This window comes from Scophthalmus maximus, chromosome 17 (genome assembly GCF_022379125.1).
Source record: "Scophthalmus maximus strain ysfricsl-2021 chromosome 17, ASM2237912v1, whole genome shotgun sequence".
In the NCBI taxonomy this organism is placed as follows: domain Eukaryota; kingdom Metazoa; phylum Chordata; class Actinopteri; order Pleuronectiformes; family Scophthalmidae; genus Scophthalmus; species Scophthalmus maximus.
This window is the reverse complement of record NC_061531.1, coordinates 8,460,933-8,532,523: the sequence shown is the minus strand read 5'-3', so window position 1 is coordinate 8,532,523 and position 71,591 is coordinate 8,460,933. Positions and strand designations below refer to the sequence as shown.

The 71,591-nt window shown below is 43.1% G+C and overlaps 2 protein-coding genes across 3 annotated transcripts; one reads left to right on the top strand and one right to left on the bottom strand.

Annotated features, from left to right (window-relative positions):
- Positions 1-11,805: 11,805 nt before the first annotated feature.
- LOC118289240 (alpha-1,6-mannosylglycoprotein 6-beta-N-acetylglucosaminyltransferase B-like) lies at positions 11,806-61,076 on the bottom strand. Of its 2 annotated transcripts, XM_035616070.2 has the most exons (18): positions 60,474-61,076; positions 59,217-59,329; positions 49,225-49,369; positions 44,709-44,818; positions 43,143-43,216; positions 41,706-41,873; positions 40,221-40,385; positions 36,075-36,244; positions 25,305-25,436; positions 23,571-23,704; positions 21,904-22,034; positions 21,114-21,119; positions 19,411-19,566; positions 19,109-19,255; positions 18,803-18,919; positions 16,093-16,167; positions 13,351-13,622; positions 11,806-12,541 (listed from the first exon to the last, which is right to left on the bottom strand). In XM_035616070.2, exons 1-18 carry the CDS (start codon positions 60,971-60,973, stop codon positions 12,343-12,345), a joined length of 2,814 nt encoding a protein of 937 aa, XP_035471963.1. In that variant the 5' UTR covers positions 60,974-61,076; the 3' UTR covers positions 11,806-12,342. The 2 variants fall into 2 exon arrangements, with proteins under 2 accessions (XP_035471963.1, XP_047184320.1); XM_047328364.1 differs by lacking the exon at positions 21,114-21,119 and having other exon boundaries at positions 60,474-61,074.
- Positions 61,077-65,938: 4,862 nt separating this feature from the next.
- On the top strand, positions 65,939-69,367 carry LOC118289241. Its single transcript, XM_035616071.2, has 4 exons — positions 65,939-66,086; positions 66,188-66,281; positions 67,398-67,715; positions 67,794-69,367. The coding sequence occupies exons 2-4, from the start codon at positions 66,197-66,199 to the stop codon at positions 68,159-68,161; spliced, it is 771 nt and encodes a 256-aa protein (XP_035471964.2). The 5' UTR covers positions 65,939-66,086; positions 66,188-66,196; the 3' UTR covers positions 68,162-69,367.
- Positions 69,368-71,591: the final 2,224 nt, after the last annotated feature.

Below are 71,591 nucleotides of genomic sequence, written 5' to 3'. Positions count from 1 at the left end.
AGAGTTGAACCTGGAGGGAATATCTGGCCTGTCTGCCTGCACAAGCTGACACACATTTGCAAGACAACTCAGAAATAAGTGTAAGTTTTCTTTATCACCAACATTATGAGAAGTTCTTCATCAATATAGCAATAAAGCAGCATAGCAAGTGTGAGTACAGCAGCAGATAACACATGGACCTGCGAATGCATGAACAGAATCTGCCTGTCTGAGATATCTTTCAATTAATTTTGTAAACATTTTTTTAATAGTGAAATGAATCCTCTCCCCTTGTCTCCTCCACCTCCACATACTAACCCTGTGTATTAACACTGTGCCTTTTACTCATTACATTTGGAATCTAATCTTAAATTGTGCTGGTGAGCAAAACAGAGCAAGCACAGAAAAAACCATGAACAAGAGGTCTGCTCGACTGAAAAACAAAATAATTGTTTTGTGGCAATTAAGAGTGCGTATGCTGTAGAGTCATGTCAGGTCTAAATAAAAAGATATTTACTGAAGACATGACTGGGATGAGCAACAGGAAGAGGGCCACGTAGTCTTAATTGAGATAACAAATCTGTACAAAGAAGGGGTTGTTTGAGTTATTTTTAGCCTTGACATTCATCAGAAATATCAAAGGTGCTGTGGTGACGTATCCTGTCAGGGGCTGTATACCCATCTTGCAGAATGCAGTGCGACTGCTGCCTCTTGTTGACACCTAGAAGTTTGAGTTTTTTTCAGCACAGCGTTAGACATCCAGCTGTCCACACATCAGCGTGGTCACAGTGTGGAATCACCGCGGCACCACAGCACACGTACAGAGGCTATTGTGAAACACATCCCATCCATCCCTCTGTAGAAGCCCACATCGAATGGTGACAGCCTCTGGTGCACACCAAAGGATGGAATTTAAAACAGAGGGACATGAGGTGTGATTTTATTTTGAAACCCCATGCCTCTCAAAAATTTGTTCTTGGAAGAAATCATGTTATGGCTTAGGAGCTAAAATAATTACACCTGAGAGCAACACAGTCCGGCAATGAGTTTAACAGGATATGGAGGAGAAGAAACAAGGAATTGAGACAAGAGGAGCCATGTTTTTGCTTCTTCAACTAAACCGGCGAATTAGCTCAGGAGGCACACGTCACTACAAAACCTGTTACGTTTTTGTGACTAGATAATGTGCCATAGTTTGTCCACATAAAGGTAGTATCCCACAATTCAAAAATGTCTAATAGATCAATGCTGATATGTTCCATCCATCCATCCTCTACCGCTTTATCCATTTAAGGGTCACGGGGGGCTGGAGCCAATCCCATCTAACATTGGGCGAGAGGCGGGGTACGCCCTGGACAGGTCGCCAGCCTATCACAGAGCCACATACAGAGACAAACAACTGTTCACTCTCACATTCACACCTACGGTCAATTTACAGTATCCAATTAACCTAGCCCCATTCTGCATGTCTTTGGACTGTGGGAGGAAGCCGGAGAACCCGGAGAGAACCCGCGCGTACACGGGGAGAACATGCAAACTCCACACAGAAAGGCCCTGGTTGGTTTGAACCGGGAACCCAGAACCTTCTTGCTGTGAGGCGGAAGTGCTAACCACTACACCGCCGTGCAGCCCTGCTGATATGTTGTGTGGCTTTAATAATAGACGTGGTGTGCAGACGGTAAAGGCCTTCAAAAACATCCAGGGTCAACAGGGTTGACATCTGCTGTCCATTCTGTTCCAGGTGTAACCATGACCATCTCAGAATTTGCTCATTAGTGAATCTATAATGCGCCTGTCCTCTGATATCAAGATGGATTGCGACGGTCTAGATCTGGAGACAAATGACGCTTCCCCCAATCTGCTCAGAATCACTCAACGTGTGTATGCTCTCCGCTCCCTTTCATATTCAGCTGGAGGAGGACATTGGAGTGGACAGAGACCCGGCAGCTGTGTGGAAAGAAGAGAGCCCGTTCAGGAGATTTAAAGAAGTAATCGCCGTCAGCATATCAGTCATCTTGTCGCGGCTCTGTTGCTGCATCCCAGAGGAGAGGCTGTTTTCTTCTTCTGTGCGGCTAACGGAGATTATCTACTTGGTACATTGAGAAATACGATGTTAACCTGTTGTTTTTATTTTTAAAGATATTTTTGGGGCATTTTTAAGCATGAGAAAATGACTCTGGTGGTATCAAATCTCTGGTTTTTACAATACAGCAAGATGCTTGTTTTGTAAATGATGGTCTCATTTAGAGTAAAATGATGATGCAAGAAATGCTTTCTGATGACTGCTATTTGTGCAGCATGGTAGAGCTATGCACTATCACAAGAGAGTGCTAAATCTTCCTGAAAGTCTTTCGCATTCAAACAGGGGTTCCGATTTGAATTTCTCTGAGCAGTTTCTCGGTCTTCCAAACCTCAACGTGATCCTGTAGGTTCTTGACATTTCAGTCAGGAGGGACTTTAGACTGTAGAGCCCAAAGTAGAACAAAGGAAATTAGATTGAAATTAGATTTATTGTGAATAAGAGGCATATACTTTGGTGCTTAGACCCCAGCAGAACACCATGGAGGCTGTCCTATGTGAAGTAGGTGCTTCGGATATGAAGGAGATTTCCCCTGGAGCCTAGAGACACTGGTGGTGGTGACGAGGGATGGAGCTCGATGTTGAAGCTGCTTGTGAAGGGCTCCTGGTTGGGCAAAGACAATGAGCTGGTGGCGCTTAGAGATAGCGGGAACTGTGCGTGTAACTTGGAAGGCAAGAAGACAGCCTTCCTGACTGAACTTAAGCTACGCTCCATTTCTTTATTACATTATGAACTGAGGAAACTCTCCCTGAAAGCACTTTGCCACAGTATCTCCTCACAGCCTTCACCTTCAGAGTGGTAGGCAGCTGCTTTAAGGAGCCGATGGAGGCCGATGGATGGAACAAGTTTTGTAGTAGTAAAATTATTTCTAGAGCTTTGGTTTTTCTATCAGCTGGCCTTTTATGATGATGATTGAGAATAATCCATTGCCTCAAGCAGATAATTAAGATCATATAGTGAAAGTTATCTGAGAGCTCAAATGTCTTGGGGTGGCCAAACTCTTGCATGATGCTCCTTTGCTTTTTTCAAATCTAAAATTGTTGAAAGGAATGGTTCATATTTAACTTCATGCCTTCATGTTCATGCCACTGCATATGCTGTATTATCATTTATTCTTCTTATTCTGTGCAGTGTGTAAGAGAGCATTCAGTGTGATGTACTGCCTTTGACTGCTGACTTCCTCGATACGTTTCACAGCCTCCTTGGTCAGATGTGACGTTAGAAATATTAAAAATTAAAAAAACAGAAACTGTGCAGGAGTTCAGAGGTTTTTGTTCTCCTGTGAAGTCATCTACAAGGACTAACCCTATTGCCAGAGGTGACGTGGTGTCGCATGATAGTAGTGACGTGATCAGAAAGCTCTTACCAATGCCATAAAGAGGAGGAGTTGTGGCGGCACTCCAATAGAACCTCTTCTGGGAGTCATGTGGTCGTGAAGCGACGGTTAGCTCCAAACACACATGGCTCCAGCACTGAGTCCTATAAGTTGTCCACTAAGTTGATGATGTGACCTGTTAAAGGGGCAGTAAGTGATTTTGGAGAGAGCTTGTTTCTCCCTTTGTTGTTGTTGTGATTTTACTGCTCTGGCTGGGCCACGATCCCACGACTTCGGGCATTGGTAGTCCAATGCACTAACCACTTGGCCAAAACAAAAGAGTTGCAAACTGCACTCTCATTGTTGTGTGGTGCGGTCCGCACCATTTTTTGGGGGGGTTTTCAATTTACAGAGCCAGGGCTGAGTTTTACAAAAGGTTTATTGCTACCAGCTAGATTCTGAATCCAGTTAGCTGACTTGAGTTGTCACGTGTGACTTTGAGTCACTGGCTTTTGCCAATTACCGAAATGCCGCTGTCTGCTTGTATCCATCCGAACAGATTGACAGCGTGGGCTTGTTTGGAACAACCGGAACTAGGAAGACCATATGACCCATGTCGAGGTGAGATCAAATCGTGTCGCAACTCTCTCTTTTTACATATTGTCTGTGACAAGCCCGGCAGCAGCTGTGTCCACCAGTGCAGGCGGAAGCCTTAACCAGCTCGATGAAGCAGGAGATTGTTGCGGTGAGATGTGACAGTAATATGCCAAAGTTATTTTTTTTCACCCTGATGTCATTTCAAAACCCAGGCACTGGTAACACTGCCTGTTATCGAACACGCACAGTCTCCCTCATACTCACACACACACACACACACACACACACACACACACACACACACACACACACACACACACACACATACTTCATTTTAGTGTCATTTTGTATCCCATGAAGAGTAATTATCAGGCCATTAAGAAGATCCAACAGCTCAGGGAACAATTTTCTGTAATTACACTGTCAACCTGTATGAAACGACTCGCTTCTCCTGCAGCATCTTTAATTGGATTTGTCAAAATAGTTGAAATACCACGTATGTCAACTCTGAGTTAACCAGCAAGACAATTATTTATCATTTAAAATAAATAATTGGTAATGACAGAAAGCCGTCTGCGACTATCCTCTAATTCTGCTGATGTCTCATTTGAAGACATCGAAGAACGTGGCTCCAGAGGTCAGCTCAAGTTTCTCGTGAGGGGACCACAAACAACACATGCGTTATACAACCCTGGACTGAGTCATAGATGAAGCACAGCAACAACCAAGTAATCAAGGGAATTGATTAGACGCGTTAAATCTTTTATCAAGCATCAACTTTTGCCTGCAGAGCGTGAGCCGACGTGCTCATCTGAAGTGTTTCAGGGAGAAGGAGCGTCTTTAATCATGGGTAAATATCTGTGATGATGTACCACACAGGACGTGAGTTTTGGCAATGGGCCATTCGCACAAAATGAAGCCGGGCAAAGATGATTGTAGTGATACCATTTAATCCATTCCTCACGCTTTTGCTATTGTGTTTTTGTTTTTCTCAAAGATAAAAGGAAAAAGAATCCACGGCCCAGACTCTTGAGTATATGACTATCGCTCTTATTGGAGCACTTTCCTGGAAATGAAATCCAATGAAATCCAAGTAGTCATCCATATACGCACAAAGGCCTTTAAATGGATGTCAACCTTCTCATTGATGCCCTTTTTTTTTTTTGACCAATGTTAAAAGTATGAGCGTTCAGGGACTATCCCCTTGCTTTTTCCAGCTTCAGGGACAAACTACAACATTTATAATGCAAGTACAGCAATTTATAAACTCCATCTCCCTCTGCAGTTTGATGACCAAGAGCATTCAGACCCGACACAGCAACATTCGGTCTCTATCTTCCCCTCCTTCCGCAGCCCCCCCTCACCTCCTGTGTCAATCCATAGTTCGCTAAATAACTCATAAGAACATGCAGCATACTCGCTGTAAAACTGCATGATAGCTTTGATCCCTCCAAAAACTTATACATCAAGGTCCTGACAACACGGATCCAAAAAAACCCCATGTTTTTCTATGATTCCCATTTGAAATTGCTGGCCTTTTACCACATATCTTTGGTATGGTATTGGTGTAGACGATCACTTTTAAGTTGCCTTCAGAATCCCTAATAAAAATCATTCACATTCTGCTTTTAACCCCTTTTCCATCATCTCTCCCCCACTTCAACCTCTTCAGACTCTTCTAAAGCCAGCCTCCGGCCTCTATTCCTTCAGCCCTGATTCCCGTGTCCCTACTTTTCCAATCACTCATCTTCTCTCCTGTCCCCGATTCATCTTCTCTGCCGGATGGTCAGTCTTTTCCCACTTCTCTCTCCCAACGTCCAATTCCTCTCACACCTTCTCGATCACTTCTATTCCCGCTTGACAGTCCACTCAGACAACAAGATCAGCGGGGCAGATGGTCTGTTCATAAGGGATGAGGATCACTCGCTCTCATCCCCCTCCCTTCACTCGGGCAGAATACGATGTCGCCAGGACTGACACTCAGCGAGCCTCCCGGTTTTACCTATCAGACGCTGCTGACAGTCGGCCCCTCTCCTCAGTCAAAGAGCTGCCATTTATTAAACACAAACGTTTGGGGGATCGGCCCCTGTGTGTCCAGAGTAAGCGCCAGCCTATAGATCCTGTAACCGCGTGGCCTGACAGCGGTGACAGATGCAGCCCGGACGTCTGTCGCTGCGGCAGCCAGCTGGCACCGTGAGCCATGGATTAGCATGACTCAGTGACCGAGACTGACTGAGGATGAGCCTCTTGACTTCTCATTATGCTCTACACTGCCACCCAGGACACCCGACACCGAAGAAATTCACACAGGCAGGCCTAACGTGAAGTTATAAAGAGGCACTGCCCGGAGGATATGACTCTTGTCAGCAGGAGGCTGGAACTGTAGCGAACATGAACATGAACACATATCAAAAACTATTTCCCAGGACTCATAACTATGAAAAATGTTGAACTCAAGTGGAACAGAATGTATTGACGCGAAACAGGTTCAATACTCTTCTCTGCCTTCCAGTCAAACCTTGCAACTGGTTCAAATAGTTCAGTGTTTGGGAAAATTTGCTCATTCATTTAATTAACATTTTGCCAAGGATTAGGTGAGACGATTAATCTAAGTAAATGCAGTTTTGAAGGTTCCATAGAACACATAGCAGCTAAAGAGCGGCAGCTTTGTCGCAAGCAGGTATCTTGATTATTAGTCAGGTTAAGAATCTGCAATGGAGACAATTGAGAGATTTATCGTAAACAGCGTGGCTGCCATGTCGAACACAAATAACACTTCAAAACAGAACAACCAATCAGTAATAATGACAAAGAGAAAAATTTGCACATATCATTTAGTACTGAATAGACTGTCACCATGGTTGATAGGCAAATCCGGTACACATTTAATTGGAGCACAATATTTTGCTCATACAATATTCTGAATATTTATTTCATAACATGGTTAGATGAGGTGTTCAAGGTTTCGTTTAAAAAAACAGAAAGCAGTCTTTTCTTAACTGAAATAAAGAGCAACATATAATTCCAATCCTAGTATTGTATTCAAATGTGGAAGTATGTGCAATTCTTTTTCTGTCTAAGACTGAAAAAATTAAAATAAGGCAACCAGACTTTTTGTGCAACCAGATATTTGCTCTTATACGCTGCCTCCTCACACCTACCTGCACTGCCTCTGGTTCATTTGACTTTTCCTCTGGTAGACAGGGGAGCCTTATCATTCACCAGCAGAGCTCTCTTAAAGCAGTGAGCAATCTGTTACCTCAGGTGCTCCATACACATCAGATCCTGCAAAAAAACAACAAAAAACAGGCACACAGACCTCAAGCAAAGTTTCCACTCAACTTATTCACTTCGTTAAAGTGCAGTGGAAGTATTGGTTAGGTTGACATTGCCAGAAAGATTCACTCTTGCAAACGTTTTTTCTGGAAACCCTCCATTCATTTTCAAGTTCCAACGACCGTTACCAATTAACATGGACCAAAATGCCTCTGGACAAAATTGGGGAGACTTGAAACCAATCAGAGCAACAAAGCATGTGAAATGTGATGCAACCAGCAGGACCAGTTGGCAAAATGATGCTTTTACAAAACCTTGTTGGTAATATGGCAAACGCATATGTCTTTTCCAAAAATGCTGTCAGAAAAGTTGCTTGTTCTTTCGTTCATTTCACTGTATGAAACCCTCCCCATTTCAAATAAAAGGTTATGACTGGCTGACCGGTCTCAAGACAGATTCGAAAATCATGTCTGAATGGGAGAGCGACTAACCGTAAGCTCTCTGATTGGTCTGGTGTCCAAGTATTAGTAACTGTTGATTGCAGGTCACAGACTAAAGGTGAGTAAAATAAAAAAAAGACAAGGTAAGAGTCTTTTATGGAGGCAGACAGACAGGCAAATATAAATGTAAGGGATCCTACTTTGGTAGCAAAAACTCAAATATGGGGACCAAAGAACCAACCAAGGGAACATCATGGAACAAAGCATGGTGGAACTGAATGGATGAACCAATCAAGGAAACAAGTAAAAAATCAAAATATACAAATCCAAAGTCCAAGAAATGAAATGAAAATTCATATACGAGAAAGTTACGAGATACCAAACAGAAAGTTTCACGAGTAAATCAAAAGGTAGGGATATTCAAAAAAGTCCTCAAATAGCTCTTTTGCACCAACAGGGAACTGGTTCGAACCGGTGTCGTTCAGGATCATTTTGAACTTTGAACGCGTGCATGGACGAAGACTGTTACGTGCAAGACTGAATGGTATGAAGAAGAAAAAAAGCCAACTGTTGAACCCACGGTACTGTTGACAATAAACGAAGCTATGAACAATCAGAGCTATAGGATTGTTGATTGATCATTCATGAGCCTACAAATATTTTTATATAACTGCACACCTGCTAACTGCTATATACTGCTGTAACTGTCATTATATATTATGAAGCATCTACATGTATTTGCAAAATTGCTGTCATGGCAACACATCAATAAGCTGCTGCACCACAGTGTGTGTGTGTGTGTGTGTGTGTGTGTGTATATATATATATATATATATATATATAGTATGTGTTAAAATGTCACTCAGAGCAGGCCAACTCCATTTCATAGCCTTAAGCCTATGAGAGTGTCTGTTTCTCCATCCTATTATTATGGAGAAAGCCATCTACATAGAGTATATACTGTATATACATACAAGGAGCAGGGCACAGAGTCATTATGTGTGATGCATTTATCGTTGTGGGAGGAAGCGTGGATAGAAGGCAGCTAGTCTCCACTCTTTCACCAACAGTACAAGCGATGTAAGCAAGGGGAGGACCATCATAATGTGATGGGTGGGTCATGGACCCAACATTCAGTCAATCAAAGGTGAGACAACTTCTCAACCTCTCACACAAGCGATAAGGTGAGGACAGAGTTATAAAACGGCAGCGAAGCAATAATGTGCAGAAATTGCTCGGAGGAAAAAAGAGAGATAAAGGTAGAGGAGTTGAAGAGAATTTAGGTGCGTGGAGAGAACATTGGTGAGGAGGAGAGGGCGAGGCCGGAGGTGAAGGTGCCTGCTGTGTGTGGAAGAGAAGCCATTAATCCTGGTCCGTGTGACCTCTCTCTTTGGAAAACTTGCTGTGCCATGCCATGAATCACACTGTGTCATGGTCGCTGTCAAACTCACCAGTGAGGAAAACACACTTTCGCACTGCTGTGAGAGTTGCATCAGCTGCTTCTCAACCAGCACGCACGCACGCACGCACGCACGCACGCACGCACGCACGCACGCACGCACGCACGCACGCACGCACGCACACACACACACACACACACACACACACACACACACACACACACACACACACACACACACACACACACACACACACACACACACACACACACACACACACACACACACACACACACACACACACACACACACACACACACACACACACACAATATATATATATATAAGATGTTTCTTTTCTTTCACAAATTGGGGCTTCTTGGACCAACACCAACAACAAAGTCTGACTGGGTATGAAACATAACACACTCAGACAAGCAGACAAGTCAAATTTTTAAAAAATTATAGAAATTGACAGACACAGGTTTGTATTCTAACACTCACACGGAGCATTTAAGGCATTCCACAGATTAAGTTAGTACAGCTGGAGTGTCTCAGATGTCATGTATAATTAAATGTAATGTAACAGCACTTACAGCGCCGGCATAAACCTGCTGTAAATATCAAATGAACGGTTGCAGAGAGCACTCGTCCCGTGAATAATTCAATAAAAATCAAAAAGACTTTCACCAGCTTGATACACTCTGGCACATTTCCCCCATAAACCATCAAGATCGCTGTCTTGCTCAAGGCAAGGGACGCATGTGGCATGTGCGTGCACACAGTCTGCACTGTGAAAGTGAAAGTTTGTGTTATCTTCCACCACACCTGAAAAAGGTAGCGCTGACTGAGCTCGCAGACAGTCTTTCTACAGCACACGCACTCCCAGACTGATCCGCAGCAGGGTGTGGAGAATCCGACTGAGGTCCAAGACATGCAGGGTGTTGAGCAGGACACCATTGTGGGATTTCTGCAGATCCTATTTGTTTTCTTGCCAGAAAAATGAGTGAAACTTTTAAATGAAGAAAAAAACAGAAACAGGGGTGAGCTTTGTTTCCTCTGTATGGCTGAATGGAGATATGCTCAAATGCCAGCATATTTATTATTGTTTTCTGAGAGGCTTTTGTTCAAGACCTGAATTTTCACCACAAAGGCCCAGACAAAAGTCTTTGCTACCACACATTTTCTCTTTTCCCTTTCGCTTTTCACCGTGAAGAGAAAGTTCAATATTAGTTCAGAGATTATGAAGTGGAAAAGAGAAATAGGCATATTGTGAAATGGTCCCTACTATCAGTCAGAGAAAAGAGACGCTAGTTCTATCATTAAATGGAAACCCAGCAAATTCAAACTGTCGTTTGAGGATGTCTCATTAAAATCCTCTTATCTCAGCGAAGCCTTTCAGCTCCAGCGGAGCAGCAGCTCACATGATAATGACTTTTGTGACATTGCAGCACCCCTTGCGTATTACAATGTCCGTCCGTACAGGTGATTTCAAATCAACAAAGATTAGTCTGCAGAAACTTTGTTTTTCTTTTTGTCTTTTTTAATTTGAGCCTAAAGTTGACTGGATATGCAACACAAATTGAATGATAAGTCATTGTTATGACTGACACAAAGTTAATTGTGGAGAGTAGATGTGATCATGTTGGTTTTACTAAGTGATATCACTGGCAAACGGATGATTTGAGTATTGTTTTTGATTTGATTCTGTTGGAATAAATAGCCTGTAACACTTTACTTTACTAAAAATCACAAATAAAACATTCATAACCAGTGGGCTTCAGTATAGGAACATGACAAACTGTTTATAATGTTCATACATTAGCTGTAATGAATAGCAGATTCTATATTATTTCAATCGTTATTACTATAATTTCTAACTACTACCATCATTTTTTGATCCAGCAGTCTCCAATCATGGGAGGAGGACAAGTTGTTGATGAATACAATAAAAAAACATACAATGTGGTTTTAAACCAATAATTACATGTAATAATATATAACTCTTATGAATTCTAAATACAGGACATAAATCATAGTGCTCCCAGTTATCCACATAACAAATCTATCATCCATATGTACTCATCACCTATTTTGTTTGGTTTTTGAAAAGTAATCATCAAGACATTCATGTTTTTCATATTCAAAAAAATGGATGAAATGTCTTTTAAAAAAAGAGTTGCAGTTATAGCATACCGTGAGGAACATCTCTGGCTCGGGTCACAATGTCAACGACGGACAAAGGTTTGCCGGGTTATTTAAGTTGAGGACAATGTGAACGGACCATCCTGCCAATAATAACACGTCACTGGATCCATGAGGAATACACAAAGAATAATTGATCAAGTGCAGAAAGCTGTGTTATCTGCTGCGACCACACATTAGTCACTGTGCAGCTCATCTCCGTGTAGAAGGTTGATGTCTGTCTCTGTAATTAAAAGAAAATGGTTTGTGTATTGAAACATGCAATAATCAAGACAAACAATATTGTCGTCTTGTATCCACAGACTGCTTCATAAACTAATGAGCCTGAGCCAGCATTATTTGCATATAAATCAGACTAAAGAAAATAATTAGGATATTTCCCCAACGCTTGGCTTTGAGAAATTGACCACAAAAGATTGATGATGTCTTACACTTGGAGTCCTACTTTTTTCAAAAATGTGATTAATTATAACAATTTCCCCCCATATATACTATAAATCATGACAACACATATTTCCCCCTCTATTTTATTAAACAACACCTATGTACAAATTTTTTCGTGACAGGACATGTAAAATAGTACATCTCAGCACGGTGCAAATGGCTTTGGATGCATCTTGTACAAATATCCAAACTCCACTATGATACTGTAGGTTTTCACACAACACTGAGCAAACACACTTGTGGAATTCAAGCATTAGCAACATTTTTTTTTATTATCAAAGATTTCCTTTTGATTGCACACGATTTCTTTACTAATCTAACTGATCCATCATGTGACACATTTCCTCGTGACCTTTGGACCGACCGCGGTCCTGGTGCTGCCATGTAAACCTCGAAACTCGGGCTTCCAACTCACCAGACTCAAAGTACAATCATGCATTTCCCTGAGACGATTTGACCACTTCACCTACTTTGGCAGCTACTCCGAGGTAAGAAAGTAGAGTCATCGTTTATGAATTGCAGCTTTTTGACCACAGACTGTCGGGGTCAAAGGCCTTTTTCCTGCGACAGCCTGGCTCTCGCCAACAATCAGAAAAGCCGCTCTGGTCATAGGCAGTCCCTGCACAGTGCCACCTGGCCGATGCGATAGTCCCTGCAGGGACACAGGCGCTGGAATTTGGTGCTGGAGCCGGCGCAGCTGAACAGCAGCGGGTCCTGCTGCAGCCCACATTCAGCATGCTCTGCCGAGAAGGCGGGGAAGAGGTGGTTCATCTCTGACTCCAGTCCCTCACACTGGAAATCCAGCCTGGACACAGACAGAAGAAAAGGACACAGTTCACAATGAAATACATATATTTTTTTCAAATCTAAAGGGTGTTAATTGTGATTCTACAACACACTGTGTTTAATATTAATGTTAGCTGAAGTCCCAGAGTTTGCACGTGATTGTTCCACTAATATATTTAGTATTAATGGTACAGTGTTGCCTCCAGGACCTCAAGGGAGAAGGGAAATATTACAGGGAAAGGGCGAGCCAGTGTTTTCTCCTGTACTTTGTGCAGCTGCATCATTTTGAAACTAGAATTGCACAATGTGACACCGCGAGGAGGGACAGTTAGTTCAATTTATAATTTGCAGGGGCTCATTTTTAAGACTGTCCTGGCAGGATGTTAATAATAAGGATGTTAACAGGACAAAATAATCAGTAGTGTAAACAGTGCAAGATTGGCAAGATAACAGACCAATGCACATCACATTCACAGGTATAGAGTTGACGTTTTAACTCACATTCAAATATTCAATATGAGACATGGTAATATAATGATAAAACAATATCTGCATGGTCCAAATGTACAAAGACGTTATTTAATATCATTAAGGCATCAGAGTTATTAAAAAAAAACATGTTTTATCTACACTATTCTGTTCTTTTTCTTCCCACACTGACACACTAGGTTCTAATTCTGTTACATGAAGAAATGAAAACTAAACATGACTATTATTCTTTTAGTTGTTGCCGTTATGTCAGTGGGAGCAAATTATATAAATAATATTCCGGGCCAAACTAATGTGCACAGTCATTTAGCAAATTATCCAAATGAGGAAACGTCTTACGCGCTGAAGGCCTCCTTAATGTTGATGAAATGATACAAGGCGGGTTCGCAGATTAGTCCTGCGCTCCGGCACGCCTTCACACACGATTGGCCCTCCGGCGAAGCCAAAAGCCGCAGTGCACTGAGGGGAGGCCAGGACGTGTGGGAGCTGGAGTTGGAGGCCCAGGAAAGGAAGCTGGAGTTGGGTAGGAGGATGAAAGGGCTTGGAGGGCTGCCGGGCCAGGTCCTGGATGAGTTCACTGGAGGAAACGGAGCTTCAGGAGAACAGAAGTCCTGCGGGCGCACAGGTAAAAACGACCCATTTCAGAGTCATTTTGCAAACACTTTGACCTGCACACTGAGGTAAAATAAACACTATACTCTTACAGAGCAGTGACAAAGTATACATTCATCTTAGCCACGAGCACAATTTCTGGACAGCTCATACAGAAAATAATGAAGGAGCTGTCATGGTACAAAAGGTTCTTATTAGAACTGACAAGTCCCCTCGCCAATCTCCCTGGAAAATGATATGAATGCAGTTATGCCACCCGATAATAAATGATGTTTGGAGGCCAAATAAGGCTCTGGTAAAAGCCCAGATTAGATTCCCCCTCCGGCTGGGGCTATTCATAAGACCCAGGTAATAACATTTCTCTGACATGTCCCTCTGGCCTCCAGACCCGTCTATTAAACAGGCTCCTAGTGCCCACAGGCAATAACCAGGCATCCAATCTCTCCATCGCTGCTGCACCTCCACTCCTCACACACACTCCTCACATACACACACATGCGCACAGCTCAAGAAAATAAGATATGAACAGCAGGGATGTGTGGAGATGCAACTATTTGTAATTGAATTATTTTTTCAATCCACCCAACAATACATTTTTTGTGAATGTATTGGATTTTTCTGTGAGGGTTTGGTCTTGAATGCTCCTATTGTGTTTGTTTTAGGTTAATTAAGATTGTATTCTCGGTCAAAAATGAAACCCCCATTATAGCTGATTATGAATCAATAATCAGCACAATTGCGTTAGATCTTTCCACTGATTTAATTCCTTGTGAACATTACAAGTTTTGAACTTGTGTCTGTTTTTTATGGCCTGTAGGCCTTATTGACCTGAGCTCATAAAACTTGTTTTCGAGATAAAGGACAGTATGTTGTTTGGTCGTTGTGCTGCCATAGAATGAATTGTGAGCCATGGCCTCATCACCTCATGATAATAAAAGTCAAGGAACCTCATGATAATCAGTGAACAAACCGACATATTAAACTTTAAAGTCAACTTGTAAATTGGTCAAATTTGACCGGAACACAACAGGAGAGGGTTTAAGACTCCCACTGGGTCATAGGCTTGGTTTTTTAGTTAAGTTGATCCAGTCGGAAAGTAGAAAAATGAGGGTGAGCCACTGTGAGCGACTTGCGAAGTTAGAAACAAAATTGGAAAAGAGAGAGAGAAAAGGTTAAGGAAAAGTGGAAGGAAATAAAGGCAGGAGAGTCTGATTAGGAGTCTGACCTTGTACACGCCAGGCGGTCAGTCACAGTCACAGTCAGTCGCGGCACACTCTGTGTGTGTGTGTGTGTGTGTGTGTGTGTGTGTGTGTGTGTGTGTGTGTGTGTGTGTGTGTGTGTGTGTGTGTTTCTGACAGCAGGGGAGAGACTGTGTCAGCAGAGCAGAGGCTAACACATTTCTTTAACCAGCCACTGCCAGACAATATAACAACCATCACAATATGGTGGATCCTCTCACCCTCTGAAAATATACATAATGTGTGTATGTGTGTGTAATGCTAATGAGCATTACTTGTCTCTTTCATCTCTGTCCTTTGCGGAGAATCCTTTCGAAAATATAGTCACTGTGCTAATCTATTACACTCGGGGCTGCAAAGGTTTTAATAATAGCTGACCCATGTGCTGCAGCAGAGGTGTAAAGTTTGTGGACAATAAACCATGAAATCCAAGAGAAACCTGCTCTGAATAGAAGTTGAGTTCATTAGTTTAATGTAGACGAACTGAATGGATGTTTGGATGCTCTAAGGACAAGAGAGTGCGTGCTAATGTTTTAGTTCTTAAGTCTAAGGAGGGACTTACAAATACAGCAAGTGTTGGTAATATTATATTGAATGCAAATTTGCCACGTTCGTCATGCAATAAACGTAGCTCAAAAACTGTTGACACAACTCAGTGTCCTCTTTGTCTGCAGCAGGCAGCTGTTTTCCGTGAAGAAGCTGTTAAACCCCACTGAACACTACCTGCCCAGCACCGAACAACAGATGGACACAGTAGGAGACAAGCTGGTGAACAGAGTGGGAGTATTTTGCAGCTCAAGAGCCAGATATTTCCCTTAGGAGACGGTATAAACCAAAAACAGAGCCAAAAGAAAGTCATTGTAAAGCACTTTTTAACAACGTTTTGAAATGTGGTTCATAAATAATGTTTCTTTTCACTGTTATCAGTATAAAATCAATCCGTGCACATTACTATCCTGGTATAAAACACCCAAGCGATTTAAGCGGAATAATTTGTGGCTGTCATCCGCAGTGTCAGCATAAGAGCTGGTTAAACTCTTTGACAAAATATGTCTGTTTATATCGGTTGCAATCTACGCTGCTATCATTGTGCCATCATTTTATGATGAAGAAATTTAGTGTTAAGACGTTTGCGTTGCCTGGTTGAGGTGTGTACAGTGCACATGCAGGGTAAGCCTCGCCCCTCACGCCAACATGTCTAATGCTTTGAGAAATTCATTTCAAGACCAACCTGGTTCTGAATGTAGGCATGAACTCTTTCAAGCATCCCCTCACAGGTGTACTCATAGGGCAGGAACGGCTCCACCTGCAAACACAGATGTTCACACAGACGAAGAAACAGTGGGAGGGAGCGAGAGAGAGAGATTCCACGGAACCAGGCCATTGTAATTACAGGGACTGAGCATCTAATAGTTAATCAAGGCTGACACATTCATTAGTGTAATTGTGAAAAGCTTATATCATGCCACACGCCGCACATTAAAATCAATGACCTAATACATCACAGGTGACAGCTTTGAAAATTGATTTCATTATTTTTAGTGATGACTACATCAATACGTCAACAGCGACGGAGCACAGGAAGCCAAGGATTTTTCTGCATCCTGGGTCCTTTGGGCGCAGTTATTGGTGTTGTTGTTTCCACCTGTCACTCACCGCACGATTTCTGATGGCAGTGGATTCAAATCCACCGAGAAAGAATGCTGGTCGATAGCTACCTTCTGTTCTTTCAAGCGTTTTCATACTAAAGGCCTCGTGAGAAGAGTGAGATCACAGCAGAGGCAGGAAGAAACACTCTCAGCGGTGGTGTAGAAAAACTTTGCGCAGGTTGATGTCTTGTCTTGGGATCAGTATTGCATTTTTAAACCTACGTGTTTTGATGTCATCAGCAACTATGGAATATATCAGCATAGGAAATATTCTATCAAGATCCCTGGAGCAGAATCCCCCTCTGAATGTCTCCCATGGTAGCGGCAGTGAGATCTCATTGTTTATTATCAGGCCACTAAAGCATGAAGGCTTTTAAACTGATAAATGGTTCCTTTTACTGTTGTGCTCCTTTTAGCATTCCCTTATTACTTTATTTCATCTGAGTTTAATGAAATGTATCTGGCACTTCATCAGCTATTCTGCAATGCAATTTGCCTTTCGGGCATCTTCATATAATAGAATCTGAGAGTAAGAGAGAGGGAGGGAGGGAGAGAGAGAGAGAGAGAGAGCTTCATAGATGGTGATTTGAATTCAGCTGTGGAAAACATTACTTAACATGAATGTATATACCTAGACTGACTGCATTAATTGGCCACAAAAACATGCGAGTGGCATTCAATATTTCATGTCACGATGACATTAAATAAAACTTGTGTTTATGCCCGGAGCACACATGTCCAGAAAGAAGCCACACAAGCCCAGCGGGCGAGTAAAAACACACGATACAGGGAATAAGGGTGAGTACAAGCCACATAGAAAGAAACAGGAAAAGTTTGAAAATATGTAAAAAATATAGAATATCATAGATTGAAATAAGAGAGGGATTCTGATTCATGGCTAGTTCAAAGAAGGAATGCAAGCCTTCAGAATCCTGATTACATGTCAGGTGGAGAAGGACTGCTTGTGATCTGGGAAGCGCTGTGCATTGTTATTCAACTCATATCTCACGCATATGCATTTTGTTTCCTGTAATTTCCATGTATTCCTAATGTTTAAATGTCCAAACCACATGGCCATATTGAAAAATCTTTGTGTGGCTTTCGTAACAAAGTAAAGAATACTTAGATCTTGACCACCAACAGTGTTTTACGATACTATGGATACGGATTAAACAAAAGAGATATCATTTTGATCATTACAGGTGGTGGTTGTTTGATTTTAAGTTACCGTTGTTTGGACAGACACACGTATGCATTTTACCGCCGTTTCAGTTCTTTATGCTGAGCTAAGGTAACCCACCGCATGTGATGGCTTCATATATAGAGATATGCAGTTAACAATCATCTCATCCAACCCTGTTAAAAAACAAATCAGTGAAATATCCCCAAAAATACATGTATCACTCTCCATTTAGAAACCCATTTGTGTATGTTAGCATTTCAGAACATGACCCATCAGGACATGATTCTCAATCTGTTCTAGCCAGACGAACTAGTGCCCAAAATCATTAAGCTTTGGTTTTAACTATGAATATATAAAAACAAAAAACTACCCTCCTTCTAATCCATTGTGCCTGAATCAAATGAACACATATGGTTCAGTTACACACTAAGATCCTGGAAAAAGGAATCCACCTACTTACATTAGGGCACATTTTTGAACATGTCAGATGAATCTTGCTCAGTCAGCCTGCATATTATTATTAGTGTATTTCCTCCTCCAAGGAACCACTTTTTAAGCATTTACCATTGCCATAGCTATAGTGATGCTTCATTTTGACTTCTATCGGCAGGACAACACAAGGCACACATGCGTCTTGGCACGGCGAGAGCCTCGGCTGTGGCTCTGTGCTGTTCTGGTGACAGATTGAGCGCAGCGTGATCGATTAATATGATCTGCCGCAGACAATGCTCGCTGACTGCGGCGCCGGCCGCTGGACAGCTGCCGCGTAAACCCAGGTGTGAGCGTACAGTTCACCTACCGAGCTGCTCGATATCTCAAGCAATTAGCAGTGCGGTGAGCGGAGAGGGTGCCAGCAAAGCATTTACTTATTTTTTTGCTCTAATGTTGGATGCGATGATTAAGAGCTCTATTAAAGGCTCAGCGCATCAAAAAGTAGGTCACACCACGTGAAGTGTGAATCTAAAGAGCGCAAGAGCAGATTATGCTCACACCTACCCGATAATGAAGCAGTGTCGAGTGTACCGTGAGAGACTGTGTTAGAATATTATTTTGTTGAATGGGTAGTGCCGAGTTTGGATGAAAAACATTAACATAAAAAGTTAACATACGTTGACCCTCATGATCTCACGAATGGCTGCGTCCAACTCTTCGGTGTTATTGAAGTCGACTGTGATGACGTGCGGCCTGCCAATATACTGCTCTGCATAGGGATGCTGCGAGGACACCTGAGGGAGGCGACAATGGGATATATTCAACATCCTGACGGCAAATCAAGTAAAGATCATATGATGTTGTGTACTTGTCTGTTTGTATGTGCAGCTACTGCACGTGGACTGACAGGCAGAAATGAAGTGACTGTATTCTGTGAGTGCGCATCATCATTCTGGTGGTTATGATTTGGACGCGTCATCTACCTTCCTGGAGGTGGGCTTCCCTCTGAAGAAGTCGTGATTGAGAGAGCTGTGGGGGGGATTAAACTTGGGCTGCAGGAAGATGCAGCCATTGGCTATGGCCTCCAGAGGGGCGGGACCTTCATACGGAAAGCCAAATCCAATGAAAAGCTTGTCAGGAAATCAAGGGAAGAGGAGATCGTGAGTACGTACAGCGAGCTGCTCATATCCAGGTCAACACTTTTACAAAACATGTAAAACAGAAATTGTATATCTGAACATCCGAGCATGTTCTAAGCTCATGAAAGCGTCGGTCAGGTTCCCACCTTGGCCTTTCTGAGTAGCTGCTGCAGCTCCTGCTGCGGCAGCAGACCATGGTTCTTGACAAAAGCAGGGACCTCTGGCGGCCGCTGTGTCTCGTAGTACACCGTCCCATGGATCTCCATGTAGCGATGCAGAATGGTCAGGAACTTCTCCTTCCCCTTTTGAGACATTTAGCAGAACACTAGCTAAGCACTTAAAAAAACGGGCAGCATCGAGTAATTAATTTATCATTGCAGGCACGAGCTGCGACATTTGAGGATAGTCTTCATTAGCATTCAAATGAGTTTGCTTTTTTTCAGGCCACCAATGTCACTATTAGTTAGTTTTAGCTTCTCGCAGCTCACTTTGTGTTTTGCATATATTGCCAAGGTTTTCCAGAGTGTTCCCCTCAATTAATTATTTGACCTTTCATTGGAGCAGATTATTGGCATCTTTGTAGATCTGTTAGGTGGCCTTTGTTGCTTTGTAAACTTGCTTATTGAATGGCAGACTTCGAGGATGAATGAATAAAAATAATAACTGCAGCCAATGCTAATTTAACCAATATATTGGTCAGCTGACATGGGCATATCACATATATATTGATATTGTTGTATATGGTGTCTGATATGTGGTGAGATTCATTTTTTTGCTTTTATTATATAACAGAAAATACTTGTCCTGTCCTGCCCGGCATCATCAAGTTGGGCTCGAAGGAAAAGTTTTACTTTTAGCTAAATGTCTCTTTCCATTTTACAGACAGCACAGTATATATAAGGCTAAGGAAGCATCCTGCTCACATTTACTAGCTTTTTCTCATTCTTATTTCACTATCCTTTTTAAAAATGTACTATATGTACATTTTCTCTCCCACCGGCCATGGTTTCTTGCCAGGAATGGGTCGTTCTTCCGCCATTGTTGAATTACATAATTGAATGCGATATAACACGGATGGTATGGTGACTTGAGAGGGATCAGACAGGCCAGGGCTATAGCTGGTTGGCCCCTTTAAGTCACACATGGTCAATCGCTTTGCACTCCACTGCCACTTTAGAAAGGGCTGAGGAGAAATGTCCAGAGGTGTCGGGGAGGAGAGAATCACCCTGGCCTGAGCAAAGGGTTGTCGAGGGGAATGAGGCAAGCGGCTCTAATGATCTGAGGCTGCTCTTGTTAGCGCTAACATCATCATTTTGCCAACTGGTCACCATCCAGCACTGTGAGGTTAATAGCGTCATTAGATCAATGTACATTGTGTGTGTTGCCATGTGGAGACAATTTGCCTGAATAATTTAACTGAAGTTGTTCATCTCAAAAAGCGTTTCTGGGGGGATTTTATGAATTATTTACGATTGCTATGTCTTCAAGGCATTAAGCATTAATAAATGTCACCTGAGTGCTACTCCTCATTTTTCATCTTGGGCCATTTTAATCAGTTCAGTCCCAGAGCAACATGGAGATGAAATCACACGACCAAAATCATGTAATGGGAATCCAACATTCCATACAACTTAATTCCATAATTTATTAAAAACTAATTTCGATTTATCATTTTACTTAACCCTAGGTTTATATAACGGATACAAATTATGTGCTGATAACTGTGAACATATATTTTGGGATATCCAACAAAACATATTCTTTGAGCAACAAAACAATTCTAGGAACCCTCTCGGTCTGGGCTTTGGCATTTGGAGAATCGATTTTGCCAAGAAGCAGGTGTACTTACTTGAAGCTGTGTGGATTCATCAATGATGCATTACAGTACAGGGCGAGAACAGAATTGTGAAGAAGAGGGGGACGGGTAGGGGGAGACAGATGTACACAGAAAGATAGAATGTAACACAAAGTACAAGTCATTTCCCCTCACATATGACTTTTTACATGTACGGTAAATCTCAAAAAACTGAGGCCAATGAAGCGGCTGCCCTCAATGAGGGGCCATTCGTCGTCTGGAGAGACCCTGACACAATATTTCAGATGTATATAAAAACATTACATTGCAGCTCAAGTTGTCCTGAGAAACAGTGAACGCCGTGGCAGAGTAGGAACAAAGCTGTGGAGCCAAATTCAAGCGAAGCAAACCTTTGGAAGCTGCAGCAGCTCACTTGAAGGTTACAGCGCACATGAGAAACTTTGCTTGTACCTTGGAGGGAAAATTTACTCAAAACAAAAAAAACAACTGTTCCTCTACCGTCACACTTCAGGACGGAAACCTGGAGGAGTTGTTTGGATCGGAAGTGTAATATCTAGTGGGCGTTTCACAGTTGGCGAATGTGATACAATTAAAAGTTCTCCAAGCGCTGCTTTTATCCTCCTTTTATCACATTCAAAACACCTTCATCAACATGTATTTGATTTACTATATAACTATGGAAGACAAAAAATCTTTCTCAGGCAACCTAATGCGAACATGTTATGAATCCACTCATGCTCAAATAATATCCTCTCATCACAGATTATGTGATGAGATGTGCTTCAATAAACAGTGATTGCAGGGGTTATTGTGTGATACCAACCTTCCACATGCTGGATTCTTTTCCATACACCACAGCCATATTGTTAACCTTGTTCCTCTGAATGTTCAGTCTCTCCGTCTCATTCAGTTCCTCTGCCACAAAACCCATGAAAGAGTTGTCTGGAGTGTGGGCTGCCAAGGACAAACAAAGCAATTGGCAAATACAACATCACAAGTCCAATTTCACGTCTGCAGGGGGGAAAAAAAACCCTCATGTAGTTGTTGAGGAGATCTAGAACACTGTGCATGTGGATAATGCAGAATGAGAAGGAGGGCTATGAAAAAACCTGTAATGCTGAACTTCATAATGTTTTAATAACTTTACAATTCCATTCATCTGTATTCTGTGCTAACTTCATCATTAATCTATGCAGCATATTTCCCTCCAGATATTTATATATATATATATATATATATTTTTTTTTTTTTTGATTTCTAAATAAATTTATCTATTTATTTTATTGATTTGCTTATTTGACAGGGACAACGCAGAAAAATATTGTAATAGGCGGCAGGAACTGGATACACATGTTTTGCATGTAGGATTTCTCGCTGTGGCTAATTTGCAGTCCTTGCGCCTGGTTAGGGTTTTCTAATTTAAAAAGCATGCATAAGAAATGCATAAATTAACCCGAAAAAAAATCTTTGATTGCAGGTTCTGTTTTGTTTCAGCCTGCGTTTAACCCCTTTATTAAAAGTTTTCAGATCAGTTTGTGTTTGTATTTCTGTAAGTTTCTATTACTAAAAAAAGATGCGCGACTACATATCAGAATATATAATGCCCAATAGCAGCAAAACATAAACCCACAACCATATACTTACTACCATAACAGAACAAGAGGACAGAACAAAACACAACAAGATACATTTACTCCACACATGCAACAAACAAGCTCAACCTCAGCATCGTCATATCTGATCAACTCAAATAGACTATGTTATATAGAATATACCTCATTTATAATCATATAAATAAACTGTTCCTCTTTTGAGGACCAACAAAAACTTCACAAGTGAAACTTTCCGCTCCATCCTCTTTGTCGTAGTTTTATCAAACAGAGGATTATGGATTGCAGCTTTAATGTGCCGCAGCTTCCAGGACACAAAACAACGCTGGTAGCCAACACAAAGGACATCTACCTCACCAGGGAGCTGTCGAGTGGGAAGGCAAAAGTAACAGTTTTTTGTATTTTTTTAATCCAATTCTCAAACCTGAGATGAAAGCTGACATATCTCTGCGTTGTGCTTTGTGATAACAGTAAGTATTTTGGAAACAGCGAAAGCTGCCCACTTAATTAATTGGAGACTAGTACAAACAGCTGAGGTTTCTCCTGCCACCAATTTCATCTAATGCGCCGTGAATTTGTATGAGTTTGTGTGTGTGTGTGTGTGTGTGTGTGTGTGTGTGTGTGTGTGTGTGCGTATGAAACCGGTGGTGCTTGGCCACAGTCGGCGGCTTTGGGCATCTGTGCAGGCACGGCTGTTCTGAACCAGTTCTGGGGTGTGTTTTTTCGCCCCAAAGCCTCGTCTGCGACGGCCCCAGGCATATCAGAGCACCTCATTATAATCATTAGTGAGGACTTGAGATGCTCTGCCAGCTGCCTCAATCTCAGTTGCAGCAAAAGTGGAAACCTGTGTGTGAGAGAAAAAATATCAAAGTCCACATACGGAACATGGTCATGTACTGTTGGCCATGCAGGTTCCAGTAGCCCCAGTTGGTTCTGTAGCCGTGCAGCGTGGCGTATTCCTCGTGGTTGTAAGCCGGCTCGGTGCCAAAGGTGTCAATGACTCGGATGTGGCACCTGGGACAAAATAAGAAATGGACCTACATTAAAATTAGAACGAGGCTGCCCTCTTGCTTTCAAGTCATCAAAGTTCCCCGGAATAAGTGACACACACAGCAAAAAATAGTACGAGAACAATCTCAGCTGTGTACAAAAAAAGAAAAGAATCCTCATGTTGAGTTATGTATCTCAGTGCTATAACAGTATCTCGCTGTCACAGTGGTTTGTCAAAGCCGTCAGTGGTGACAGATATCCATGTGCCCAGTCAGGCTCCCCTCATTGAGCAGAGCTCACACGAAGCCTCAAGGTGAGACGACTGAGGTCTTAAATTACGGCCTTGTTTCGCAGCCATCGCCGGGCCCTCTGCTGGAGCACATCGTGACACCAGCTGCACTGGCGCAAGATGAATGTGAGTCAAACGCAGCACGGATCAAAAATACTTCTCTGAAATTTTGAACTCTTGCCATGTGCAAGTGTTTTAGGATTGACTGGAAAATGCTCAATGTTTTTCCATATCAAGGCAACATTCCAACAGGGGATAGACGCTGCTGCCTCGACATCGTCAACACGAAAATATCTTAAAATGCGCTGCATGGACCATTCAGTTCATGCTGAGCAGCTCGGGAAAAGACAGAAAAAAGATAACATCAGCAGTTGATCAGCAGTGAATATTCACACCGGGAGGACAGGAAATCCATTGACGTACTCCAATCTGAGAAGATTTATCAATGCCCCGCATCTCTAATCAGAGTCAGGGCTGTGGTGTAAATGAGAGTATTGGTCTGTCACTCTTTGACGGCTGTAGAAGTTCTGTTTGATCAGATGACCTTCGACTGATACTGACTGGAATCAACAGAGGCCTTTGGCTGCTGCCCTGCTAAGGGAGCATTTAGACAGATCAAGGATGAGTTACTGTGAATGTGCCAACTGCTCGGGTATTTACCTAATGTAGCATCCTTCTCTTCTTATACATGCAAATCAAAATATGCACGATGCTAACAAGCTGTAATACATCTACCACATGATCTAAAAACGGTGTCACACCCCTGATGATTATCTTTATCTCCATATTGCTCTAATTTTAAGATGTTTCTTTCTTTTATTCTTTTCCTTTTTCATAAATTTTATTACCTCCCAGGGTTGTATTTGGTATCTAAAGCTGTTTATTTGGGTTTTTTTTTTACACCGTAATTGCTCCTGTGCTGCCCACATGGAACAAAAGAGCAAAACTCTCACCAACTCTAATTGACATTAATTATCCAGCCATTGTATTTCGCCCGAATGCACTTGTGAATTTGCCTACAACAACTTTTTTCTACGTGATGCATAGTGACATCAGCCCAGGAGTCTGCACCTGCTTCATTGATCAGTGTGTAAAGTGGCCAAATTAGACTGCCCCGACAGGGAGACTCATGCTGATGCACAGGTGAGTTCGTGGCCCAGTGTCTACCAGCCTGTAACGCCAGCCGCTCAATAAGCCAATAGCGATGTATTTCATCAGAAAGGCAATTACAGCTTAAGAGAATGGATGCAACAAACAAACAAAAGAAACAGAGCTCGGTAAACCAACAGAGAATGTCTTAAATGAGACTAGAGAGAAAGGGAAAAAAGGACTGACTTGTGCTTCCTCAGTGAAAGACCCATGTGTTGCTTCATCTGCTGCAGGCCGTGGTAGTCGGTGTAGATGAGGTCAAAGGGCAGAGGTCCCGTCAGTGGGCAACTTCCTCTTCCTGGAGGTACGCCCAAAAACCTGAACACACAGGTCCGATTTTATAGTCACACGTGTCATACAGAGGCATGAAAAGCACTCACTTTAATCCTATAGAGGAGATGAAGAACACAAAAGGAGAAAACAAAATGTTTCTATTATTCGAAAACGCTATAGAGAAAATATTTGGGGCAGGTCCAATGTTTTGAGTGCTTGAAGAGAATCTTCACTGAGGTTCTGCTCATCTAAAAGTTTGCACGCTTGCCTTTGGTCCAACACTTATGTCCGAGCTGTAGTCAACCAATAGTCACAGCATTTCTAAACAGTTAATGTGACACAACAACCCGCTGATATCGTTGCTCCAGCATCGTTGTACCTGTGCAGGTGAATGCATTGTTGCCGAGGAATCTTACAACATTATTGTGATGCCAATATGATAATTTCACTCCACCTCAATGCAAACAACCGATCCGGAGACTGATTGATTTTGATAGGACAGCATTTGTGCAATTTCTCCCATTCCTCTGAAGTGTGTAGGAGGGCGCACGCATGAGTTGAGGATGGTTGGAAGAGAGAGAGCGAGAGAAGACGGGGAGAATGAAAGCACCCAATTGCATCGTGAAGCATCTCTGCGCCCCTCGGCGAGATGACAACAGAGCCATTCAAGCAAGCGACCACAGAATTCCACGCTACCAGGCGCCGATGTCTCACACCGGGAAGTCGCCCAGTTCGTCTGCACAACTTGCGCTGACTCACGCGCGAAATAACACACAGGTCTTACCTTGAGACGCAATGCACGCTCATTTAACCACACATCTCTTACTGATGCAGAGGGAGGGCTGTTTTCTAAAGCAGCACTCGTGCCTTCATCGTTACACAGTCCGAGCACTTCTCACATGTGGTTTCCTTCTTTCGAGGATTGACAGGAAGACAGCAGACTTTAGAGAATAATCATGAATACAGTATAATGAGGAAAGCACTGATTAAAAACAAGGCTGCAGTATACTGTATATTAAACCAGGTCTAGTATCTTATATACTGCATATTGTGCCCTGTATAGTTCTCACATGCATCAATGGCAGTTATAGTCTTTGCATATTTACTGCATGAATTGCATTTGTGAGAATACAAGTCAGTGCTTGAATTTAGTTCCACTTGTTGCTTTCCTTTTCTGTGCAGCGAACCATCCTGACTTGATCAGTCTTGAATTCAATTGCTATCTGAAGAAAAAAAAGGCATAAATAAAACTAGACGGGAGTAGTTATAAAAAGGCCGTTTGTTACCAAAAGAAGGGAGAAAAACAGGAAATGCAAAATGTGTTGTCAACAATGACAAAGTACAGTGCAGCTTTTCAGACTGCACCGCTTCCAGTTGGGATCAAGGCGGCGCTTTGTTTGAGAAAAACACAATCAAGCGTGTCCGTGTGCATTACAAGAGAAGGTGCCGCCTTGTCAAACTTCAGCTGTTATTAAAAGCCACAGCAGGGGGAAGTGGAAGTGCAGACCTGTAAAATACTTTGTCCATTAAATGTAGTTTACTGTGTTTCATGATAACGTGACAGGAACACTAAAGTTTGTAAAATGGAGGAACTCTCCATTAACTCCATTCTCCTCTAACTATAGAATATTTATCAAGTGCATACACATAAACACAAACTTGTACTTGTGAGGGCATTATACTAATTTCTTGAAATTTCATGCAAACCTGACTTATGACTTCTATATGCTTGAAAACCAACCCTAACATCCACCATACCAGGGTTATAGATGTCAAGAACTAAAAACTCTTTAAACTCGGGGGCTGGCAGGAAAAAGTTCTAGTAAATGGCAGGAGCAACATTTGCAGACATTTGCGTTCTCACGTAAAGCCCCTCTGGAGAGATCTTGGTAAATATCTGGACTTCGGTGCATGTCTGAAAGCGGCTAAAGTGTATTTGATAAAACAACAAAGAAGACTGAACCGAAGACTGCAACCCAATAAACTGCAATAGAAAAAGGACCAGACGGTGTAAATCCAAAAAAGTTATATACATTTTACAAAAACAAAACAAAAAGGTGAGCCAACAAAAATAAGAACATGGTCAATGTGCCTGTTTAAATATGTGTGACAAAGTAAAGGGACCAATGGCAAAGAATGCACTTCAAACGAGGACAGCACTGGGCTCAGCCACTGTTGGTGTTGGTGTCACAACTGCATCCTCTTCATGAAAGTTCCCACAGCAGCAGTAGTCACAGACCCGTGACCTTCCTCTCTGTACCTGGCTAGGGAACACACACACACTCTCACACACACTCTCACACACACTCTCACACACACACACACACACACACACACACACACACACACACACACACACACACACACACACACACACACACACACACACACACACACACACACACACACACACACACACACACACACACACACACACACACACACACACACACCTGCAAAACATGGGGACTATCGATCTTCCTGTCACCAGTGAACATAGTTTAGTCAGCACTGCAGCCTTGTGGAAAGTGGCATGGCGGCCAGTTCCCCGACAATATAAGGGATAATGAGCAAGAGTCTGCCAGCCGACAGTGCTTTACGCTGCGGTTTCATCACTCAAAAGTCCACACCCAGCAGTAGGATTCTGTATTTCTTGCAGTACGCAGCCAGGTGGACTTCAGTACAGAGCAGTCGACAGGATCTTACCACATGAATGCTGGCCAGTAAATGAATGCAGGCCAGTAAATTTAGTAAAAGAAATCAAATGAATCTACATGGATTACAAAAGTGCTTCGCAAAAGATCAAATGCAGCAGTTTATGGAAATTCCATATTTTACATTTTACAGAAAAAACACTGAAATGAAAGTGGGAATAGACAACTTTTTGGCCTAAACTCGTCATCTCGTTGCTCAAACTGATTGCACAGTGTAATGGTGATAGAAAAACAACGCCATCCGTGCCTATATTGGCCCCCTATAAGCCTTGCGTTCACTATCTTATTTTCATTGCCTGCAGGCGGGGAGGGGACTGCAGGAAAATGACGACTCGATTTACAGCACAAAGGAAATGGGTCACCCAATGCATAACCTGAAACATGGAAGAATATGGTATTTCTCGCCAGTGATGAAATTGACAAAAGCACGATGAATTTGCAAAAACAATTCAAGAAAGAGAAGAAAAGAATCCCGCTGCTTTAGGAACAAAAGAAGGAGAGCGACAGAAAAAGAGTGAACCTCGGACGGACTTTCACTCCATGGAGAGAGCTTCGGGTCTTGAGAGGCTTCAAAAATGACATGCAGTCTGCCTTACCTCTATTAGATCAGCAAGTAACACAACCAGCCTTCTTATTAATACTATCAGACATTTAACTCAAGGTTATTTGTTCAAATTGCATGAAAGCTGTCTGTCGCCTCCTTAAATTGAGCACATTACACCAAAACAAACGTTTCCTCTGCTGCGTCAGGGCGTGTATTTGTTTTCAATAGCATATGTGTAGTTCTATTTTCCAGTATTGCATGTGTGTCTGTGTGTTTCATAAATGTGTGTGGGAGAGTCCACTGTGCGAGCTTAAGTTCAGAATTATGGCCTTTGGGGGCCCCTCATAGTTTAATGCTGACACACACTAATGCAAGAGCAGATGTATCACAGTGGCCGTATGTGACTCTGCTCCTCACAGAGGCACTGAAGGTGCTGCCGTTCACAGGTTTAATTGGATATATGCAAATCCAGAGAAACTTTGAGGCAAGAGTAAAGGGATTAAAGAGCATTATGAGCCAAAAGTGGGGAAATGACACACACACACACACACACACACACATACACACACACACACACACGCACACGCACACGCGCACGCACGCATGCATGCACGCACACACGCAGTATGCATACACATGAAAAAACAAACAACCCTCTCTCTCGCTTTATCTCCTTCGCAGATGCACGCACACACATCAGATTAAAAGGATAAGGCTGGCATTATTTTATCATTTTCATCATTAGCTGAAAATCCCATGAAAAGCCAGAATCAACAATTTATTTATTTATTAAGTACGGTCACTGCAGCCGTATGTCAGTCAGCTTATGCCTCCATGATGTTCATCTCAATCATCATCGACACATTTCTTTTTTTTTGCCTTTGCATATTTGTAACATTTTGCTTCATTGTGATGAACATAGCAAACGCAGTTGTTCTCTTCTCAGCAGTAAAAAGAGGCAGCAAATCTACGAGCACTCTCAGTGATGGCTCTCCGACACAGAAAGAAAAATCTGTTTTTGTGACCCGCTCAGGCTTCAGTGAGGAAATAAAATAAGTTATGAAAGAAGGATTTTTACAAAAGAAATAAAGGGGCAAGACGGGCATACATTTCCTGACGACACTTGCCAACCACCATCGGGCACACTTTCCCTCCTTCACAGCTGGCCAAGGGCGCCGTGGCAACTCTCCAGTTTGGGGGAATACAGAGGGAGCCACACTCTGCTGCAGTACTTCTTAAAGGAAGAACGTAAATATCAAACAGGGAGGGGAATTGGCTGTCGCAGATTCTCAGAGGGCCGAGGCTGGCGGTTTACTGAGGGCTGCAGGCTGGAGAGACGGCTCACCGTGTGAACAGAATGACATGGGCAGAGAGGAGAGTTGATGCACCACACTGTGTAAAGCCCCCACTGGCACAGGGAGCGGGGCCCGGTATGCTAATCCATCACTTACAGCAGGAGAGTGGAAGGAGACAAAAAAACTCACATATTGTCAGGTTCATAATCACACAAGGCAGATGTGCCACTTTGATGTGCTAGGCTCCAAATTCATTTTAAAATAGCTCGAGAGAATGGCCGCTCTCAGAGCACACGAGAGACCCTCTATCTACTTTCAATCAATTTATCAATCAATCAAACTTTATCCACATAGCACCTTTCAAACAAATGCAATTCAAAGTACTTGCTTGTCAAAACATGGGATGTAAAAAGTGAATCAAAGACAAATGAAGACCAAGACAATCAATAATTGAAAAAGCAACAATGAAAGAGGGGTGGTTAAGATGGTAAAAGATATATGAATGAAATAAAATTTAAAAAAGCAATGAAAACAACAATGAATAAAGTATTACACAAAAACCCATTATACTAAGAGAGTAAGAGGTCAATGAAGGTAAATTTAGTGGAACATATATTAATGATCAACCTAATTAGTAAAACAAAATGGAATAAAAATAAATGATAATGATAAAAAGTAAATATGAAAACCTTTAGCAAGACACAGCTCCGCTCAGCTCCTCTGAGAGACTTTGGGGTTGTACTTTGTACAGAGCAACGCAGGCTCATTATTTTCTGATTTCATTAAAAGGATGGAAATGTAACTGTGTTTAGGGGTGGGGAAAAACATCAATTATATCAAACTTCAGATGTAACAGTTTGCTTTTCCAATTACTAAGAAGGAGTGCAAAAATCCGCTGCTCATTTGTGTGTCTCCTCTTCACTCTCTTTGTGGGAGCACTTTTCTGAGCCGTCATTAAGAGACAAGAGAACCTGATTTTCTTAAGCTGTGGTGAACATGGTTCTTCTTCCACAGGAGAAAAACTGTTTTCGTTTTGTAGGGACGCAACATCTGAGAAGAGATCGATTCATTCAAATCGTTCTGGTTTGGCAGCGTATTGCCGCCTGAAGCATGAAGTAGAAATTAGTCTAATTGCAATTTATTTTTTCTCCAAACGCCGTTTCCTACGATCGCTTATTGCTGCCACAACAGAAAAGAAAACTGGGTCGTATCATGTACTTCAGTGAAAAGCTTGTTATTACAAGATATCTCACTTGTCATAACCTATTTAAATGTTATTATGACGTAAAAACATATCTATACATATATCTGTCACTGTATGACAAGAATTTATTCTTTTTGAACAATGTAAACTGTATCTATTTATTCTGTGAAACGATTTAGATTGAAACAAAACATATACATTAGATAGATCGTTTAATTTACTGTGTTAAATTATATCGATATTGCTGTATGTGATAATATATTTTTAGGAGCACCAACTTGTGTGAGAATGAGGAAACGTGTAAAGAGAATACATGGATTGAAGAATATTCACACAATTTGATTCATTCTTGAGTTGAGACACGGCGAATTTCAACCAACGTGACCAAATGTACATTGTCACTTGTTACAGTTTCTAGACCCCTGTGGTGTACGGCAAAGATGGAGAAATAGCTCGATGCGATGCATATATGTATATTAATACACCCGGTTTGGATGCAGCTGTAACGGTTATGCTTGTTCTCCAGCTGATCAAACCTCCAGAGGGTCGGACCGATTCGTCCTTCTTAGTGTGAGCAAACTTATCGCGGTATCGTCCGCCGTGCTCGATAACAGCAGAATCTCGCCGCGCGTCGAGCCGAGCACACGGTGGAACTTGATCACACCACGTCAATGTCGTCGGTTCACCTCACACGTTCCATCAGTCAACAGTGATTTCACGTTGTGACAACATATGCTAGCTAATACGTTTCATGTTATGACAATATGACATAATAACATCAAACGTTTCTCGTAACAAGATAAATAGTATTTCCATCACAAGGAAAGTTTGTCGTCATAATGTGACGGAGTTTGAAGTCTGTGTGTCGTAAAAACATGAAAATATCTTGATAAATGTGAAAAATATTTTTTCCTAACAATAAAACCACATTATACTGTGATTATGTTTTTATTTATTCGGCGAAGGCTCCTGTAGTCGGCGCAATTAAAAATTATAATTAAATTCTGGACCCTCAAAAGGATACAGCATTGGATGGATTTTTCTCTGAACATTTTTTAAATGCTCGGTAGAAATCAAAATTAAAAAGGAATCCAATTTGACTGCAACACAGAAGTACCTCAATGTCAACCTCAATAAATCAGCGTAATAAGCTGTCGAAGCTGAATCCTGATGATGTCGGCCTATGTTTTATTTCCCGTCAATCAGAGGGCTGCAGGGTGAGAGTGCATCAGCGTCTCATGGCGAGGCACAACCTGACGCTGGCAGGATAATAAAGCTCTGTGTTGGTCAAGTTTCTCATTTGACACCACAGAACGCCTGCGTAAAGCTGTCATCGTGCTGCGTTTCGTGGATTGCAGGCGCGTTTGACCGGTCCAGTCAGACATTTCTCAGCATTTCTTGAGGCCACTGATCGCACAATTCCGGCTCGTCTGTATTTTTGCAGCGAGAAACAGGGGCGAAGACGACGCCTAATCTGTGTAGGAATGCCATCGGCGAAGCATCTACGCAAAGCAGCACTCTCTGATCTTGCGTGTCAAGCCGGAGAGCAGCTGGTATAGCTCGGCGGGTTACACCGCTGCTGAGGTCGGGGGGTAACGCTACCTGCCTCGATGATTGTAAGTCGCTTTGGATAAACGCGTCGGCAAAATGAACGCAAAAGCAATGGAGAGCAGGGGGGCGTGAAAATGCCAGAGAGTATGAAAAAGCAAACAGCGAAATGACATCAGCGTGAGTTTGATTGGAGTTGCAACCATCCTGTGAGGGAGTGTGGTGAATCAGAAATATTGGTCTCTTCAGATTATTTGGATGACAACACTACTTAGTGGCGGTGTTGTGTGCATACAACCCCCCCTCCGCTCTGCTGACAGAACTTGCCGTACCTGACGGCTCCCCGCCGCCTCCGTTTCCCCCGCTCCTCAGGTGCAGAGGCGCCACGCTCCGTCGCAGGCTAATTACCCACGTCGCACTGGGAGGAGATGAAGGGACGTCCCCGAGCCGATGTAACAGCCGTGTCTTTGCCCCTCTGCAAACTGCCACGGGGCGCTCCCCGCAGAGTCTTACTGACAGACACGATGTCGGAGCCACTTCAGTCTCCACCTCGATTACAGTGAATCCAGGAACGATGAGAGACTTTACCGCTCCTCTTGTTCTGTCATCAGCACCACTCTGCTTCGGCGTGGATTCCGTGTTTTACTGTTCTCTTCGCGACTCGTCTTCCCGTCAAAGAGGGTTCACGTCTCAACTTAAATCTCAGTGTTTCATTTTTGATGCTGCAGTGCAACGTTCGGTCGCATTGGAAAAAAATGTGAATGGATACTGCTTGAGTTCAAGATTGCGCACAGAGATTGAATGATGCGGACACGGAAATCAATCAGCTCTTACACTTAATCCGTTTCAACTGGTCCTTGAATGATGATCATAGAGTAACATTTGGCGGCATGTGAGGAAGTACGATTCAAGACAACTTGAAAGATTCTATATTATTTTATATTATTTAGTTTCTACTGTTTTTCTACTCGCTTTCGTAGCACCATCGGGACACAATGACACTCAGAGGTGCTTTGAATTTCACAGCTTCACGATAAGGTGATGATTAACTAGAGCCATGCTCGCAATATGACATATTTTGTTAGGCCAGATGGCAGAGCTGATGTCGCCACAATGGAAAATATTTCTTTGCACCACAGGGGGCAGTGAGGTGAGCGAGGAGCGTGTCACTGTTCCCTGTTAATATGAAGATGATAAACATGATACACATGGACAACTGTTGAGCATAGTGCTACATATAAATGTTCCTGTTGTCTTTGGATAAACACTTGATGCATCATCTACATTATGTGATCTAAAAAAAAGGTGTTTCCCCTCCACCTGCTTTATGCACATTTTCTATTTGAAGATAAGAAATGGAGATGGAACAAACAACAACTTAACAAAACCAATATTGGATGAAAACCAAATGTATATTAATTGCAATTGCATGAAATAAATAATTACAACTACTCTTTTGGGGTTTGATCGGTGCAACCTTGAGAATATCTTGTGTGTTTAGAGAGAAAAGACTACGTGTTTTTTGTCCAGAGAGAGTCAGTGGAGGATCTGCGGTCAGATCTTACTGTGGACGTGTGAGCTTAACAGATTTGTCTAAGCAGGACGGCGAAGGGAAGACGCCATTAGCCAAAGTGTCTACTCAGTGAAGCCACCAGAGAGCGTGAGAGTTGCCAATTAGAACCAATTATGTGGTGCATAGTAACCGTCTGACTCCCACTGTAACTGAGCTCCCGATGTGGCTAATCCGTCTATTGGAGAAAGCACTAAGCATATCAACAATTCTGTCCACATGAGAGCCACAGCAGGCCGTCTAGCTCCTCTCCAAAGCCTGGGTGGGAAAGTGAAGAGTCGGAAATGTAAATAGATACAAGCCTGGGGGAATCTGTGGGAGCACAACCCACAGAACGATCTGTCAGTGTAATAGCACGTGGGAGGGGAAGAGTAAGGGATGTAGAGAAAGCCTTCCCTATCTCTGTTCATTAACAGTCACAGAAGAGGGGTTTATGGACGTTCGGCATCTGCCATTAACAGGCCAGTTTTAAGAAGGCCATTACAGAGAGGGGGGACATAAACACTGGATTGCGTATTGTGGGGCTGCATGCAAAGAGGAACTACAGTCAGTGATGTTGATACTTGGTTGTGTTTTAATATTTTACTTATATTGTTTTTTTCTCTGAGGCTGAACACTTCATGTCCAAAAGAATAAAGAGCAATATCAGCCTTAATGGACACACTTACATAAGTGTTCATAAAACCTCAATTGTCTCTGCTGTAGCATAAACTCTCACTCACTCACTCACACACTCACACACTCACACACACACACACACACACACACACACACACACACACACACACACACACACACACACACACACACACACACACACACACACACACACACACACACACACACACACACACACACACACACACACACACACACACACCAGCTGGCAGTGCAAGCCCCAACCTCGGCCCATGTTCCTCTGTGAGTCAGATCTTCTCCTGAAATTGTTCTCAGGATTTCGAATGGCGCTCCTAAAGTCGACACACTGCGGTGATTCAATACACCATGACACCAATTAGTGGGGTAAATAATAGCACAGCCAACAGAAGCATTCCTCCTGCGCCATCCTTCCCACCTCGCTGGTCTCCACAGCCTGTTCTCATGAAAGCAGCTTCTCTTCGCAGCCTTGAATCTCAGATCAAAGGGCAGCTCCGACTCATCAATGCCCTTACCTCTTCACGCCAACGTGAAGGCAGAGCAGTGCTGATGAAAGATCACAACCGGCAACTGGAAAAATATCCAAGCCGAGGCTGGAGCCCTTAGTCACACACCTCATCAGTGTGAAAATCAATAGTCCCACAATGGCACAATAGTCTTAGAGGAGAAACATCTTTTCTGTCGGACTGGATGGCACATTGTGCATAAACTGTGTGTGTGTGTGTGTGTGTGTGTGTGTGTGTGTGTGTGTGTGTGTGTGTGTCTGCTGGGATGAGGACTTATGTTCTTGTAGACGAGCGACAAGCACGTTATGTCAGAAATGAGGAGGTGCACAGGCTGCAGAGATGCTGTCAAGCCCTCGGGTTGAATAGGCTCTCTGCAGGAGAGAGAGACAGCGTAACTGTGTGTGGCGAAAGGTGATTGAAAACAGCGTGTGGGCAAAAGCGCTCCGATCGGGCGGTTGATCATGTGAAGAGCATCCAGAAAGAGCAACAACACGAGAGAATGAGAAACAAGAGAATGCTTGATGTTTTGCATTTTCATGAAACAACAGCGCACAGAGCTTCGTCTGCAGACGTTCCGCCTCAAGCTTTCAAAGTAATGTGAGAGAATAACAGAATCAGAGAGGAACAAGTCGAACAGTGACTCACCCGTGCAGCTCCTTGAGCGAAACCGAGATCTTGAGGTCGTGCCCCAGCACATGGAGGACGGTGAGGATGTCGGCCCATTGCACCATCTCACCCAGAGGACCCCCCTTCAGCACCTTGGGACTGAACACGTCCCCGGACTCCTCTGTCAGGAAGCCCACATGGACGAGAATCTGAATTCATATGGAGGGAGAGAGAACATGTCGTTATTTTACATCAACCTGACATTTTTCTCTTCTCACTCAATAATTGAGATTTTGCCAGAGCATCCAATTTTCAGAATACGCTTCAAATATTTCACATTTACATATATTCATACATTTGCCATGGATCGGTAATGTCAAATTTTTAAATATAATTGAGTGTGTAATGGAAGTGAGGAATCAAGTGACAGCATATTCCCACCAAAGCAACTCCCAGGAAATACAATCAGCTGTGCGGGGAGTTGAACTGACAAACTGACCTGTTGAGGGCCAATTGATATGCAGAACGAAATGTGAGCAGTTTAATTGCTGATGGGGAACGATGGAATATCTCGGCTGTTAAAATTAGTTTTAGGGGACACTGTACATTTAGTCACGTTGATTGAAATTCGCCGTGTCTCAACCCAAGAATGAATTAGGGGAGCGTTTGATTTTTTTTTCTCCAGAATTACTTTTTTCTAGATTCTACGACTATACCGCACATTTATTCACCTTTCCTTTTATGGGTATGAGAGTAAGTAATAACTGACTGTTCTTCACCCTAGACCAGTTTGAGGAGACAGCTCAGTTGGCATGCATGCAATTTCTGAATATCCTTGAGGAGACTAGCAGACAAGGGCTAGAACCTAGTTTAAACAAAACAAACATCAATGAGCTTTTGAGATGTATGAAGTCATTTTCAATGAGGGCTTTGTAGACTTACACAAAATTTCTCAATGCCAGTATTATAGTTTTGATACAGTAGGTGATGGCTGAACGTCCCTTCTTTTGATGCACACTGTTATTGACGGGGTCAAATAGCAGAGTCAAGAGGAGGAACATAATGATAGTCATTGATAGTCATCTTTGTGAAAGTAGGTAGTTAGAAAAGCAGGGGCTGCTCTTGTCTGTGATAGGTCGCTGACGTTACCGCCACAGGCAAAGATTTGATTGTCATGAAAACAAGCTCTCTGATCTACATAGTTTTACAGAAGACCAATGCAAAGATACAACAGAACAGAGCAAGTGAGTTACACCACATATACTGTACATATGCTGTAACAGACACAAAAGAAATTAAATCTTCGTTGACAAAAGTCGGGACACACTCATCACCCAAGTCATTTTGAAGCCTCGGGTTGAGCATTTTCACCAGTGCCACCTTTGTTTTTCGAAGATAAAACAGGTTTCAGGCACTTTCAGGACACGCTGGCTACGTTCCTTTTTTATTTACAGTCTATGGCATCACCCCGTAGAATGGCAGGACTCTGTCAACTTGTTACGAAAAGGCAAAGCGGAACAAATTAATTTCTTTCATTCGGCATGTTTCGTTTGAGCTTTCGGCGCATTAAGCCACTTTTCAGCTGCAGAGGGAAGTAGAGAGTGGTGCATACTGTATGCTCTGTGCAAACAAGATCTATAGTACAATAATGACACTGTGCTATATTCATATGATGCTCCATACATAAACATATGGCATGCATGCAAATGTGTTGAAAAAGGGTCAGTGATGAATGAAGCATCAAAACAAACTGGAATTGTTCAAAATCATTTGTGTATAAATTATTTGATTACTGTATATATACTGTATATGTACATCCTGGATATACTGTACAGTACATTCGTATTTCAGTGCTGACCAAGACATCAGAATTAACGTTGAAAAGAGGCACATGAACATAATATGATGAGAGATATATGGAGCAGGAAAAAAAAACGATAAGAGATCAACTCTAGACTCGCAGTCAAGTCCCCCAAAATAACTACACTCCCCACTAGGGGGGCTGTGGCTCGGGGAGAGAGAGGGTTGTCCATTAACCAGATGGTGGGTGGTTCGAACCCTGCCTCCCCAGTCTTCATGTCCTTGGGCAAGACACTTAACCCTGAATTGCCTCCGACGGCTCTCACGGCAGTGTATGAATAAAGCAAATAGCAGCGCTGAATGTGTGTCTGTGAATGGGTGAATGTGACTTGTTACTTGCTGCAAAGCACTTTGAGTGGTCGATAAGACTAGAAAAGTGCTATATAAACAGTCAATTTATCATAAAGCGTCTGCAGAGCATCTTTCTTTTGCAGGACTCTGCTTCCTTAATGCCCACTTCTTCTTCTTCAAACCCCACAACTCTCGTCTGTATCACAGGCTCTATGTTACGCATTTAAAATGTCAAGATAATCAGCGATCAGCAAGCTTGCAGCTCTTCTACCGTCACAGAAAACATTATACAGAGTTACCCTTTTGACGGACAATAGATATAACCGTTTACAGCAAGAAACACAATTAGTGTTAATAATACCGCGCAGGAATTAAACGTGTGAAAAATGTGTTCCGAGTCACTTGTTGTGATGCTGTCAGGGTGTCGTTGTGTGCGCCAAGATCTTACAGCGTTAGTCACACAGGATGCTCGTCGGCATAAATGATCCCACACGTCAGGCAGTGACAAGGAACCTTATACACAGTATAAACACGTGTAGAGCATGCCCACATTAGTCAAAAGGAGTGCGGTGACTGGTGGAGAGCATACGTCTATTTTTGAAGTAAAAGACTAATCTGGTCAGTTCACTTAAAACGGATGAAAACATACTGAGTCCCAAGTGTAAAGGTCCAAGATTTGACAGAAACTTTACCATCATCCATCATCCACCATCATTCTTTTCAAAAGACTCTCGTGCTAAAAGGTTGGGGTTTTTTTGTTTTTCATTTCAGCACGACTGATATTCCCGAGGAACGATCCAAACTGAGAACGGCTGAGTTTGTTCATCTTCTCATTTCCATGGATGTTTTTTGACGGCTCTTGTTTCTCGGCCCATTTCTGATTATGGCCACAGTGTCCGTCTGTCCGACAACTGATGCTCAACGGAACACACAGCTACGCTTTGTTCCTATACTCCTGGCTCGACTGCACGTGGCCCTTTGCAGAGCTTCTGTTTGAGAATGTGCCCAACAATAACTCTTAACCTGAATTTTTGCAATTGCCTATTATGAACTATTCTAAAATGTCTGTGGATTTGAAGGAAAACTTAATAACCGGCTGACGCTGAGTGATTCAACCACAGGGTTATTACCTGGGTTATTATTCCTTTTCTCTGGAACCAAAAAGGCTGAGCTTAAAGCAAAGAAGACTGTTGGCACCTCGCAGGCAGCAACAGAAGAACATTTCAACCCCATCCAATCTTAACAAATGAAAACGTGCACAATAAAAGGCAAAAATAGATCTGCAACCAAAGGAAGAAAGTGTAGCAGCTTGGAACACCAAGTCGGCGCTGGGACGTGGGTGTTCAGCACAGTTTTATAGTTTTGTATCATGTAACAATAACAGTGCTGATAACTGTTTATAAGACTTTTTGTGTTTTTCCAAATATGCAAAGATTTAAAAAAAAAAAAAAAAGATTTTAGAGGTTACAGTATTTCAAATACTCTCATTTAAACTCCAGGAGGAATCCAGCGTCGTTGCCACTTCATCAGACGTCTGATGCGGCAGGCAGCACTTTGAGCATTTTGAGCCCAGTAATTGTCAATAGTGAGAGTGCACTAAAGTCAATCAAGGACCCCAAATACTCCATCATTATCTCCTCGCGCCAGTAGCTCAACTCACTGAGATACTGTGATTCACAAAGAGGAGCCGAAGATGAAAGAAGAAAATGTCAGTTCAGGCGCACGTTGGGAGTTAAGGACTGTCTGGCTTTGGCAGAGCTGTCTGATCTACAACATCATGTGCCAACGTTTCTTTTACTTTTTACGGACTGAACAGATCGATTTTCATCAAATTAGAATCTGACAAATATGTTTCCAGTGTTGTGGAAAAAAAGAAGAAAACAAACTGTCTTGAAACTGAGAAAATCTGGCTCATCCTCTACAGTCCGCAACCCCTTTGAAAAGATGGAACCACAACACAGACCGCCACGTTACACTTTCATCCTCCAGTGCGTGCAGATGTGAGTTTGGGGGCGAGAAATGCCTCATATTCACCCGTTTCTGCTCCCTCCAGTGGTGGCGGAGCTTGTCATCCAGCCGGCGGGCGGCAGACGCCCATTGTGCAGCCAGCCTGCGTATGCGTCGCTTCATGAAGCTCAGCGATTCCTTCCCGGTGCCCACCTGCTCCAGCAGAGTCCCAACGTCCGACTGGAAAACAGCCTGGACAACAGGAGCGATAAAGATCACTGGAGAGTGCAGAGATTTTCTGATCTGGTATTTTTGTTTCTTTATGTTGTGCAGAACCTTTGCACCAGGACCATCTAAAGAACAGGCAGGTACCAAGATTTATAACTAAGCGGAACAGGTGGGATACTAAAAAAAAGCCTACAACAAAATAGACATTGTAAGGCTGTTTTCTGCAAGTGGAACTATATTTTCATTGGAGGTGATCAAGACTGTAGATGGGCCTGTCTTGTTATCTGCTGGTGCCCTGGGTGCCGCCTCTCAAACCGGTTGCCAGAGGAATTTCTGGATCATCCTTATAAATAAAGTCTGCTCTCAATTCACTTTCCTCCTCTGCCCACAGTGATCGCAGCATTACAGAGCAATACCAGCCTGCGGGCATTAAGCAGTGTAGTAACTGCATTGGAGAGCACAGACGACTTGAAAACATATACAGGAGGGAAACCGATGGCACGAAAACTGTCCCTCTAAAACACTCATCCACTATAGAAGACCAAATCAATATGCAGCGCCGCACTGTAGTCGCACATTGCAGGTGGATTATTGCTCTCACAAGCAACTTGTGTGTGGCACAGCAAAAAATGCAGAGTGCCCAGGGGGAAGCCTTGGGATTAGTATCATTGAATACAGGCTGGCAATAAGAGCTGGAGGTAGGAGCTGCAGAATAAATTTACATCAGGGCCTGTTTCGCCCCGCTCTACATCGCCCCTGGGGAGAAAAGAGGGAGGAGGCGACTGAGGCAAACGGTGGGCTATAGACCTTGAGGAGTGATTAGAAGCACAATGCACCATGTGCTGATGCTAAATATAAAAAAAAAACAAAGAATAATCAAATGATGCAGTGAATGAGTGAAAATGGCACTGGGTGGTGACGGCAAGCGGCCGGCGAGAGATGGTAGGATGATCAGGTGTTGCCAGAAGCAACCGATCAACAACAAAAAAATCGGAATGAATCCCTTGTGCTCGGATAATTATTTCAAAAAGACTGTTTAGCTTCAGTGTCAAGCTACCACATGCGACAGCAGGAGAAATCGCCAAAGCTCTTTGCCCATTTTCTCCCAAATTTGGTCATGTGGAGTCATCAGCAGGTTGGACACCTGCCTGCGACGAGTTTCATCGCCTTCTCAAAATGTACTGGTCTGAAAATATGAAGAGAAATATCAGCAAGAGTCTGCCGTGCACCGGGATAACGTCTCTGCAGTGTTTCACCTCTACTCCAAACCATTACCCTGTTCCCCGCTGCTTCTTCTTGAGCTGACCTGCATCCAAACTAATGACGTGGAACATGTCGTGTCACCTGTCTCTTGGGCGGGGGCTTCAGGGTCGGCGTGGCCGTCTGGTTCCTCCAGGCCAGTGGGGGGCAGAACCACTCCACTTCACTCAGGTAGACGAGGAAGGAGCAGTCAGAGCCGTCCACGCCGTAATAGGCATAGCAAGGGTCCGAGGTCCAGCGGGCACGCATCCACTGGAAAGCAAAGACCCGAACGGGTTCCTCTCAAAAATGCATTTAGTATATCTTAGGGTATGGTTTACATATGCTTCTCTTATGTACAGTATTGTGACACAGACGACTGTGATGTCACTTTTGGTCCCATTTCCCCTCACTTGGCCCCCACCCCTAGTGAGGGGAATGGGACGAAATGGGGGGGTGGGCTTTCAAGTTAAAATTTTGAATTCAACTTTGGTTTGAGTTCTCCGGTTGCCCCTGTAGTGTGCATAGAACTCTAGGAAAGAAAAACCCTGGCTTATGTTTTGTTATTGTTCACATTGTAATGGGATGAAACTGGTTACAGGAACCCGGCTAATTGAGAGTTTCTTCTCTGCTTTTCACTCATGTCATCGGGAGCATGTTGCCACGAACAGCAAAACAAGGTCATGTAACAGGGAGGGCGGACTCATTTTGTTATTTTAGAGGGTTACATAAACTAAATTCACAGTTTGTTTTTTGTTGCTTAGAGTGGACCTCAAAGTAGAGGAAACAGGCAGGATAATTAAGCAAGGCAAGCATATTCTAAAAACCTGGTCAATTTTTTTGATAGGGTAAATATGAATATTGTTCAAAATTCTCGTCTACAAGCAGTTAGTGGACCACCTGCTAACGAACAGGTGACCAAATAATTCACCTTTACATCGTGGGACTGACCTGCACATTTACGGAGGCCTCTGGCATCCATAAATATGATTGTGATAATAATGCTGCATCTTGCACTTGTATATTTTTATAGATATATGCTACCACTATATATACACACACCTCACACACACTTCTACAGCTATTGATATTGTACAGAAGGTGCATGTTTTTCTCACCTTTTGTCTTGAAATCTTGAGCTTTTCTTTCCTTCAGCCATTTCCAGGCAGCTCATAGAAATAAGTACACTGTACCTCATGCTTATTTTCTGCTGCTGCTACAACTGCTATTTTTAACAACCTTTTGAAGCTGTTATTCACTTACTGTATCTATATGGTTGTTGTTTATATAACCATATTTTTGCTTTATTCTTATTCTCTTTTTTATTTCTTCTTTGCTGTCACCCAATATATATATTTCTCAAACGAACCATTTCTCCACGAGGAGCTTTTAAACATCCTCTTATCTTAGTATTCAAAATTCATGTTGCTCCAAGGTGAGTCACCAACAGAGGACAAGGGGTTGTTTTGGTGTGTGTATATGAGTTTGTGTGTGTGTGTGTGTGTGTGAGATATTGTTGTGACTTGAGATATGAACACTTACATCCATCTTGCTGGGACAGTCTGGATAACGGGGATCTTTAGGCATCTCACATTGTCCTAACGTTCCATCCCTAGCTGGAGAAAATAAAAAATGCAGTGTATTAATCGAAGCTTTAATGCACCGACGAAAGACAAAGGACCACATTAATCAGCCTTTGGCACAAATCAGCAAAATACACTGCGTCTACTTTTTTCTCCTTTTTTTTCCACAGTACAAAGACACAAAAGTCAAACACAAGGAGGACGGGGAGAAAAACTGTCAAGGTACATCCTGTAAGGTGTAACTTAGCAACACAAAACCCAGATCCATAAAATTGATAGGTAGAAATAATAGATTAAAAAAAAAGCCAGCCTCCAAATTGGTCATCGGACTAAATGGTTAATATTGATTGGTCTGGTTTTTACAAGCTTTGGGGACATTAAGTGTGTTTGTCTTTTTCATTGCAGTATATATCCTCCTGCCTCGTGGGTGAACGGGGGATAATTTAGAGTAAGGCTGCCTAACAAGCTCTCATAAAATCTTTGGCTCCCCTGCTGAAAAGTCTCTGTTCCAACCCACCGGCTGGATTTACTATAGATAGATTGCGTAAGTGTGATTCATAAAAACACATGATCTTCTGCCCTCTTCCCGTCTGCTTCTTCGGCCCAGCTGACTCCCCCCCCTCTCCCTCTGTCCGTCCTCTCGCCCCCCCCCGCCTCTCCCCTCTTTCCTTTCCCTTCATCCCTTCCCCTTGAAGCTCAGGACCTAATTAAAGGAGCCGCTGCAGCTTCTCCGCCTGCATCCCGCCGAGCGTCGAGGAGCACACTCGCAGACAAATAATTGCCATCCATTCTGTCTGATTAGCATGATAACGGCGGACCTCTCGCCGGGAAAAGTGCCGCTGCCTGCCGCTGTCAAAACTTAGCAAGGTTCGGAGCGGCCTCATTTAAATGATAGCAGACATTATGACAACAGACAAATTATCGCGCACATTGTAATGAGACCGTGACTTGAACTGTTTTCAGTCGTAAAGTGCAGTGTAGTGGATGCAAGAGAAGAATTGAATTGTAAATTAAACGGCGCTGTCCGATTTGTGTTCTGCGCCCGATAAAGAAATTGAGGATGAAGGTTAATAAAAAAACCTGATAGACTTGGATCCCATTAACTAGGAGGTAATTCGTCACAGTGATTTAAACCTCCTGCCGTCACGTGGCTCTGCTGCGGTATAGCAACCAAGGAGCGCTGTGGTGCACAAGAGCTGCTCCGTCCTGACACACAACAGTGGCCTGGTGTTTGGACGCGTAATGTGCCGTAAATAATGTCTGTCGGGTTCTACGTGCGTCCCGCAAATGAACTGTGCATTCAAGTGTCAGACTGGATCTGGGCTTGACGGTCCGGCATACGTGTGCAGAGTGGGAGAGAGTTTTTCAGATTGGAAGGATTTGAAGTGGACAGACGGGATTCATCTGAAAGGCTATACAGCTGTATTTGGTATTCTCCAGGTGTGTGACTGGGCAGTGCGCAGACTATGTGTGTTAGTGTAGGCGTGTGTGTGTGTGTGTGTGTGTGTGTGTGTGTGTGTCATACCTCTGTTATTGGCCATGCTGCGCTGCAGGATCTGCTCCACCCTCACTGCCATGTCCGACATGTTCTGGGCTATGGCTTGGATGCGCTCCACGAGCCCTATAGGCTGAATCCTAATCTCACACACACACACACCACACACACACACACACACACACACACACACACACACACACACACACACACACACACACACACACACACACACACACACACACACACACACACACACACACACACACACACACACACACACACACACACACACACACACACACACGAAGTGAAAGTCTAAAAATATTCCAGCAACAACCCTCTTGTAGTTGACCTGAATTCTCTACAAAGTAGTGGAAGAAATGCTAATTGTCTAGAACTCGAAGCGGGAAAACGAAAAAGCTTTTAAATGTTGACGGATTATTTATTTATTGGTTGAGATGAAAAAGTGACCCGGCATATTAACGCTGGTCCTTGGGGCCTTGGGGGGGAAAACAAAACAGAAGTCCATTAAATTGTTAGCAAATGCGTTTCACGGCGCTTGACCTCTGTGACCTAAAAGCTGTCGGCAAAACAATCAGGTAGTAATATTTACGCTGGAGAGAGAGAGATGAGGAGGGATGATACACAGGCAGGGTAAAAAGGAAAGAGGAGGTTGGCAGTATACTGTACATAATGCAGCGTAACAGCTCCAGGAGATTTTAGACGGCGCTGGCATGTCAGAGAGAAACAGCCAACGATCTGAACCTTTGTTCATTCCACGGTCCCAGTCTTGGTAAAAGTTTCATTTCACTCTAGAGCCTGTTCCTCAAAACATTTTCCAAGATGTGCAGCTGTGCCGTCACAGCAGGAACAAGCCGGTGACACAGTAACGGCTCCACAAGGGGAAAACACTGAAGGAGAAGAGTTATCCTTCCAAATGTGAGCGACAATGAACCTTGAATATAAAGAGGGCCACGTTCTTTTAAGCTGCAGCACTTTAGCATTCATGGTAAGTGGATTATGCGGCTTGTATCCTGAAGAGAATTTTTTTAAAATGTCAAGTTGAAATGTTAGACATCTACTGAGTGTAGTAGATTGAGGTTGGTGCAAGTTTGTATGAAACTAGAAAAATCCAGGAAAATGGTTCCCGGGCTGTTAAATATTTTTGGTTCAGTTATCGAAACCTAATTTTCCCAGCATCACCAACACTTTGTAGAATGAAAGACAAACACTTTTTTAGTATGACCGAACCATTCCAAGTTTGCCAGTACAAACTTGGAATGGTTGTTCTTTGCCTATTTAACTTATAGGGTTAGTTTAAATACAATACTTTATTTATTTTGTGCCATTATTTGAGATCTATCCCACCAACGGACATTTTCATAGGAACTAAAATGCTATTTTATCTTCATAATTGATGAAGATAAAATATGATGCAATGGCTTAATAGAGCACTAAAAAGACAGAAACACTCAGTAAAAACACGACCCAGGGAAACACCGTTTCACCAATTTGCAATCAGGAAACACTAGTAGAGGCAGAGTTTAAAAGGACAAAAATTCAAAATACCAAATAAAAAGAAGTTGCAGTTGTTGGCGGAACCCATCTTATTATTATTTCGTTTGCAGCATGATCCTGGACATCCACTGAATAACATCTGACGATAAAAGACGAAAATGTGAAATCTAGCCTCAAAGTTTTGCACATCACAGCGCGACTTTAAAGTTGTTTGCTGCCAAATCTATAATCAACCCTGATGAATCAATGGAACTGCTGCCTTGGCCTGTTTTACATGAAAGCAAACACTGAAGTGATTTATTTTAATGAGCTTTTTTTTTTAATGTAGTAGCATTATTGGAATTTATATTGCTCGTTAAACTGCTCTGAATATGTAAACTAATAAAAACAAGGTTAACAGTGGTTGTGGGCCAGATGCAGACCAGGCAGTAAAAGTCTAAATCCATTGAGGCAGCATGTGTTTCAATGCGCTTCCCAGGGGAAAAGCAATTTCACTGTTCTGTTGCGTAACTTAAAAGGTCCCTGAACTCCTATTTAATTTTTTTCCATGCAGTGCCGAGGAGGTAAGAGAAGACTACCCTTTTTCTTTTCTTCGTCTGGTAGACCAGCATGTCAGCATAAATGAATTGCCAATTACTCAGACACACAGACCAGTGAGAATTACACAGTGACACAAAAGCCTGAGCGGTGTGGTCTAACACGGAACTGTCCCATATTTAGATTGAGGAGAATCGTCTGCTTCGGAGCAAGGGGACGACAAAAGGACACCTCTCACATTACACCGGACGGGCAACGTTTCTCCGACCCTGAGCCATGCAGAGGTTTTTAATCACCTGAGTGAGTTCAAATGAGACCGAGAAGAATCAGCACGAGATCCGCTTTTACCACCAAGTTGGTTTAAAAACTATTTGGCCTTTTCTCTCTGCTAACTTTACAAGTTTAGTCCCTGGGAGGCCAATTAAATGATTATTGGAACTATATGACTGAGAGTATATCCGCAGGGCATTTTTGAAGAGAAAATTTTATTCTGCGAGTGTATTATCAAATAGCAGATGAAAAAATAATTATATGTAGTGTTCTGGCCACAGTACAATAAATATTTCCTCCTGAGGCTTCTGAAACGCAGGAGTCGGTGCAAGTGCGATGCTGCGTCTCTTCGGTCATTGTTCATTATTTGCAGTCAGACGCGGACACGCAGTGGCCTGCTATATCTTAAAACCTCTCGACCTATCGATGTGAGGTGATTACACGACGGTGTGCCGGAGTGCAGACTCCACAGAGGTGGTTTCCTGGCAGACAGGAAGAGGGAGGTGATGGCCAGGAGGGAAACCAACAGTAAAGGCAGAAACGAAGGAGGGAGCCTCCTCGTCCCAAACCCTGAGCAGGTGCGGGCATGAGGAAAAAATGTCTGTTGCCATGGAAACCGTGGAGCACACACAACTCCAGACAGGCAGCTTCAACTTGTCCAGCAAGAACCCTGCTCTTCCTTTTTTTTTTTTTTTTATCATTTTGTTTTTTTTACATGTGACAGTCTCTTTCATTTCTGCCCAGGGAGACGCCGGGGTTTGTTTTAACACATATCTTCTTCAGCGCCGGGCCTCACCGGCACAGGGCTCTTTTCACAGCATGCACTGCTCTGCTGGGATGCCCCAAGGCTCTATACTTGGCCTTCTCTCAGGTCCACTTCAGCTTCCATATTTTTATCTCACCATTACTGTGCCTGGAGAACCAGACGGACTACTCTGTGCGGACCGGTGCCTCGTGTTCAGCCTTGACAGCCTTGAGCTACTCTTCCTTCCCGACCTATTTCAGCACCTTTCTATCGCTCCTGACAACCCTGCGGTGACTACGCCTCCAACGCTCGATAAATGGTTGCAGGTTTTATTTTCTAACACAGCTGAGGCGCCTGGATATCTACCTTCCACCTACACACTGATCAGTGTGTACTTCAATCCGAACATCCAAGTAATATTTCTCTATAGCCATTACCAACACTTCTTAAATGCACACAGCACACACATAAAACACAACATGTATACTTAATTCAATTAATTACTCAATTAGATACAACAATAATTTATACATAATCATACATTCATACATTCGTATGATTAAAAGTAACTTCTCCAAATATGCATGCAGCCATTTTGGTTCTCAGTAGTTGTAAACTGTTTGAACAGTGGAATTTTTCAGTCTGATATACTCTTTCATTGCATTTCAGTTATATTTTCCTGATTTTACAGCATCGAATGAGAATTAATTAATAGAACAACAGCTTGTGGCTCCTGAGCTTGAGCTATACGCTCCAACATTACATGCATAGAAAACCGTATCCAAATTCAAATTACCCCCTTGATTCTATGTCTCTTACTTACTCAGTCTAAAACAGTGGGTGCCATTAACCAAGAACACAGCTTCATAAACCCACTGCAATCTACCACAAACTAGTTGTGCAGCAGCTCTTTGTTCTCCAGTTCGTTGCTGTTTTTGTAAAACACTACATTGTATTTTACGGTTCAATAAAGTGTTAAAAGGGAGTTTATCTCAGCCAAAGTCGCCAAGTGCTTGCTCATTGTGGGATTCGTTGGGTTTTCCCTGTAATATTGTAATATTGACCTTTCTCTGTAAAGTGCCCTGAGACAATGTATGTTGTGATTTGGCGTTGTAGAAATAAAATTGCATTTGTTAACAATGAAACTATTGTGAACTAAATTTTCTATTCATATATGATTATATATTCCTCATATTTACTTATATATTTTCTATATCATTTTTAACTGTGATATATTGTATGCAATCTTCTCTTTTAACTTTACTGTTCTAAATCTTTATGCACCAACCAGGAGTTGGACCCTTGATTTTGTTGTATTTTGTACAATACAATGACAGTGAAGGGCTTCCATTTGTTCTGCTATTATTGACGTTTGTGGAGATGATGAGGTGCCTCCCCGAGAAATGAACTGTATCTTCTGACAAATAAAATGCAATACCGTCATTTGTATAAGCCACCAGAGCAAGCCTGTACCTGTCTAGTGCCGAGCTGAGCTCGTCCAGCCTGTGGGTGTCTGTGGTGTTTCCCAGTTTAGACAGAGTGTCCATCCTCTTCATGATGACCTCCAGCATGTCACTGATTTTCCTCAGCACCCCACGAGACTCCTGAACACCGAGTACTAAAGAGACACAGAGGGATGGTTACTGTGACACTCAACCACTGTGTTATCACTGTAAATCAAAGAGATGGCAAAAAGAGTGAGGATGAAAAAGAGAAGAGCAAAGGAATGAATTTGGCATTTTTTACGACATTGGCTTCATAATGTAGAGTGCAAAGCAACGGGAACAAAACAAACACTACAGTAAATCATTTTCCCTGAAATGATTTACTGCGCTGCACTTTTAAAATGCACCAATGCAGAACACCGAGGCCACATTTTAAAGCCATTTATTTTAAGTCCCATTTTTTGGTTCCCCTTTAAATCATCATTCCAGTCTAGTTTCTATTTTCTTTTCTCTCTCATCATTAAACCAGCAGCTCAAGCGGGAGCCGGCGCTCTCGCAAAACACGCGGCGACGGGCGAATTAGTCTGACAGTATCGGTTTTGTCTTCCTGCTTCGCTGAAATTATTAACGACCTGACTGGCGGTAAACCGGAAAGAGGCCGTTGGAGAGCAGCAAGTCAATTAACGAGCCTGCAGCTACAGACATTAAGGTCGAGCCAGGTCTCGGACTGCGCTGTGTCGAGGTGCTGACCCTGCGCTGTTTTCCTTGATCACTCTAAGATCTACACTAAACGCAGAGCGCGATCATTAACTCGGACCTGCACCAGAATTCAAAATCACCAAACGCTTCCCATGCAACTTTTTGTTGCCGAGAAAACACAGACAGAGGGTCTTTGATGAAGAAGAATCGAAGAATTGCGATCAACAATGCCACTCTCGGGACCAGGGAGGGAATTGGGGGTCCGAACCCCTTTAGAAAAACACTGGAAGTCAGCAGCAGCCTCGCGTCGTTCTCGGGGACGGCCGGTGAAAATAAGGCCTCGCCTCTCGGTGTTCCCTCGTCAATTGCATTAGGCTGTAGAAAGTGCAATGTGTGCAGGCTCACTTCCCCTGTCAGGCTTCATTTATCACTGCCCAGGCAAGAGGCGTCTTTCACAGAAGAAAATTGTATTACATCACCGGTAAATAAAATAAGGAGAGGGAGAAAACCTCCCATTTCTCTGGGTCTGTGTGTATATTTGTTGGCGTTTCAAAATGGAAGAGAAGCAATACAACCAGAAAAAAAAAAGGCTTAGAAGTGAATGATATTAGGGAAAGCCCAGATATTCCCCCAGATCTCTTTCCTTCATTGCCCGCACATATTTTCTCCTCTCCCTTCGCACAATTTCAGTCATTACCGGAATATCTTCAGTCAAACTGGCCAGAATATGAATAATTCAGCAGTTAGACAACATTGTTTTTCCCCCCCAGACAGAAAGAAAGAGACTAAATGGATTTCCATTCACAGTTTTATAGCAGCAGTTTAACAATAAATTTAAGGAGATTGATTCAGGTTAGAGAGCGAGGGGGTAAGGGGAGATGGAGTAAGCAAGTGAAGCACTGCAGGGTAACACATTACCATGCTGTCCAAAACCTGTTGCGCATGGGACCAAACTATTTTGCCACCCTAACCTTTTGTCCCCCCAGAATTTTTTGTGAAAAAGAAACGGCTCTGGGGTTCACGAGGAAGATGCAGAACATTTTCTATGTCCACACGATCCTCTGTCAGCTGCAGCGCTCTCTCTGCAGTAAATCTGAACCAAGCCTCTGGGCTGCGGGGAAGAGAGACTCTTCACGGTGATGCTTCTTGTGCACATTGCGACGCTAAATCACCATTACCGTGACTGAGCACCCGTCCTACACGCCGCTTTTTTTTTTTTTTTTGTTAAACTGAGCCTCGTATACTGTATTTGTTTACTATCGACTGCTCTTCAGGCCAGCTCTTGCTTTACTCTCCCCCCTCGGGCAAACACTGGCTAATGTCAGACAGTCCAGCGTGCTGATAGCATCCGCGTGCTAATGCGGGGCCGCCTCCTCCGTGTCATCCCTCATGTAAACAGCTAATCCCATTTAACGAGTCCATTTCGGAAGTGACACGGCACAATCGATATTATGAACAAATTCCAATTAGATCCCCATTTGCACTATGGCCCGCCGCGTCCACAGTGAAACACTGGCCGGCCGGATACAAACAGATGCCCATAGACAGTGATTGGCCACATGCATTGCCGTGCAGCAAACAGAAGCAACTAAAAATTTCAGCACATCAAGATTGCCGATGAGAGTGACGGGTGTAAACTAACGTTGAATACAGCAAATGCCCCTCACACATTATCTTTTAATGTGAACAACAAGACAATGCATTGCTTGCCTAAGTGCAAAACATTTGTTTTCACTGACTACTTGCAGATCAGTCTCCCAATGTCATGGCCATAGTTTTTTTAACCTCTGTTCTTTGACTGAAAGCCAGTAATCCTCCTGTCATTTTTCAGACCCTGCCATTGGCTGTTTCCCCGCCTTTCTCCTTCACCTGATTCCCCAAAACCTTCTAGCCTCTAATTTTCTCATCTGCTCCCTCAAAATACAGTATGAACTCGCCCTCGTCCAATTTTCTCCACCAGATTGTCTCCTGTGCCATTCCAGCGTTAGTTTCCAGGCTTTCTTCCTTTTGCTCTCCTCTTTGACCTTTACCGGCACGCTTTCATTTTTAACCTAGCCTCTACATCTGAAAGTCCTGCTTTGATACCCTCACCCTCTTTAACTGCAGCCAAGGCCCTTTACACGACTGACAGATTAGTATTTTGGAAAGCTTCCCGGTGAAACCCCCGCTGGCATTTAAAGCCCGTCATTTCAGGGACTCCTCATCTGAGCCAATTATCTGTTCAAACGTCCAGGATGTGAATGGCTATGAGTGTCTAAAGTCTTACAGCGAGAGGTGGTCGATGCTTTTATTGGCCGGTCTGTCCAAGGTTCATTTAGAGTTGGCCTCTCAACACTGAATTCACAGATCGCAGATTCAGTGGTTCGGTATGTTTCATTAAAGTCCCCAGACAAAGGGAAAATAAAGCGCGTCCTTCGGTTGAAGGCTGAATGTTTGAATAGTGACACTCGATCTACAGAGAGACACTTTCAAGTAGAAATAAAAACATGCAGAATTCACAAGGACAGACTTTTGCAAAAAAGAGATGGTTCAAATGTCTGTGAACATTGCTTCATGGAAAAGACATGTTTTTTTACTGTGTGAACAAAAACAGCCCCACTACTCTGGCTAAATAGTCCAACTTCAGCATCTTCCTGCTTGACAAAAAGTGGGACCGACGAATCGTGCAATCCACACTTTGCGTGATGTCGACTTCTGTTTTTTTGTTAAACATGCAACCCTCGGGGAGGCTTTAAAAGAGCGCCAGTGCTTCTCGCTACCGCGGCTCCATCGGAGTGTTTGGATTCAAGCACTGCTCCACATTATCTCCGAGCACGGTGTGTCTCACCACTGCATACAATTATTCATTTCCACTTTTAAAATAAAATACCTATGAGGAACTGTGCTGCTATAAAGAACCTTTAAAAAAAAAAGGCATACAATGACAATAGTGGAAAGAGTATTCAAATCATAAGGGGAGGAATAGCAAACAGTGAAAATACTCTGTATCTATAGGAATGCATCATATTCTATAGCTAATCATAGGTTCTGTGTGTAAACTAAGAAAAATAAATGCACTGGAGTAAAAAGACATAGCATTGGCCTCTGAAAGGTAAAGATGAGTACAAGTATAAAGTAGCACTGTGTGAAAATACTCAAAGTATCTCAAACTCAACTGCAGCAGTACTTGACAGGTACAGGACTGCTGCAGGTAAGTAGTACTTGGGTATGTGTACCACTTTGCAAACCTGCCAAACAGAGCAACAACAACACATCATCGCCTTGAATAAGGGAAATAACCAACAAACCAAAAGCAACACAGACCAATCTGAGCCTGCTCCATCAAGGTTGCATTATGAAAACACACGACCCACAATATGATCTGCTGCAGGGGGTTGTCAGTGCCAATGTGCCATCACATTATTTTCGAGACATTGCTTGTTGAGTTGCACGACAAGAACACATCTCAGTTTTAGTGTACAGCAGGACGTTGTGCATTTGTATGTGGACAGTATGCTATCATTTAGAATAACACAAAATATAAGTTGAAATTGAAATCATTTATAATTTACTGATGATTAAATTGAAAAATTACAAGATATCTTGACAGCATTGTAAACACCAAACAGAATCCAGTAAGAGAGAGACTAGAGCTTTATAACCTTTTGCATAAAATTTCATTTTACATTCAGCTTACCGAAATGGAAACAAAACATGCTGCGTTCATCTTTATACGTCAAACAAAACTATTGATTGTAGCAGTGTGCCGTGTTAGATTTATATGCATCAATTCCCTCTCCTCCCCATTGGCACCACTGAAAGCTAAATAAATGAATCCCGTCGTCCCTGATATGCACGCTGGCTCGCAGGCTCTTCGGAGTGAGGGAGCTCGGGGGTCAGACCTCTCCGTCTCACCTGTCACCAGGATGAAATTCACACATTCCCTCCTGCTCTGAACTCTCCCGCTCACACGTGCACCGCTAACCCGCTCCCTTTCTTCTCTCCCTCCTAATTCACATATTCATTACAGAAAAGGTTGATTGAGATTGAGTTTCTCTCTTCGGCGCCTTTAGGTTCGCTGCCAGATTCCTGAAGCCATGAGAGCGGAAAACCTCTGACTTATTCTCTGTGCAGCTCCAGTCTGTGATTGTGTCTAGCAGCCTGGAAAAGAAGAGGCTACCTGCACTAAAAAAAGAATCAATTACAACCTGAATCTCCCCCCTCTCCTCCACACTATGCAGATGTGGACCAATATGTTTGATTAATTCACTACAGAGGCAAACCGTCATAGTCGTTTGGTGTTTGATGCACGATTGGTGTTTCTTCTCCAGTCGAGACACAGAGCACAGCGTTTCCCTCATAGACCTCTCACTTAACCCAGAAACACCAGAGTGCGATACCGCAAAGTGCCACGGCCTACTGGCTCTTATCCAGGACGGCTCTTCAGTAGTTTCCTTCTCACAACTTAGATTGAGCCAAACCATAAAGACAAGATAAACGTATTTTCCGTTCTCACAGAGAGAGAGTCTCGCGTTCACGCAGAAGGAGGAACAAGAATAAATAAAATGCCACTGAAACCAAGTCTGGATGTGGACTCCCTGACTCATCCGACGTCTGATCAACATCGCATCATATTCAGTGTTATGTGTTAAGCACAAGATGTAAATTAGTATCAGTGCTGCTTGTGCATTAATTACACTTATTATTATTATTAATCTAATTATTGTGGCAAAATAATTTACGATATCTATGATGATGATGAATCAAATTAATCTTGAAAATACTACAAAAAACGAATGATATGTTGGAGTGTGAACCACATAGTTACTTCGTCTGTAAAAAAAATGGAAATGATTTCATATTATTTATTCAATATTACCATATGTCTATTATTAATATGATATTATCAGTGTGTCTTTTTAAACATGGTGCATTACTGTTGACACTAAATAATATAGTTAATGGCCACACATGGACGAGGGTAGTAATCTTATAGCGCCTCATTTATAGTAACAGTGAACAGGGACAATGTAATATACTGTGCCATACCATAGGTCAATTAACACAAGAAGCAAAGCAAAGAAAATCACTGATCTTTCCATCAGCTGACTGGAGCTTGCGAAAGAGTGAACAATGAGCCGATATCTTTTTTTTCTCCCACACCTCTTCTTTGTGGGGCACACAGCTATAGGCAGTCCACTGCACATTCACTCCTAGTTACTCTACACTTCCGGCGACGTTCAATCCACACACACAGTGGACGAGAGCACTTCTATCCCAAGAAGATTACCCGTCCCATTTTTCACTCAAATGAAGTACGCAGGCTCACAGCTTTGATAGACCCGAAAATGCCACATCCTTTACTATGAGCGATGTCAGGGAAGACTCGTTTTCATGCATCACGAGTGGAGATCGCTGAGCCGTGAAATAAAAAAAAACAGTTCGGAGAGTGACTGGATCGCAGAGAAACGCAGTGGACAGGACGCGGAACACGGCGCTCCTTGTACACCTGATGCTCTGACTCCATGATGGATTCAAACCAAAATGTGACAAAAGCAGGCTTTTAGATTTAACCCTGAAAACTTTCAGAGGCCACTACCACGCAGTTGCTTTATCCATCTTTCAAGAGTTCAATCATAGTTTTTTGGCAAGATGCAATCAGCACAGCAAATTTAAAAGGGGTCACAATGTTTTTCTGGAGTAAAACACATTTTCCATCACTCTGAGGCTGATGGTTAAAAAAATTGAATGGAGAACACGTTATAGTGTAAAATCACCTCTAAGTTTTGGCCTATGTGCCTTCAGAACACAGTGCAGGGAGGCAGGGCTATGACATGCCTACCCACAGCTTTGTGCCCGCACCCACCCCAATTGCAAATGCCACCGCCATCTTGGTTTTTTGAAAGCAGAAGTAACCATATTTCAGTCAGGACCACTATACTCAAATAACTTATTTTTTGGCGAAATGACTGTGTTCTGGGATTTCCTTCCCTTCCACGTGCATACGTGGAAAGCCTGAGGTAGGGAGAGCACACCTCCCTACCATTCCATGAGACTTCATGGAACGTGAGGCAGTTAAAAAAAAAACAGCACAAAACCGAGCAGACGTCAATGGCAACACATGACGTTGATTAGGTCAGACATAGCATGAAAAGAAGGTGCTGGGGTGGAGGCGGGTTGCGAGATGGCTGGGAGTTGAAGCAGGAAGCATGGGCAGGCTGAAGCAGCTTAAATAGAGCGCACGGTATGAGCTTTGCCAACTGAATGCTTAGAAGAGGATCGGCTGAGCCGTCCGCTGATGTGGGCTGGCGTAGAGATCTCTACTGTCAGCTGATGTGCTGGACCGTGGCTGAGCTGGACTTCGTGGCCCTGCCGGAACTAACACTATGCTCAGGTTGGAGGAGCAGGTGGCGGGCCTGACTGTCTACCTACACGTGGCCTGCACCCATTGGACGGTACTGGCTGTCAATCACACATTATCCTTGCCCCAATGCATACAGTGTTTTATCGTCTATTTCATTCTAAATGTGACCATACTTTATAAGATGAACCTCATCTTTGAGAAAGACTTGAAACTAAAGATTGAGACCATGAACTCCTCAAGAAAATGTTCGGTGGTGTTATAAATCAATTGAGAAGAAGGATAAGTTTCTTGAATTTCCTTGAAAGAAGTGGTTTAGCGGGTTTAGTTGCTCATTAACATCTGGACAATTGAGTATTGCTCTGTCCAGGCTAGGTCTAATTTTCCATTGTGGAAAAAGCTGCACTAGGATCCATGTGGTAAAAGGGACACACTGTGAAGGTCGTCTTCAAACAGCTTATTAGAAAGCTACAGTACAACTCTGGAGCCTTTAAGATATCGAGGATCAAACGCCTCCGCCTTTCACGCTTTCCACTCCGGTAGAAATAGTCTCGCTCCGTCCAACTCCTCTCACGTCTTTTCCACATCATTAGTTTCCTTTACCTTCAAAGGGAAGTAATGAAGGAAATACATGCATTTGAAAAATCTGGATATAGCTCAGTAGCGCGGGCCTCTGTGGTGTCGAGGAGTGTAACATTACATTATACACGGTACACAAGAATCTATAACTCTGCAGAAAAGAGAAATGGAGCCTGTTTTTGACTGTGGCAACCTGAAAGCATGACTCCGAGTGTTGGTGCATCTTTAGGTTTGGTTTGTGACAAGAATAATACAACACAAGTGAGCGAGACGGAGAGACCCGAAGAGAAGAGGAGGGGAACAGGTGGAGTGAGACAGGGAGGCAGAAACGGGAGAGAGAAAAAAGAAGGTGGCAAGAGAATAATCATATATTCTCTCCAGGCAGTTGTTGGCATTCACGAGGTGAGTAACAGACAGTGGCTCCTCTCCACACAACCTATTATTCTCTCAGATTCAAAATACTGTTAGTTTTAAGGTGCCTCCCCCACTTTTATTTGATTTTCAATATTTTCAGCTCGTCACACACAAACACACACGCACGCACGCACGCACGCACGCACACACACACAATTCATCCCGGCTCATTCATTACGCCAACTCCCCGAGCCATTAATCCCGACTCCGAAACATACAACACGTACACGAGCGCGCGGTGGATGGAAATTTACATAGCCGGACTCTCCCTGGTTGGCGGTAAGGCAGAGTTTAATGAGCTCCAGGCTGGATGCTTTCCCTTGACTGCGAGTGGTTAATTAATCAGACAGCTCTCCCGTCTCCGGACCCCGCCCTCTCCCTCCCTCCCCTGAACCAGGTTTGCATCTATTCACGGGTGAGATCCTTGAAATCGTCTCCCACGATGACACCTGATGCCACAGCACCTCCCCCTCGCATTGCTACACTTTCAGAATTACACAGATTTTTCCCAAGGAGGCGCTAACACTAACAATCGATATTAAAGCTCTAAAACAGTCATTCAAATCAACATTATCGTTACACCACGCACAAACAAACAGACAACCACACTGCGACACGCTGTTTGCTGATCGGGCCCCTCGACCGACTGCATGACTCAACAGGGATGAAAATGATTACTGCGGCCTCATTTGAATAGAAATAAATTGAGTTCAGTGTAATATACAGACAACAAACAACTGGTGTCCTCGGATGAGCGGTTGATGGATGGAGAGGCATTGTCGCTTCCGGCGCCGGCGGGCGTTCGTCACAAAGGATGACACAGAGTGTCAACATTGTGTCAGGCGCTGATAAAAAGGTGAGAGACAGCAGTCCAACACCGACTCTCCCACATTGGTTTGTATGCAGAGGCGCAAAGTGCAAACACAGTCACCATGTTGAGAAAGATACGTTTCTCTCAATGACGGCATCGCAGGGGGAAAAAAAAAGTTCTGATTTCTGTTTCTGATTCGTCGATCTCCCTCAGGGCAACGTCAATGCCAATATATCTGAAATGCCATTTGGGATTTCTTTTTGAGATATGATTTGTCAACATTTGTCAGTCGGCTGGTTGTTAAAGGGACCAACCCATGACCCCTTGTGCATTGTGTTAACTGTAACCGTCGACGTGAAACATACAAGTTTAACTGGGAAGCAGACGCAGGGGCTTCCCCCTCGGTAACAGCAACGATGGGTTTACAAAAAAGAATAGAGGAAAAGGACCAGACTGTGTCTTCAGATGTTGTCCAGACTTAAACCTCAAGGAGTCCAGCTATAGATGGTACTGGACAGGAGGTGAGAGCAAAACAACCTGCAAACTGCAACACCGTTGTGGGAATATCCGCAACAGTGTCGGAAACAAACTTTCATCTTCTTTTTTCTTCATATCAATATTTGATTTGTGTGTTTGGCTGCTGAGAGAGTTAAAAAATAAAAAGTTAGGACAAATTTAGGTCAACAAGAAGATTCAATGATCTCAAATTTGTTCCGTGCTTTTATTCAGAAACACTGTATTGAAGTGTGTACATTTGTTGGACATCTAGTGTATCTGCTCATGCACCTATATGTACAGGGCCATGATCGACATGTAAAGACGCACAAAATACTAACCCATAAATTCAACTCCACGATTTTCAGCCACTAGCTCCACATTAAAAATGAGCTCATGTGGGCCACAACCAGGTCATGTGGACACTGCGCGGAGATGAACGTAGGTGTAAAAAAAAAAAAGAAAGAAAAAGGCTGGAGGTGAAGATGAGAAAAGAGAGCAGCCTCTCCAGGCGACGGCAGCCCCCTGACACACCGCTGATGAGCAAAGTGGACGAGCGTGTCAGCCCACTGGCAGCAATCAAGGAAGCCCCGGGGAGCTCCCAGTGTGTTCCCGGCCTGTTCATAACCAGCACAGGGCCCGAGCAGCCCCCTGTAGTAACGGGCTACCGAGCAGCACTCACCTTCGGCTCGCGCGGTGAAGGGGGAGTCTCCGGGTCGCTTGGCCGAGAACTGGCCCCCGAGAGAGGTCATTAGAAAGCACAGGCTGAAGAAGCCAATCCCCAACACGAAGATCCTGCAGGGACGGAGACAAGGGGAGGGACAAAAGAGCGAGAGACAATGGTGAAACTCAGGAGACGGAAAAGAATAGGAGAGTAACGAGAGAAAAAGAGATTTCATAGTCGAGTGAGAGCGAATGGGGAATTGAGATCACTCGAAGCCCTTTGTGAAGTTCTACGGAGCGTGGAAGTATTTTGACATGTCAGGTTTTATACTGTACCTGAACCGAGTAGCCGCTTGACTGTGTCAATCGCAAATGAACCGTCACATGGATGGATTTACTGCATCACACTGTGTTCAGAGAGCTAACGTCCGAAACAGAGAAGCGTCAAATTACAGGCGAAAACATTGGGCAGAGCAGCGAACACATCCAGCTCTCACAGAGGACGTCTCGTGGCCCCAATAGCTCCAAACTGGCCCGTCTGCCAAGGAGATGTCTGGAAACGGTGGCGTGGAGCTCCTGAGCGTTCATAAAGGCACAGAATCGACAGCAGAGAGGGCGGCAGTGACTCAGCCAGAGCCCCAAGTGATTACTGCTGCGATAACGGTGGGAATCTCTAAGGGCTTTGGTGAGCGAGGAAGCGCGCATGCTGTGTGGGAAAACACAAGTGTCGTGGCCAGTGGGTCTACAGTGTGAGCACGCCGGTTGCCCAGAGGCATGTTGAATCAGCTCCGAAGCCCGTGTTGAACCTCGACGCCTGAGAGACGCGCCACTGCCCTTGTGGTGCCCAATTTCTAGTCTCACGTGCAAACCTATCTGCTCTCACCTCAAAGTTTGAATGAGTTTTGTGGCTGCTTGGCTCTCCCCCTCAATGCTCCTCCAGGCTGCTGCTGCTGGGGGAAACTTTTCAGCTGCACCAGGCATATGTTGACTGTGCACCCAGTTGTCCCAATTAATGCCAATGTTGTGCATATGGAAGACTCGCTTCTAATAAGGCCAATGTTCATATGCATGCGCAGGGACCTCATCTCCATGAAATATTCACACGGTGGCTTATGACAGCTTTGCAGTTTTGCTGTGTTCCTCCACGTTTGATCACATATTTTGCGTTTGGTGCTTTCCCAAATATGCATGATAACTATCACATCACACTAACATCAAGCGGGAACACTGCGGCGGTTCGCGGGCTGCGTGAAGTCGAAGGGGACACGTGTCTTACCTGAATGGTTTGAAAGTGAGGAGACATCTCCTCACCATAGTGGAAAGGTCGCCGCCGGTCGCAGTCATTCTCCACGCGCGTAGAAGGCGCCGGGTCCACGTGGCATGGTGCAAGTCCGCGCGACGGCGGTCGGCGTGAAGACCATAACTTCCCGGCGGAGTCGCGGCGACTTGGAGGAGGAGAGCTGCGATTTTTTTTAAGAAACCAGCAACTTCCCGGTTGCCCCGCGTTGAGCCGCGAACAACTTCGGCCGGAATCCAACCGCGTGCGTCCTGCGCGCGGCTGCTCGGTCCGACTGGTACCGCGGAGACAGAGAGAGAGAGAGAGACACGCTCCTTTCCTTTAATCGGTTCCGATTGTGTCCATAATCCGGTTAAATGTCCAGGAAATAGAGAGAAACACAGGACCGTGCTCAGTTCGTCTGAGCGGATGGAGCACTGGCTGACTGAGGGACGGCGTGAGCAGCTCCTCAGCTGCGGCGCGTTTAGAAAGAGCGCCATCTACTGGTCCACACTGGAACGTTAAAGTTGATTCGTTTTTCGTCTGGAAAACACGCAATAATAATAATGGAACCGTACCTATTGGAAAGAAATACAAATATACTCATTATTAATGTCATTGATAAGTCCTCCAGATCAATGGCATTGAATTATCCATCGTGACGTGCATGGCCTGGAGCTGCATGAATCTGATCCAATGGCAGATTCATGTATATAAAAAAGAGATCATTCTGTGTGATCCCAACACTTTTCACATAAACAGTCAGCACATGAATGAAAAACACAACATTGTAGCCCAGTGGCCCCTTTCAGCACCGCGGACAGCTCACACACACGTCAGCTCAGCAGCGACATCCAGCGGACAGAAGACACACTACTAGACTGATAAAACAGGAGAAACATAATACTGTATGCTGAAAGTGACAGTGGCTCATTTGTTTTGATTCATATCCACCCGATGATCACGTTGCCGTCATTTACATGGTCATCCCATTACAATTGAACATATTTCAAACAACAACAAATTGATAGAAAGCTGTAAAAAAAAAAGGAACTTAAACCAGAGTACAGTAAAAAATAAAAATACATTTTTTTTTTCGATCTTGATGGAAAAAATGTGTTTGCCTCTTCGGTAAGATTTTTTTTTGGAATGGGTGGATTAATTTACTCAAATTGAATACATAAAACATAATTGATATTACAGTGAGCCAATCCAACAATTGAATGAAATCTGGCCCATCTACAGTCCCTCAGTTGTTTTTACAGTTGTTGTCTTGATGTGATAATCACAGAACAAAAAAAGCACCTTGACCTCAATATACACAGTGGGCTATAGAAAGACGAACATCAACTGACTAAATAGAATTAAAATTAAAATAAATATTCAGGGTACATCCAGCATCAGCCTAATGCAGAGCAAGTGGCAGCATCCTCTGTTGCCGTGGCAACTGTGTTCAGTCTTACTATGTTGGCTCTGTTGCTGCTGTATTGACTCTTGGCCCGCAGCCTAGCGAGGTTGGCTGCTGCCGACATAACAAGCCTGGGCGGAGATTTAAAATACACCACTGGTCTGAAAAATATTCCCTTGCTTTAAAATGACAGCATGGTTTTCAGCTAAGTGACTGCAGGGCTCCATTACTGGCCAAATGAGAGAAAAAATCAGCGTTATATATGACAAAAAACGTTTTGCAAACGAACTGACAACATTTTTTATTTAATTTTCTTGTCTGAAAGCGATTTCTAGGTTTGGCTGCACAAATGAGCAAAACTCTTTCAGATATGAGTAAGTGTTCACGGAATCTGAGATGAGCCTTCACACTGTCTTTAACCGAGGACGCCATCGCCAGCAGCACCCTCTCGGCTTTTTCTTTCATACTTTATATTTCTTTTCCATTAATTTCCCTTTTCATTTCATTTCCTCTATTTTTCTGACCTATAGTTCTCCAGTCCCGAGTCATTTTATATTTGCCTTGACCTCTCCACCACTTCATTTTCCTCAATATTTGTTATTGTACTGCCTTTCTATTGCACTGCTATTGTTCTCTCCGTCTGTGTATTTGTCTCTGCAGTATCTACTTCAACGGCAGTTTCTCTCTCCCTCCGACTGTTTAGTTTGGACTGATCGAGGCAGTCGCTCAAGGATGAAGAACTCTTAAAAGTAATGTCTTTGTACTAAAACACTGTATTTGTATAAAACAAGGAAATACACACTTGGGAGAAACACAGGCAGAGAATATGGGCTTCTCTGTCAGAAACTGGGTGAAATTTAAATGCAGTTTTGCTCGGAGCTCTATGGACAGATTAGAAAGCCCAATCATACAGAGTGTTGAGAACATCTCACAGTGCCATGAATTTCAGGGGGAAATCAGGGACTGAAGCCTATAAGCAAGGCAGTTCACAATGCTTCAGCACACATAACTTCTTTTTCTCAACCTCAGTGAAAGCAGCTGAAAGACAAATAACGGAAGCCTTTTCATAAGAAGTAGAGATATTGCCTTCTCCCTAGCCCTCCTTGTAATGATGTCTCAGAAAGTTACCATAACACTGAGAGGCAGAAGCAATTAAGATCGTGTAGGGGAAAGACAAAAGGCGCTTTTCATCCATTTACATATGAACAAAGTTTGGCAAAATCTAATTTGACTCGCAGTAGTTGGAAAATGAATTTAGAGTGAGTGGCTGCAAGGCAGTCAATAGTTGATGTAGCCAAATTAAAAAAATGCACAAGAAAAAAAAATCTGTTGTATTAATGAAATTCAAAAATGTATGGACACCAGTTATGCTATGATGTGTTGATCTGTGATCCTTGGTTCATCCATTTGAATGTGAAATATCTGACATTCTGAGGAATTGGCTAGGTAAGAGCAACTGGACTTGATCATGGCTGCAAGACTGGAAGAGTCCTAGATGTCCCACAGCGAAATAATGGATTCATGAAATGATTAAGATTTCATCATATGACAATTATTAATAAGGGAAATACACCTGAGACGGGGGAACACTTCTGGATTCATATGAAGCATGAACCTAAAATAAAATTCCCATATGTTAATTAATGATCGTACATCGTCAGTGTCCATGGTTTTATTCAATTTCATTTTATGTTAGTAGTGGGTCGTCCTCTATTGTGAAAAGGATCTGTACCGTATCGGTTGTATGCATGCTGCACTCTTTTGTTGCACAAAGAGAATAAATACAATTTAGAATTAAAAAAAAAAGTGTTTTCAACTGAAAACAGGTGAAAATATCGACATTATGTTGTTGGACAGGACACTACTTGTTGGTGCCTGTTTCACACTGCACCTTGCATCTTGATAAGCCATGTATAGAAAGGTATTTCTCACAGGGGGGAGCTCTCCTCCTGCCGTGTGCCCATAAGACCCATTCATTTAACTGAGAGAGGGACTGCGCTACACTTGCGATGCTCTAATATTGACAGTGAGACTGCAGCAGCCGTCTTAATGTTCACTTCTACACCTCACCACCGCCTGTGACTTTGAAGCTTTCGGGTCTAAAAAGCTGTTAATGCTACAGCAACTCACAATGTGTGTGTGTAGCTGACAGTTAAACCACTGTGAACATGTTTCAGAGGCTTCATGCATTCATGGCAGCGTCCTGACACATAATTAAAATATTCCTTTAACACTTTTACAGTAACTTAAACTGTTCACTGGCAAACTGGGCTTGATTAATGTCGCCCCGAGGCAAAGTGATGGGAGAAGCATCTCCCCCAATGTGTGACATGATGGTGTGGGTAACCATCATGTCTTGATGGAAATATCAAAAAGAAAGATGGGACTCCTCTGTGCTGCATCAACACAAGTGTTTAGGCACAAAACTGCGGAAATACTGTGCGTGGATGTGAGCATTTATTCTCAGGTAGCACTAAATAAAATGAAAAGCACGGTTTGTAAGACTGCACCTGTGTTTGTTCAGCCGTCATGCTGTGCCATGCAGAAGAGACGCAAATCAGTTTCAGAGTCTTTTGTTGTCGTCGTTTTTTTTCTTTCTATCGACCAGCGCTGGCAGACCAAAATAGAGCTCAGATCTTTTGCACAGGTTTGATCCAGGCAGTTCAAAGAAAACGCTCCACGGAACTTCGGAGCTGATCAGTTTTCTCATTCTTCTCCCTTCACTTCAGACCTTGTGTTCTGCTGCTCTTCTCGTCTGCCTAAGACCTGAGAGGGACAGGCTTGGCAAATAACCCCACACCGAACATTAATAAAATGGGAGCAGGACTGTTTTTTCACCTCTGGAAATAAAAACAAACTTTTCTGTTTGTGTTTCTCCTCATGTACCTTCATCCATCTCCAAAGCTGATGGAAGCAGAAGCTGCTCCATCGCCTCTTACCTCCATTTCTTCCTCCTTGGCTGTTTCCTGCCTCGGTGCTTCTTTCCCTGACATGGTAGTTCCTGATCAGTCCACCAGGTGTCCTCAGTGTGTGGCCCCTGCCTCGAACGTCTGTGGCCCATCACCAACCATCCCTGACCGGCTGCCTGACTTCCCAGCCGCTGCTCATCTCCCGTGACTGTCTGTGTGTGTAAAGACCAGATGGCACGTTTCAAGGTCATGTTTGTCAGTATTTGTCAGTTTCGAGGTTACATAAATCACCCACAGGCCTGCCTGTCCCAACGTGTTGCCACTGTATCTAACTGATCTTGCCCAACTTTCTCTTTCCCTTTTCAGGCGCAAGCACACCAATATACACTTTCCCCATGAAGAGAAAGAAACGGCTCAACATGTGTGTATGTAATACTGTATTTTCTGATATTAGCCTGCTAAAAAGTCATAACAAAGGTGCCACACACGTCGCTTTTTGTCCTCAATGTGAAGAAGAGAAGCTTGTTTTTCATGGCTCCCAGCTGGATCTTTTCATATCAGATCACTGTAGCGTGGAGACGTCCGGACTAATGTCTTTGCTCCTGGCTCTGCCCCCATTTACTATCTGATTCAAGCAGGTTGCTGACTTTATTCTCCGAAATCTGACTTGTTTCCCCAGTAAAGCTCCTGTTGAAGTTCGGTGTGAAAGTGATGGAACCACTGTGTGGTTTTAAAGTATGAAATTAATGTGAAATCCTATATAACTTGAGTGCAATCATCCTTTTGATTTACAGAAAGACATCAAATGTTTTGCATAAATCACTTGCAGGGGGAAAAGAATAGTTTCGCTTCCGTCTGGCCACAAAAAAACTGTGTAGAAGCAGGATATTGAAAATCAATTTAGTATTCTCTTTGTAATTATTAATTTAGTTACAGCCCATAACTTTTGTGCTTTTGGTGTTGCAGCCACATTACTGGAAGGTAACAAAGTATGGTACCTAAATACGGATTTATGGTACCTGATCTTACCTTTAATATTTCCTTTCAAAGCCAATTTTGGAAAAAAGAAAGAATCTGTGTGCATCAGACCGGCGTGGCTCAGCAGTCATTCATTCCAGGGCATGTCTACTCACGTTTGAGTGCAAACCTGTCGCCACAGGACTTGAGGATGACTCGCTGAGTGTTTTTCCATTCAACGGGTCCACGAGCTCCAACACCGTGGACCGAAACTTTAGAAATCCTACAGTGGGGAGGGAAAAAACACTTTATCAGCTGTGTGTTCAAGACAATACCGCGGTGAGTATAGACACACTCCTTTCACCTCTTGTACTGTGGCTCGCTGTGCGTTTGGCTTTTGTCCGGTTGGTGCAATGGGATAAATATTGATTTTGACACAGGTCAAGGCGATGAGTTTCTCCGCTGGTGCGAGGACGCAGCAGACTTTCGTCTGGGTTTCGATCATCTGGTTCACTTCAGCAGTCAGCGGTGGTGGTGAGGCTTTGTTTTGTGCATGCGGAATATGGTTTGTAGACAGGATTTGAGAGGATGCAGCTCATCCAGGCTGTTTAAAACAAAACAAAAGATTGGAGGCTCATCTCTGCATAAGGGTAGAACACATTTTTACGATTTAGGGAAAAAGACAAGTTGTAGGGGTTTTGTTTTGTTTTGTTTTTCAGTCAGATCCACTTTTATTTCTGGTTAACCCTTGAACCCTTCACCCATTTTTTAGACACAAGTAAGCGGTAAAACATTTGCTTTCTTTCCAAAAGCTGGATGTGAAGACTGATACGACTGCCGTGCCTGCACATTAAACACATAGTTGCAGTTAGAAGCTTAGATTAGTGTAAGAGTGAAAACCATCTGGCATGTCTCTGTCAAAGGGTAGGCTGACAAAATCTGCCTATAGCAGCACCTCTGAAATTGTGCTGTCATGTTGCATTGCATCAGTATGTTTGTATATTGAGCATTTAAGATTTTTCATTATTGGGTGTTGCAAACCATTCAGGCCACAAATGCTCAGGACACACTAACATGATCTTGATGTATCAAGTGAAAGTAAAACAAAATACGTCATTATCCTATGACATCAAGACTAAGTTAGGTGTTTACCTAACTTGCTCTGATAATTGTGCCTTTTTAAAACTCTAACTCACATGTTTGTCATCTTATGACTGTAAGCATTAAAAAAAGGAATTACCTGGAGATAACAAAAGCATTTCCATCTAAATGCAAAACAGTTATTAATACTGACAGACAGACATATTTCTGGTGACAGTACATTCCCAGTACTTGGCTTCATATTAGCTGGCTAGTTTCATATTTACTCTGCAAACGTGAGTGGCATCCATCCTTATTTAACTTCCTCTTATTTAAGAAAGCAAACAAGCGAAACTTTCAACTGATTCTAAATCTATTGGATCCAGTCACAGCAACCCAGACACTGAATTCTACAGACTTCTACGGAATAATGATTATAGTGTGAAAACCCAAACAACAATATTAACCTTGGATTAACTAAACAATGTTAACTGACAGTACATAAAACATGCTCTAAATGTGTCATTAGCAGGGCGTCTCTCTCTCTCTCTCTCTCTCTAATAAATGCAGGCAGTCAAGATGTGGAGCTGCAGGTCATACCCCATTTGGTGGCACAGTGTGGACAAAACCTGACTCTGACATGTAACGTCAGCTCACAGCGCCAGCTGGGTATTCGATTATTTTCCTGGCTGGCGAGAAACCAGACCGTGTGTCTGTATGGAAATGAGTCGGCCTCCGAGGCTCTGTGTGAGAGCGCAGCGGAGACGTCCCACCACAGACTCACTCTGACTCTCATCGACGTGATGCCGGGCAACGAGGGAAAGTACCTCTGCAAACTGCGATCAGGGCAGGGGGTGAACGACGCCTCGACTTTTGTCACGGTACATGGTGAGGTAACTTTTCACATTTCTTGGTTTGTTGCTCTCTTCTTTCATCTCAGAGTCTGAGAGCCTTTCATTCTTAAAGATTGCCTCCAACGATCCGGTTCCTCCGTGAACGGGTCTCACCCCGAGTGCTGGTTCGAGGGAGTCTATCCCAGCGGCACCGTCCACTGGTTCCAGGGAGACGTCAACTTGACAGACTCCGCCAGCACACGGGAGGAGAGGGACCCGCGCGGCCGCTACCGCGTCCTGAGTGGGCTGAGCGTGGAGGGAGGAAACACGAGCCTGGCATACGTCTGCTCACTGTGGATTCCTTCTGAGGGGAAGTATCTCTCCAGCCGACAGTTGACTATTGTCAGGAGGACAAAGTCATCGGCGAGCATGCTCGACCTGCAGCGGGCCTGCATCGTGGCTTGGATAGTTTGTTTTCTCGATTGCATTTGGAAAAGTTGAAGCGTGAAAAAAAAATAATGGCTCAAACGAGGGGATGAATGCTGCAGGAGTTTATCCAGGGGTAGCTGAGCAGGACTTGCGTATGTAGATTCTCTTTTCTTGTTGGCACACTCAGTGGTGAACTGATGTGCCTCACTCGTTCCTACTTAAATGGGTGAGTTTACGACAACGCAGACCCGTCGACAGAGAGGATTCTTACGACTCACATGCAGGCAGTTGAGCCGAAAAGCTTGACGGGCAATAGAAACAATTAAGTATAAACTGTAACATATGGGAGGAAGCAGGGGGGAAAAAAAGGTCTAGGTCACTATAACTCATGTCAGGATTTGTATTTTCATATAAAGGCAAATCTTATCCCGATGCCACGGATGGCACCTTCTACAACGCAAGAAAAAAAAACATTCCTGCTGAGGAACTCTCAGGTCAACCGCCGCACATCAGACGCAATATTAAATGTCTTGAAAGATGCATTATGTCCTGACACAAGACAAGAGTTTGCAGGCTTTCATGCCCCCCAAAAAAACCTTAATATTTCACCAGTTGGCCGATATCTAGCTTGAATGGCAGCTGACGCTTGTGTGCACAGACCTCTGAAACACAATCCTCCCACTTGATGGCAGCACAGCATTCACTGTGTCTCAGAAACGTGTGCGTTGAATAAAGAGAGCGTGACTTTTTACAGACGCCTCAACCGGTGACCGAGGACTTTGATTAAATGATGTATATAGCTTTCCTCAAAAGAGACTGTGGGAAACCACTACTTTGCAGATTTTCTTGATTTGGGATTTCATAAACATTTACTGTAATTTTCTTCTCAGTTTAACCTAGATTTTATTTTTTTTATTTAACTTTAAATGCTTTAAAAGAGCAACTGATTCATCACTATTACCCCTCCAGCATATTGTAACTGCTGTAAATGAAACTGATGCACAACATACTTTTTTCTGAAAAAGCTACAACAGAGAGGTTGAAAATGAAAAACACTGGAGATATATGTGGTGGTTACACTCCAATCTGTCTACTGTTATATTGCTCTCCATTAATATCTAGTTTCAAGATATGCGCGTCTTAAGTGACCACTCATCTAATACAAGGCTATTCTAATAATAAGGATATTGTGTATCGAAGATTATATTTTTTCAAGTCTGCTTTGTAATTATAATACACTACATTGAAGTGTGTAATGTAATAAAGGTGTTTATTTTTTGTCTGTCTGTTTTGTACATGTTGTTCCTCAGAGCTACATTTCTTCAAGTGTAAACTCCTGTCTATGCTGAGGTTGCTTGGTTTAACAAGTTTTGAGATCTGCACATTCCTCCTCGCCTCAGAGATGTTAATGCATTCAGTCCCTAAGAGTTGCATTGGCGTGTCGTGGCACGGGTTTCAAATAACTGCTCCGGTGTGGATGGTGACAAATGTCCTGTGCGTTTCGGAAAGTTTATTGTTGTGCATTTCTTTTTGCCGTATGTCTTATCTGCAGTCCATTAGTGCACACTCAGCTGGCAACATGAAATATGTCTCCGCAGTAAAAACTGTGAGTCACCGAAGCACGGCTGCTGCATATGTCCTCCTTGAGTAAACGGAGCGACAAAGCCAGAAACATGCAGGTGTTGTGTTGCGCAGAGCAAAGTCTGTCAGAGAAACTTCAGATTAACATGGCTCAAAATAAAGACGGCACAAACCAATAGAGGCAACTGCAGCAAATCCAGGGTGTGGATGTTAAGGAGACACTGATGACAACCTGTATGAGGATAAACAAATGTGCTGAAGACATCCTGAACCAAGACCGGTGAGTTGGTAAGCCAAGCTACTGGAGCGGAAGAGGCTGTTAAGAGAAAGGATAACATGACCTGAGGAGACCCTGCCGAGAGCAGATACACACCACAGAGTAATGTCACAGGATTTTACACAAGTATGATGACATAGTGGTATCTGATGTGACATCAGAGATGAAAACTAACTAAGACAACGTTTTAGCTTGGCTGAAATTCCGCTTGCATTTTCAGCCCATATACGGTTTGTCTGTCGAGCATTTGAATGTGTAGTCCATGTGGAGTAAAATACTAAGTTGTTGGCGTAATGATGTGGGCACATATTGTACGTGACAGTGCAAAGATTTCGGCGTGAGATAAACTGACATTCATTGTTGTCACTAGTCCAATTGCAACACGGACCATGGAAAACACAACAGGTCTTCATCTGTTGTTTTTGCTGAAATTAGGAGTGACATTTTCACGCCACCTCCTCAAATTCTGTCTGAACACCCAGTCACATCTGTGCTACTGCCTGTGAAAGTGAGGTACGATTGAGCCTGCGTCTTTGTTTTAATCTTAGTGATCACTTGTCCCGTAACACACTAGGCCTTTTCCACAGAGGACATTTTGACATGGTCCCAGTAGGTCGCACAGGTATAATATTAATAATATTATATAATATAATATTGACTTTATAAAGCGCTTTTCTGGTACCCACTTTCTGACATGGATAAATATTTTTTATTGGCTCTCGATGCACCTGTTACATTAATGCACAAGTAAAATTGTCACCTTTTCCCCATTTGGCTGCCCCTTAAAATAAAATGTGACAATATTCAGTCACAGTGATAATTTTAGACGTGGAAGTGGGCGGGCGAAATGTAACCTGCGATCAGTAAATGTTTTTAATGGACAAGAATATGTTGACCTCGGACTCAGGAGCTCAAAGAAACCGGACTTCAAACATCGAACAGTTATATAACCTTCCAATTATTTTATGTAACTGTGATTGTGGCTCCTCCCCTCCGCTCATATACACTGGCATTCTTCCATCTGTGGATACTGAGCACATACAGCACATACAGCCATGACTACTTCTGTATACACACTACACACACAATACTTGACACTTCTGCAGCCATGTGGAACATGTGGTGGTGCTGGCAACGGTAATGAATAAGGAAATCTTTAAGGTGCTGAATTTAAGATTACATTCTAAACTAAAATAATGTTAAATGTCTAAAGTGATAACACAGAAAAATAAAGAGTGATTTGTGATACATTTGGCTTCCTTGACCAATACTGTGCTTTGGGTTTGCAGGTCGAAACAAGTCGTCCCTTTTCAGCATCCATGTTGCATTTCCATAATTAAGCAAAGTATGAGAGCCACAAAAGTATGTATGAAGCAATATCTCTCTAAACCACTGTTTGATTATGGTTCATTTAGGGTTTTCTTTAACTTTGGATGTTCAAACAAACTGACATGTTATACTATGTTAGGTGCAAGTAGGATAGTGTGGTTGTATTTTTTATTTATTTATGTAGTGTAAGTGCAAACACATGTTGGCCATATGGACTCAGGAAGGCACAGGTGTTGTCACGGAAACAACTACTGTGTTCAGGATCGAAATGAATAATTATGGGAATATGTCTTTGAAAATATCCATTTTATCCCT

Excerpts from the sequence above, each read along its gene's own strand:
- LOC118289240 (XM_035616070.2), bottom strand. The coding sequence starts at position 60,973 with ATGGCGCTCTTTCTAAACGCGCCGCAGCTGAGGAGCTGCTCACGCCGT. Across the intron at positions 25,437-36,074 it reads TCGCTCAAGGAGCTGCACGG|GTTTTTGGGCGTACCTCCAG; the intron begins GTGAGTCACTGT and ends CTGTGTGTTCAG. Across the intron at positions 19,256-19,410 it reads AGCTACTCAGAAAGGCCAAG|CTTTTCATTGGATTTGGCTT; the intron begins GTGGGAACCTGA and ends TTTCCTGACAAG.
- LOC118289241 (XM_035616071.2), top strand. The coding sequence starts at position 66,197 with ATGAGTTTCTCCGCTGGTGCGAGGACGCAGCAGACTTTCGTCTGGGTT. Across the intron at positions 66,282-67,397 it reads TTCAGCAGTCAGCGGTGGTG|GCAGTCAAGATGTGGAGCTG; the intron begins GTGAGGCTTTGT and ends TAATAAATGCAG. Across the intron at positions 67,716-67,793 it reads GACTTTTGTCACGGTACATG|ATTGCCTCCAACGATCCGGT; the intron begins GTGAGGTAACTT and ends TCATTCTTAAAG.